The 72,089-nt window shown below is 41.2% G+C and overlaps 1 protein-coding gene across 1 annotated transcript; it reads left to right on the forward strand.

The window, feature by feature from the left end:
- Window positions 1-2,438: 2,438 nt before the first annotated feature.
- LOC126416981 (odorant receptor Or2-like) lies at window positions 2,439-59,023 on the forward strand. Its single transcript, XM_050084866.1, has 5 exons — window positions 2,439-2,774; window positions 21,810-22,258; window positions 38,326-38,425; window positions 49,471-49,632; window positions 58,961-59,023. The coding sequence occupies exons 1-5, from the start codon at window positions 2,439-2,441 to the stop codon at window positions 59,021-59,023; spliced, it is 1,110 nt and encodes a 369-aa protein (XP_049940823.1).
- The last annotated feature ends 13,066 nt before the right edge of the window (window positions 59,024-72,089 follow it).

Here is a 72,089-nt window from a genome sequence, read left to right on the forward strand (position 1 = left end):
GTCGTGTTTATTAAATATATCGGAAAATGCTACGATCACAGTTGTAGCTATGCTCCTCTTTCCTTTCTTCTTCTCTTTATTGGAATATCTAACAGCTCCAGCAACCCTCTCAAGCACACTTAATGCGATTTTTGCGCCTCTTTTGCGTCTTCCGTCAAACATTTAATGGCAACACATATGATCACACGTGCCTGGTTATGAAGAACGTTCCCAATACCCATAGTACGCGAGACCGCGACGACATGTTTTATACACTATGTGATCAAAAGTTTGCGGACACCTGGCTGAAAATGACTTATACGTTCGTGGGGCTCTCCATCGGTAATGCTGGAAGTCAGTATGGCGTTGGCCCACCCTTAACCTTGATGACAGCTACCACTCTCGCAGGCATACGTTCAATCAGTTGCTGGAAGGTTTCTTGGGGAATGGCAGCCCGTACTTCACGGAGTGCTGCGTTGAGGAGAGGTGTCAATGTCGGTCGGTGCGGCCTGGCACGAAATCAGCGTTCCAAAACATCCCAAAGGTGTACTATAGGATACACGTCAGGATTCTTTGCATGCCAGTTCATTACAGGGATGTTACTGTCGTGTAACCACTCCGCCACAGGCCGTGCATTGTGAACAGGTGGTCGGTCGTTTTTAAAGATGCAGTCGCCATCCCAGAATTGCTCTTCAACAGTGGGATGCAAGTAGTTGCTTAAAACATCAATGTAGGCCTGTGCTGTGATAGTGCGGCTCAAAACAACCAGGGGTGGAAGCCCCCTCCATGAAAAACACGATATGGAGTACTTGGCAGTAGGTGGCAGCACAATGTACCTAATATGAAAAACGTATATTTTTGGGGTTGTACGGATACTTTTGATCACATAGTGTAGATGCGGACATCGGCAGGCGACCGCGAAATTAGGTGGCTGCAACTTCGGCACAACGGCATGGAACGGCCCATCTGTCAGGACGAGAAAGCCTTACCACACAGGGGCCACGTTATTCTGCGCGAGCTCTACTGGCTTCTTGCACACGCTGATTTTATTTCCTGTACTTACCGAGCAGGTGTTGACAGATATGAAAATTACCGAACTATCAGTTTAATAAGTAACAGTAGCAAAATACTATCGCGAATTCTTTACAGACGAATGGAAAAACTGGTAGAAGCCGACCTCCGGGAAGATCAGTTTCGATTGCGTAGAAATGTTAGGACACGTGAGGCAATACTGACCCTACGACTTATCTTAGAAGAAAGATTAAGGAAAGGCAAACCTACGTTTCTAACATTGTAGACTTAGAGAAAGGTTTTGACGATGTTGACTGGAATACTCTCTTTCAAATTCTGAAGGTGTCAGGGGTAAAATACAGGGAGCGAAAGGCTATTTAACATTTGTAGGGAAAGCAGATGGCAGTTATAAGAGTCGAGGGACATGAAAGGGAAGCAGTGGTATGGAAGGGAGTGAGACAGGGTTGTAGCCTCTCCCCGATGCTATTCAATCTGTATACTGAGCAAGCAGCAACGGCAACAAAAGAAAAGTTCGGAGTAGGTATTAAAATTCATGGAGAAGAAATAAAAACTTTGAGGTTCGCCGATGACATTGTAATTCTGTCAGATACAGCAAAGGACTTGGAAGAGCAGTTGAACGGAATGGACAATGTCTTGAAAGGAGAGTATAAGATGAACATCAACAAAAGCAAAACGAGGTTAATGGAATGTAGTCAAATTAACTCGGATGATGCTGAGGGAATTAGATTAGGAAATGAGACACTTAAAGTAGTAAAGAAGTCTTGCTATTTGGGGAGCAAAATAACTGATGATGGTCGAAGGAGAGAGGATATAAAATGTAGACTGGCAATGGCAAGGAAAGCATTTCTGAAGAAGAAAAATTGGTTGACATCGAGTATTGATTTAAATGTCAGGAAGTCGTTTCTGAAAGTATTTGTATGGAGTGTAGCCATGTATGGAAGTGAAACGTGGACGATATATAGTTTAGACAAGAAGAGAATAGAAGCTTTCGAAATGTGGTGCTAGAGAAGAATGCTGAAGATTAGATGGGTAGATCACATAACTAATGAGGAGGTATTGAATAGAATTGGGGAGAAGAGGAGTTTGTGGCACAACTTGACTAGAAGAAGGGATCGGTTGGTAGGACATGTTCTGAGGCATCAAGGGATCACCAATTTAGTACTGGAGGGCAGCGTGGAGGGTAAAAATCGTAGAGGGAGACCAAGAGATGAATACACTAAGCAGATTCAAAAGGATGTAGGCTGCAGTAGGTACTGGGAGATGAAGAAGCTTGCACAGGATAGAGTAGCATGGAGAGTTGCATCTAACCAGTCTCAGGACTGAAGACCTCAACAACAACACTAACCGAGCCTTTTGATGGTATTAGTCGCAGAACCGCGAAACTGTACTCCTACAGGCCTGTTTCGATGTGCAGGGAGTACTGGAGTATGGACAGCGCGGCACCGTCTCATTCGGCGGCGGCGGCAGCAGAGGCGGCCAGCGACCTCGACCACCTGCTGCGCCCCCTGCACTGGGCGGCCGTCCTGCGGCACCCACGCCGCGCCTCCGCCTCGCCTCTCTGCTTCAGACTCTGCAGCATCGCCATGGCATCCTTCGCCTTCTCGTCCACCTGCTCCGAGGTCACCGTGCTGTTCCGCGACGGCACGGCGGACCTGGACGTCTTCACACTGACCCTTAGTGTTGTGGACACAAACACTATCTGGCTCTTCCGCATGGCACATATTGTTATGTGCGAGCGTGCCTACCACAGACTCACCGGTCAGGTCAGTGTCGGAACTATACGAGCATTACACTGGCACACGTTACTCCAATTCCCGAATCATTATTTCACATATACAAGATTTTCGTTTTAGCTCGAGACATGTAAGTATTCCGAAAACGAAGCATCGTACGAACGTTAATGTTACAAAAGGGAACATTTCTCTGTGCTACAATTGGCCACCTCCTACCCCCCCCCCCCCCCCCCTCTGTAGAGGAAATAGATTACAGTGTCTACGTTACACAAGACCTACATTTCTGAAGCGCAATCACACACAGCAATAATAATTTACACGACGAAAGTAAGCAAAGGAGTCTCCTTGCCACAAACGACCAAACTTTATTGAGCTATAATTTTCTTTCATTTACGTCTATGGTCACAATCTTTTTTGTTTAACAGATTACCGGTTTCGGTCTTTAATGACAATCATCAGACCTGTTTCATAAAAACAAAGTCATAATGTAATGCAGCCATAGTGGCATCGTCAAATGTTGACGACGTCACTATGGCTGCAGTAGATTAGGACTTTGTTTTATGAAACAGATCTGATGATGGTCATTAAATGCCGAAACCGGTAATCTGAAAACAAAAAAGATTGTGACCATAGACGTAAATTAAAGAAAATTATTACATATACGGGCTACTGTGTTTTTTCGTGACGATGTTGCAGCTTGTGAAACTTTATTTAGCTGTTTGCAATTATGTCACTGTTGTGGGAAATCATGTAGAAGCAGACTGAGTGACAAGGTTTTCAGCCTGCAACCCCACACATGCACAAACAGTGAAATACATTTTAGTATCTACTTGAAGCAGATCAGATCCATTGATGTCTCCAAAACCATAGTAGTATCGATGAGTTCCTTATGAAAGTTTGTTGCATCTTGTATCGGTGAAGTATGCCAAGACTTGGAATTATATTTCAGTATACAATCAGTAGACATATTCCTTCTGTCCTGACAAGACACTGAGTTTGTGATGAATGGTCGATCAGTTACAATTTGTTACATTTACAATATACATATATATATATTCAGGCAGTAGTAATCAGATACTGCATAGTTGTACATATGGTCTTCACATGTAGTGTAACGGTAACAACTGGTTTCCATGTCTATAAAAAAAGTAATAAAGAATGTCATCATGGTTTTACTATAATGAATTACAAAAATATCAGACAAGTAAATCATGTGAAACTGTGTACCGTAATACACATGATAAGGAATATTTGTTATATATGTACAGAATGACCTACAGAAAATTCTAAATCTCTTCAAATAAATATGTTTATGTGGACATCAGTGAAATATGCAAAAGTACAGAGAGTATGGTAGATAGAGACACATAAGGATAGTGATCACATACAAGAAATAAGCACATGAGGATAGTGGTCGCACACACAGATAAGGAGAACACAAATATCACAAAGATATAATTAGGAAAAGTATGAATTAGGGAATAACGAAGATTTACATCAAAGAATACTTTACACAGTCAAACGTCAGTCTGTTATTATACCTAAAATGGTCAGTAACTAGCATAGTATCTCGTTATATTTCATCCTTGTTCATTTCTTAATCATTTTGCCCAAACTTTTCATCAGACTTCCAACAAATTCTACTGTTGACTTTATTTCTTTGCTTCTTTCTGTCATAAGTTTTATACGTTCTTATAAGTGAACATTATTTAGTTCAGTTGCCCTACCTAAGCATTTGACATCTGTTCCCTACCTAACGACCTCTCACATTTGCCCTACTTAATGATATTTCATCTGATATTTATCATACCTAATCATTGTATCCAAAATTCATCTTTTTGAATATTTATCTGGTCACATATATGATTTACAATCTCCTTTCTTACATTTTTCTCCTTGATTCCTCCTCATCATTCATGACCTCTTTCACATATTACATGAATTATGAGAGCTCACTACAGTACTAAACTTAACATAATTATTATACTAATGGCATCTTATAGTAACAATTTATACAGCGAATGAGCATTATAAAGAAACTCAGTAAATAACATAAGTGTAAGAGGCAAACACAACCTGAAAATTCCTTAAGCTAAAGCAATACATGTTATTATATTCCATTATATGTAAATACAAGAAGACAATTCAGAGTGCCACACATGTTAGCAGAAAAACATACATAAAAAGACATTATCCTATGAAGTAGAAAAAAGAATAAAAGCAGAAAAGTAAAAAAAAAAATCATCCTTAGTATCCTACACAGTTCCTGAATGTCCTTCCTCTTATTGCAGTGGATTGACTAGCCATGTCATCTTGATTTTCAAATTTTCGAAGCACCTATGGTCATAGACAATACTGTTATAACATAGTTTTGTATACATGTAGAGTGTATCTGTTAAAAGAAGAAAAGGCTGATTAGATCTACAGAACTCAGTAGAAGTCATTCATCACTAGAAACGATAATATAGACATTCCCACAAAGGCAACTCACAAAAACTTCAGTGAGGTACCATATGCTAAAAGAGTGTGTTACAAAAATGTTGCATAATTTTTCATAAAATAATCATAAACTCCACATCAAAGCCATAACTGGGTTGTCTCCAATCACATTACCGTCATTCACTCTTGTTATCTAACCACATCGTTTCAAAAAGTTACCTCTAACACTTGTAAACACGGAATGGAACCACAAAAATTGACTATAACAAGAAACAAGGTCCCTAAGCCCTAACCATTACTCACTCATTGTTTCTCTACATTAATCATTGCCTAGGTTTATTCTAGTATGCACCATAAATCTCAAAATTATCATCTCGTGTACCCAACCAACATAAATTTCATTATCCTATTACAGCATTAATCATGTTTTCTGTCTTCATCTCAATATATACATCAAATAACAATTTCCAGCTTTGTTTTCATCCACTTATTTCCACATAAACAACACATCACAGCTATAACTGTAAATATTACAGGACAGTAAACAGTACTTCACTACCTCACAATATATACAGAAAAAACTCCTTACCAAAATACCTATTACTCTTCTTTCCAGACAATACAAGGAGGCTATATATCTCATCAGAAGTAGCAGAAAATGTTATATATATATATCTGTCTTATCATCACTGTGTATAGCCAAAAAATGTTTCTCAAGTGAACAACGCATTGCTGATAATCTGTGCCTCCTCTCACAACTGGCTTTTAAAAAATGCTGACAATATTCATTTTATTAGAAATTATTTGCTCTTATTCGGGTTCTAGGTGAATTTTCGAAGTTCGTTGCAGTTTGTTTAGCGTACAGGTCATGGTTGCAACTCGCCCCATTTGTTGCATTATAAATGAAGTTTGTTGCTCGCGAAAGTCGCTCTGGCGTGCGGTGCAATAGCATTGTTCATCGCTAACTGTTGCTGTGCGCTGTATTGTAAGAAATATTTTCGAAATAGTTGACATTTAGCTGTATCTTTTGGGTACAATTTTAGTAAATAGAATTATTCTATGTATGGTTACAGAATAATTTCTTTCACATTTAGTCACGACACGACTGGCAAAGTCTATACTTCTCTGGACAGTTACACCATTCTCTTTCATTTCTTGGAAACATGATTGCGAAACATGATTAAGTCCCTTGCTCTTGTGTGTCTGGATAGTTTCAATTTCCACAGCGTTGTCATGTACAGTTCTACGGATCCTATAATGTCCCTCATATACAAGAAAGAATTTCGTGGAACAGATGAGCGCCAAGCCCTATTTTCTATGAGTCCGTTGATAAGCAGAAGTCTCTTGATAAATCATAATGAGCAACTACTAGAGCATTATGAATTACATCTTTCAAACTTTGAAAATCTAACTGTGTTTGTTCATTCCAGTGGCAAGTGTTGTGTTCTCCAGTAATTGAACATAATTTACTAGTGGCACATTTAGATAGCAGCGATAAAAATTTGCTAAATCTGGGAATCTTCGAATTTTATGTTTTGTGGAAGAAGGGGAACTGCCCACATTTCTTCAGGTTTCTCTGGGTCTGGTTCAATACCTCCGGATGAAATTATATGACCAAAAAGTTTTACTCTTTTTTTTGTAAACTCTCATTTTGCAAGTTGATACTGATTTTGTAATCCTCAAAATTACGCAATAAGGTTCTCAAAATACGATTATTCTGTGACCAAGATGCTTCCGCTATAAGTATCTCGTCAACACAGAATGTTTTGTGTCTTTTCAAGTAGTCAGCTAAAATAGTGTTCAATCCTCGAACAAAGGCTGTTGAGATATTGAGGCCAAATGTATTTTACAAATCTGGTAGCACGCACCAAAACTTAAGAAAGTAATATACTTTCTACAATCTGGGTGTAACTCTACTTCCCGAAAACTTACGCGTAAGTCCACAGAAGACGAAATTTGCATGCCATAGAGATTTTGCAATAGTTCTTCTAATGTTTGTAGCCTATTAGTTTCTGATGTGATAATAGTGTTGATCTGTCTAGAATCCAGTACAGGTCTAATGGAACCTTCTTTCTTTTTAAAAATGCGTAATGAGCTGTTACATTAACTGACTGTAGGTTCTACGATTTCCTGTCCTGCATGGACTGAATTTCTGCCTTCAATTTTTCTCTGGATCGAGCTAGGATGATGTATGGCTTAACACAAAACTTATTGTGCTCCTTGACCTGGAATTTGTATTAAAAGCGCTTAATATTTCCTGCTCGATGTGTGCGCAAAAGTCAAGAAGATCGTTTCTTTTAGTACATAGCTCTACTCTACCCACTTGTTCCCGAATGAGACTGTATATATCGATTTCCTGATACATTACGTCGTAAAAGGTATATGCACAATCTGTGTCATTGCGAAAGTATTGTGATGGAATTTGGGGTAGATTAACTGTCAAAAAAACAACTCCTTTTTCTTGTTTCGAGACCCAGTCTTGAAGTTTTAATGAAAGTGACTTACCGTCCACTTCCATTCCTACTTAGGTGCCATTGAAATTCAAAAGGGCTTTATATTTGCTCCGAATATTATTTCAATGGACAAGAGAGGAACAACTTATAGCCCTGACACAAAAAATCAAAATAGAATTGGTGCTTCACTTCAACACTTTTTCCTGAAATCGTTCGTTGTATTTTAATCTTACGTGAAGTCGGACAATCTGTTGTCATACTTTAGTGGAATGCAGTCCACTGACCGTTGAAATAGGGCTACCAGAATCAGGGAACGCGGATGAAGTAGTGTTGTCTACTGAAATGTTTACTATTGGTTGTACTACAGAGTTTTGTTTGTCTTCAGTCTCTTACAGTAAAATGTCTCTAATGTCTTCAAAACGCACAAAGTTCAAAGTTTCGGTAGCGAGGTGTTTGTGTGATCCACCGTATTGTTCGCTGCCGGAGTCGCTAGTCATTGTCTTGTACTGCTTCCTCGTCGTTCATTCTCTCTTAGATTTGGTGAAATGACTTAAGGCACTTCTATCTGTCGTGCTGGGCTTGCCGTTCAAGACATTTGTGACAGTGAACTATGGTGTTGATCACTGTGACTGAGTTGGTTTTGACTGTGTCGGTTTCTGCTAGCGTACTAGCTCACTTCTTGTTGTGCCATTTGTTTACGAATTTGATCTAGCTGGATTGTGCCCATGAGAACTTGCATGATTACAATTTGAGTTACATTTTTGTCTATGATTATTTTGATTGTTATGGTAACTGTGACTATACCTGCTCTCATTAGTCCAGTCACTAATTAGGTCCATAGTCACATGTCCGGAAATTACTTGTATCACAATAATCATTATTCACCTACGAGAATTTTGAGTCGTTCGGACAATGTCCGTTATCCCGTCTGTAATTGTTTCTGTGGTTGTGTTTGCTATGAGAGTTCCATAATTTTGTTTTCACTCTTTGCAAAAGCTTCTCGCATGGCATAGTTTCTGCTGTGATTGTTATTGTGTTTCTTCTTTAAACGGCTGTCACTGTCCCATTTCAATTCCTGAAATAATGTTTGAAATGCTTCTAAATCATCTTTACATCTGAAGGCCAAAATTACGTATCTCAGATGTGTAGGTAACTTTGTTAAACAAATGCGAATTAGCCCCGACGTACTGTATGGGTTTGATAACTACTGATTTCTGCGTACCATGTGTTCAAAGTATTTTGCTGTGCCTGAGAAGTCAGACTGGTAAAAGTCTCTTAATATTATAATGCTATGTTTTACCCGATATTGTGTGGCTTGCGACCAGTAGACTGACAAAAATGCTCAGTAGAAGTCATTTACACTTTGGCAAATCCCTCACAACTGAGCGCATTCTAGCTGCAGGTTCATTTTCCAAATAACGTCAGAGAAATTCTAAATCGTGTTCAAGTGGCCAATTGGAGGGTAAAGAATATAGGAACTGATCAGTCCAAGCTTGGGGGTGAATTTTGTTACTGTAATTGCTGAAAACTTTGAATTTACGTTCTGTCCAAAAGTGTTTTTAATCTATCCTACCATTTTTTGGGAACTAGATTGTTCTCTATTGCACCACGTCGGCGACTCATTGTCATATCTGGACGTGTGGAACTATACCCGTGGAAAATCAGCTACACGCCATACGTTTATATAACCACCAACGTTTCCTGAATATGAACGTAAATGCTCAAATTTGTTCTTTTCGTCCTCGCGGTTACGCTTTCTCTCAAAAGGCTCGACCTTTTCATTCATGGTGTTCCTGCAACGATTATTTTCTCCGATTAATTTTCTCCCGGTTGACTTTAAAACTGATAAATACTGGTATTTCTTTTGCATGTAAAAACTGTACTAGCAATGTGTCATTTGAATCTTTATCTGCACCGGTTGACAAATTTGCAGTTTTCATTGTCAGGTCACCAACTTTTTCTTTAAATGTGTTTAACTGTTCTTTTTGTTCTCCAGAATTTAATGTCAAAGTTTCCCCTTTTTCTATCATTTCTTTTACCGTGGTGTTAAGCTGTGCGTTCTGTTCTTTTGTTTATGTAACTATCGCACTCGGACTACAGCGTTGATTTTAGCTAACAATTAGTCCTTTTCATTAGGCTGGTCGTTTTCATGTTTTCGTGTTCTGTTTAAAGGTCATGTAATCTAGTTGAAAATCTGCTAATTATTAATTGTAGGTCATTATTTTTTCCCTGTTCTCAAATGGTATTTTCAATTTCATGTCTTCCTGTGATTTTCTATTCTGTTCCTCTGATTTTCTTATTTATTCCCGAAGTGAGTACTAGTTTTTTCCCGTAATTTCCTATTCTGTAGTGCAATTTTCTGTTTTTCCGTCTGGTGTCTCTTTAAGCATCTGAAGAATTGATTCTAGAAAATTAGTCGGATTCGCAGAATGTAGTTCTATATAACTGTTCACTGAACGTGATGTGGTTATGTTCGTTAAAAAAAATTCACGCAAAACATGATTCTGATGAGTCTGTTACCAGTTGTTGTAAAACTTAGCAGGACTGTTGTGACTTTTGTAAGTTTTCGCTAGACTATGGTGGCTCATCGCCGTCCTACTCAACTTCAAAATTTGTGTGTTCACTACCCATCGTTTTTCTCTTCCATTATTGTGAGCTAAATTCGTTAATAATTACGGATCCGTGAAATTTCCTGCAATATCATGTAAACTACTGGTAGTTGCTAAGTCCTAAATGTGGTTTTTCTTGCCCTGCACCTACTCTTTATTTTGTAACCCTCTGTTGTCTCATGCTGCGATGGATTTTCATATTGTTTTCTATCGTACCAAGCGTTATAAGACACTATTTCTTGCACAAAACAAAAATGCTACAATGACCAAACAAAACAAAAATTACCATTGTGCATGCAAATACTCAACAATGAATGAAACCCACACTGAACCTGGACATTTATATCAACAATTTATGTAATACAGTAACCGATAACCATCACACGATACAAAATTTCGAAAATTGAACACATAATTTCAAACGAATTGCCTAAAAATGAAGTACAGCGTTAGTTAAATAAGCGCAGCGGTAGTTTTTGCTTTCAAGGAATCCAACACTGACTACGTATTACCAAAAGAACCAACGAACTATCCTGGCAGAAAAGCTCGACATATGTAACCTGCCTACTATATGTTTCTGTATGCAATTGCTCTGTTGCATCACTTGGGGCTCCACAGCATCTACGTTAAGAACATCCGCGCTTGGCTTGGTGTATCCAGTGGTAGAATACTGTGTCCCAGTGTGGCCCAATAGCAAACACACACACACATGGTAGATAGCCAACTTAATGCAACAATGCGTATTATATCAGGCACAATCAGGCCAACTCCTACAGTGCGGCTGCCCGTTCTCAGTAACATAGCCCCTCCTAACCTGCGCCGAGAACACGCTCTGGTTAGAGAATTTCAAAAAATCATGACCAACCCCCAATTACAAGTCCATGAAGATACTCACGACATCCAAGGAAACCGACTCCTTTCTAGGCATCCTCCACTAAAGCCCGCACAGGCGCTGCACCAAACCAACTTTAAAATAAATGACCGATGGAAAGAGGAATGGGAGAGCAGAACAGCAGTAAACTGCCACAGTATGCCATGCATCTTTAGTAAACCAAAAGGATTTGATTGCCCTCATAAAGTTTGGTCAACTCTTAATCGCATCAGAACCAACTGTCGGAGATGCGCCGACTCCTTACACAGATGGGGTAAACTTCCTTCTGCCGCTTGCGACTGTGGCGCTGAGAGACAGACGGTCAAACACATCGTGCAGGAATGCCCTCTAAGGGCATATGAGGGAGACACAGGATTTAGCACATCGTGCAGGAATCCCCACTAAGGGCATATGAGGGTGACCCACAGGATTTCCTAATGGCGACCCAAGAGGCAATCGACTATATATTATCTAAGCTGGACGTTTGTTTGTGATTGCTCCTCTGTGGGTGTAAATTTACAATTGGTAGTGTCCTTGTATACAAACTGTTATTTATTGTTCTGTTTATACATATGTGATTTTTTTTAATCGTGTTGTTTCTGTAATTTTTACTGTGATGTTATGAGCCATACGCTAAATAAAATGTATGGAATTTAGCCCAAATTTACCTCCCATTCCTTAAAAGGTCTACGCATTACCAAACCTATGTCACCATAAACTTTTATTTAACTCGTATGCTAATATTTGACTAAACGGAACGTGGTCTGAATTGAACTGTAACTGGTCTGAATACAACTTGTCTCTATATTAAACGTGCAACTGACGTAAAATAATTAACTGGCCCTGATCAAAATTTCCACTTATCTCGCGTCTTGACAACATTATTGCAGGTTTCTCGAAAGCATAACAGCACACAGCAAGCAGGCAGGTGCTAAGCTAGATTTGTACTTCTAACAGGGGATGGGAAGAGTAACAATCCCAGTGAAATGATATTCCTCGACAACGATTTTATAATGAAGTGTGTATTCGAAAAGACACAGTAAAATTTCGGGTGATTTTCACACATAACGTTAGTCTGAACAATAATTTGGTTAATAAAGTGAACAATGATTTGAAAACGGTGCAATCTTAATAGAGAATTTCTATAAAAACGAAACATCATCGTCAACTAATATCTTAATGCTTGACTCAGGGAAACGCGGTTGTCATTCTCTCAGCTATGTGCGAGCAGCTAGTTGACGATCAACATTTCTAGTTGCACAGTGCTGCAGTCTTACCCCACACTTCTTATTTTCAGAAATCGTAATATTATTAAAAATTTATACTGCTTTCACCTTCCAATATACAACTCCTGTTAGTTCTTGCCGTCCTTTACAATTATCTCTCTTCATCTAACAGATACAGTCGCATGTCAACACAGCTCAACTGAATACGTCCATCATCTGCCACACTTCAACTAAGAATGTGTCGGACTGCACAGAGGAAAAGACTGTGCCACGCAAGACGAAAGGTTGTTTAACAGTTACATAACTCTCTCTCTCTCTGTCTCTGTCTCTCTCTCTCTCTCTCTGGCATGCACATCGATAATATTCAAAAATCAAAATGAGCTGCCCACCTTACACACTGTGTAACAATCCTGATCTATGTCTTACCACTTACATTATACACCATACATGACTACACGCAAACTGCCTGTTTGGCCAGCTCTGCACGAAGGGAGAGAGCGTGGGACACAATGACCGTTTCAAGGTCGCTTAAAGTTGTTCTGCCGGCCGCTGTGGCCGAGCGGTTCTAAACGCTACAGTCCGGAACTGCGAGCGGCTGCTACGGTCGCATGTTCGAATCCTGCTTCGAGCATGGATGTGCGTGATGACCTTAGGTTAGTTAGATTTAAGTAGTTCTAAGTCTAGGGGACTGATGATCTCAGAGGTTAAGTCCCATACTGCTTAGAGCCATTTGAACCATTTAAAGTTGTTCTGACCAAGGTCCAGCCTAATTCTGTGTGGGCGTTCAAACTGTGATAGTATTCGACGCTGATTCTCACGGAATGAGCGTGCTTGGATCTTTCGAGGGCAGAGAAGGGCGGAGATCCCCTTGTCTCAGCCGTGGATGGACATGATTGTTTTGCGCACTTTTTCATGCAGTGCACTGTCCTACTCATACAGTACAGATAAATAACTAAGACACTCATGACCCACACACCTCTGGTAAACCGCTGGTGCGTTTTCCGACTAATTGTCGCCACACCACTTCGTCGTCTATGAACCCCACACACTAATTGTGCCAACTGATTGACCTAAAAGGCGTTCCGACTCAATTCACTGAGCATCAAAATTTCATGTCAGTTATTTTCTAGTCCCTTCAAATCTTGTTTATTTACCTTTATGATTAACTTTTCACTCCCTTTGCATATTTATGTAGATATCTCATGTTCAATGTTACACATCTATTTCTTAACAGCCGAAACATTTGAGACGATGACTGTGCTCATAAAGGTAACGTATGGTGTCCGTATAGATTTATCAGTCTTAGGCATATGAGCCACACTTTACGTGAAGTTAAGTTGCAATTTTATAGGTGTTTCAGTCGATTAAGTAAGATAATAACGAGGCAGAAAATTTTAATCGGTCTTTTTACCTATTATTAGCTACCGCGAAGTGATCCGTTGTAGTAGTGACACGACACAAGTAAATCCATCATGATATCTATTTGGTATTTGGGCATGGATGTGACGACAGAGCATGGAGAAAATGGAGGAAAGATGTTGCCAGCTATTTTGGGCGGAAGGCACAGAACGAAGGGCTAAATATTTTGGCTAAGGGGCAATAGGTGATCAGTTAACACACAAGTTTATAAAGCGTAATATCAGATATAGATTATGGTCGTCCAAAGGACACGCAGAGACAAAAGGCGTGAACATCAGCACCACTCTTGACCGCAGGAGATTGTAAGGGCAGAGCCCTGATGTTCAGGCACATAGTAGGCTGCGAAGAAACTGTGCTGTAGTGTTTCTGGGTCCGGAGGTGAAAGCACTGGTTTCGTTCCTGGCGTGGTGGTGGGAGGCCTGAGATCGATAGTGGGTAGGTCTCGACGGTCTCTCGCTGTCTCTCTACGTGTGGCTGTCTCATTTGAAAGTGTCCTACAAAGTAAGGAGTCACCTCACTTGGGGTTTCGTGAGCACTGGCTTCCAAACGGCTAGCTATTGGCCGTAGGTACTATGTGGAGGGTAATTTTGATTAGCAGCGCCCAGGAGAGAGATATGTTGGGGTTCGGTACTAAACTGACCACTGCAGATCGCCAGAGAATGCCCAGGAAAAAAATATAAACCTATTACAGCCGTCGGTCTTCTGAGAGAATTATTGACTGCTTTCTATTGGGGCTCATGTTTACGGCCAGATGTATTTAAACATCAGTTGCGTTCTTATTAAACAGAAATTTAAAAGTTCTCCATTGTTCTGTTTATCAGCCAGTATCCTCTTCATTTGGTGGGAGCAATGTTTCAGACGTGCTGCTATGGGTGCGTTGTCTAAAGAACAGTGGCGCCGAGAAAGTATCTGCTCCGATTTGAGTACTAATATTCTAGGGGGAGGTGATGGGGACGCAGTTCATCTTTCACCACAAGGTGCACGATCTGTGACTGAGAACCTAGTTGGACGTCGTCTTGCATAAAATGAGGGGCTGGGCCGGCCGCGGTGGCCGAGCGTTTCTAGGCGCTTCAGTCCGGAACCGTGCGACTGCTACGGTCGCAGGTTCGAATCCTGCCTCAGGCATGGATGTATGTGATGTCCTTAGGTTAGTTAGGTTTAGGTAGTTCTTCGTTCTATGGGACTGATGACCTCCGATGTTAAGTCCCCTAGTGCTCAGAGCCATTTGAACAATTTTTTTGAGGGGCTGGAGATCGCAAGACACTTTAATCATCATAGAGACACCATTTACTTCGAACAGTATAATTTTAACCAGGATTAAACACGATTTAGAGCGCATGCGATTAATATCACACGGAATCCTGCTAAAGACTGTTAGTTTTGGTTCGATTTTTAATAGACCACTCTCTTGTAACAGTAAAGAGAAGAACAGAGATAATGTTTGAACATGGGGGTATCAACACAGAAGGTATTTGGGAAATCTGGATTATATCGCAAATAAGAAATCTTACATTCCACTAAAGAGGGACAACTAAAAGGAATCATTGTTGAACGACAGCATTACATTACAAACTATTTTAATCTATCGTTCACATTTCCACACTAGTAAGAGGATGAAAGCTTTACAATGCATTCTGACAGAAATAAAAGAATGGACTTTCGTAACGCGTTAAACTTTCTACACAGAGAGAAATGGCAATGTATTGAAATAGCATAATCGTAGTCGTTACACTGAATCACTTTTAACACTGAGACCACTGAACAACCGAAGTTTGGATTGCTTTTGCAGCGGTGCTCTTCCAGGGCTGCTAAACTGATTTCTGCTGTAGTCGCTCTGATAAGCACCGAGGCGAAGGCAGCTGAAAAGACGGTTTCGTAATTGTTTTATGGTATTGCACGCTAACTCCCAAAACAGTTTTATTCAAATTGAGATTGGCCGTTGAAGCTCAAGATCTGATATTTTGGTATATTCTTTCATATTGTCCTTACCTACTCCTCACTGGTATGGTTACACAAGAAGGGAAAGGTTGTTTAAATTTTGGGACCTGACATCGCAAATACATTAAGTACTGAAATGCATTTCGTGTTTAAAACGTAGCATCTGATGTCTCGTGAAATTTGTTATTGGCTCAAATGGCTCTGAGCACTATGGGACTCAACATCTTAGGTCATAAGTCCCCTAGAACTTAGAACTACTTAAACCTAACTAACCTAAGGACATCACACACATCCATGCCCGAGGCAGGATTCGAACCTGCGACCGTAGCAGTCCCGCGGTTCCGGACTGCAGCGCCAGAACCGTTATTGACAATATGTATTTTCATTAAAGTAAAGTGATGAAGTTAAGTAATTCAAATGTTCAAAAGTATGGGAAATCTTATGGGACTTAACTGCTAAGGTCATCAGTCCCTAAGCTTACACACAACCTAACTTATTCTATGGACAAACTGACAAACCCATGCCCGAGGGAGGACTCGAACCTCCGCCGGGACCGGCCGCACAGTCCACGACTGCAGCGCCTAGACCGCTTGACTAATCCCTCGCGGCTAAGTAATTCTACCATCCAGGCAGAAATTAACCAGTGACGGACGGAACAAGGCCGACATCATCAGCAGACTAGCACTGACAAAAAGTTCATTCGTGGTCAAGAGAAACATATTACTATGAAACATAGCCCTTAATTTGACGAAGAAATTTCTAGTAGTGTGCGTTTGGAGCACAGCTTTGTATGGTTGTGCAACATGGACTGTGGGAAACTCGGAACAGAAGAGAATCGAAACGTTTGAGATATGATGCCATAGACGAATTTTGAAAATTAATGCACTGATGAGGTAAGGAAAGAGGAGATTCTATGCAGAATCGGAGAGAAGAGGAATATGTGGAAAGCACTGACAAGGAGAAGGGACAGGATGACAGGAGATCTGTTAATGATTTCCATGGTACTAGAGGGGGCTGTAGAGGATATACCCTGCAAATAATTGAGGACGTAGGTTGCAAGTGCTACTCTGAGATGGAAAGGTTCGCACAGGAAAGGAATTAGTAGAGGGCCGCATCAAACCAGTCAGGAGCCTGATGAATAAAAAAAAAAAAGTCAGTCAGTGTTAAGTAAGAACTAGTTGCCGGATTTGAACGTAGAAACCTTATAGACTCCAAAAAGAGCTAAATCGTTTTTAATGGGGCAAAAGGGGCGAAACTTTCACAAAAAAGTTGGGGTTAAAGAGGACTTCTGCAGACCAACACGGTTTTTATATAGGTTTTTTGAATTAATACTCAATCAATCAATAATTTGGACTTGTAAGGTTAAGGAATGACGTAAAAACAAATTTATACGCTGCACTAATATCAAGAATGTGTACGCTGGAAAAAGTGGTTCAAATGGCTCTGAGCACTATAGGACTTAACATCTGAGGTCATCAGTTCCCTCGAACTTAGAACTATTTAAACCTAACTAACCTAAGGATATCACACACATCCACGCCCGAGGCAGGATTCGAACCTGCGACCGTAGCGGTCGCGCGGTTCCGGGCTCAAGCACCTAGAACCGCTCGGCCACCGCGGCCGGCTGTACGATGCAACGACGCCTGTCTTTGTAACTCGATAATATGTCAGCATGCTGATGCATCGATGCCACTTGAGTCTCCTTATTTTGGCAATTCGGAAGATGTAAGAAGTACAGCCCGCACTGAAATCGACATTGTGTACGACGCTTTGTCGCTCTGAGAATAATGTGTCCACATGCAGCTGCGTTGGGATAAACCCAGCCAGCCTTTACTTAAATGCCGTCCGAAAATCAGAGGTATGGTAAAGGAAGATATCGGTGCCACTTGAGTCCGTTTCTCTTTATAGTTACGAGGTCAAGTCACGTGGTAGGTTGACCTAAACACTGGTCTTTACCAGCAGTGGGTTGGAGAGGACTCCAATCTCACAAAGGACGGTCGAGTAATATTTTGTCAAGCCTGTTAAAAACAAGTGAGTAAACATAGGCTATTTTTATCATTTAGTTTATCTACCAGTCATCTTGCTTGTCTTCTCCCCTCGGATTTTCAATTCGAAATTTATAATTATTTACTGACGTGCATGTGCGATTGTATTGACGTTGACATTTTACGTTTTACTTGCTGCCGTCTTGTCTCTATTCGTTAGTTTTAATTTTAGGTGAGCAATCATAAAAAGTCACATTTCCTCCAGTACAAAAACTCTCAGGTTCATATTACGAGCGCTACTATGCAGCGTAAATCATCAAATTCAACGATTCTTTCCCTACATGTAGTGCAGTGGACGGCTTTGTGTGAATCTTTAGTGTCAGCTGATGTGCCATAGAGGGTGCTAAAGAACCCTACTTTTAAGGGCGTCATGGAGAGTACCAGCAACGCGAGAATACCAGGAGAGTCGACATTGTGCAAATATTATTTCAAACAGGTGTATGAAAAAGCTGCTGCTGATATTAAACAAGCCATCTGGCCTCCAGTCGACGAGACCACTGACAGCTGAGGCATGCAATGTCTTCGTAGGGAAATCAGATTCCATTGCACCAGGTCAATTCCGCCTACACCAGTGCGAAGAGTTGGAGAAGCCAAATCTCAGTACCATAGCAGCACTATCAAGGATGCCCTGCGCATCCCATTGTTAGGAGAAGATAAGTATGAGGAATTTTGCTGCTGGTGACACACTGTTAACAGCAAGAGCGACACTGAAGAAGTTCTACCCAGTACGATGCACTGCATCTGCTGCCCTTGGTCTAAGCCGTCTAGTAAAGGAAGTGAGAAATAGTTTTCCTGAAGTTAATAGTACCATTTTCTCTGTTAAGAAAATATTTGTGAAAGTCCCGTTTACAGTCCTTCATGGAAATAGCGCCAGACAATCACCTCCCACCCGAACCTATACTTACACGTTATTGCGCTTGGTTCTTGGCAGCTTTATATTATATCTAACACTACAACAAAGTCGAAGAGGAAGTGGACACATTCGGCACTAGTGATTCAAATATTATTGTAAAGGTCAGGACGGCTCATATGAATAACCAGATATTGCATTCGTGTTATTTGTAAGGGCTCACTTCCAACATACACGTCTTGCAGTTCAACACTTGCAACTAAACAATGCTGTTGACGTGATGTCCGAGACTTATATGTATCTAGAGGAAATTCCTGGTGCAGTGGTACAGCATCCATTACAGAATTCAGGGATATTGCTCTGAGGAGCCACAGATATGAAGACAGAGGACTTAATTTGGTTCATGGATCTTGATATTTGTTTTCAATGTTATTCTCAAATTATTGTAGGCAGTTTTAAGAATCATTGCTAACAATTGAACTTGGCAATTTCCAACAATCGAGTAGTTACTGATGTGCTGTTACAGTTCCATGACTACTATTTGACTTGCCAAGATGAAGAGTTGTATGTAGCAATATCAGGTAATTATAAAACAGGATTGCACTGGGAAAGCAGCAGTAGCAGGGCGAGGTACTATCTCTTGACGATGTTGGCAGTGGAAGGGCCTGCAAGGAAGGCGAGGAAAATGGAGGGGGGAGTGATGCGCTACGTTGTAGTAGTGATAGGATGGATTACATTCACCAGCAATCAGAAGGGAGTCGGAGGTTAATTACATAGTTGGAGAATAGCTAGTGTTTCAACGTAGAACTGCTGAGAACACACTCTAAGGTAAAAGAAGAAGGAAAAAACCGGCGTCGTACAAAATCGTCGTCTTACTGTTGTGCTGTAAGGGTACCGTGGACGACAATTGCGTCCTGCTATGTAAGGAAATGGCAGCCCAGACAACGACATCTGTCTGTCGAGCTGTATGGCAGACGACAGTCAGATTTGTCTCCCATCACTGTCTATAGCGTCTCCATATCAGTGTCAGACCTAGAATCTCATCAACTGAAGTATACTCTTCTTCAATGATAATTCCTGCTTCGAACTGAGGCCCGATAACCAGTGAAGATGTGTGAGGAGACTGCAGACAACAGTGGGACACCAACGTGGTTGTCAGCCTCCATATGACCCAGCAACCGGGAGGGGCGTTGTGGTGTGCCATTTGTTTTCACATCAAGACCCCTTCGGTTGTCATCCGCGCCACCTTACGGTACAGAGGTTCGTCGACGAGATTCTACGCCCCATTTTGTTGAGAGTTTCTACTGATTGTCTTCGTGCTTGCTAAATTCTATCTTGGCGACCAAAGTCACCGGATCTCTCGCCAATTCAGAACGCCTGGAGCGTTACAGGCAGGGTCCACCAAACATGAAGAGATTTTGACGAGCTAACGCACCAATTGGACAGAATTTTGCACGACATCCCTTAACCAACAACTCTATTAATCAATGCTAAGACGAATAACTGCTTGCATAAAAGCTAGATGCCGTGTTTCTTGACTTCCGCAGCCGGCCGAAGTGGCCGAGCGGTTAAAGGCGCTACAGTCTGGAACCGCACGACCGCTACGGTCGCAGGTTCGAATCCTGCCTCGGGCATGGATGTGCGTGATGTCCTTAGGTTAGTTAGGTTTAAGTAGTTCTAAGTTCTAGGGGACTTATGACCACAGCAGTTGAGTCCCATAGTGCTCAGAGCCATTTTTTTCTTGACTTCCGCAAGGCTTTTGATACAGTTCCCCACAGTCGTTTAATGAACGAAGTAAGAGAATATGAACTATCAGAGCAACTGTGTGATTGGATTGAAGAGTTCCTAGATAGCAGAACTCAGCATGTAATTCTCAATAGAGAGAAGTCTTCCGAAGTAAGAGTGATTTCAGGGGAGTGTCGTAGGACCGTTGCTATTCACAATATACATAAATGACCTTGTGGATAACATCGGAAGTTCTCTGAGGCTTTTTGCGGATGATGCTGTAGTATATCGAGAAGTTGTAACAATGGAAAATTGTACTGAAATGCAGGAGAATCTGCAACGAATTGACGCATGGTGCTGGGAATGGCAACTGAATCTCAATGTGGACGAGTGTAATGGGCTGCGAATACATAGAAAGATAGATCCCTTATCATTTAGCTACAATATTGCAGGTCAGCAGCTGGAAGCAGTTAATTCCATAAATTATCTGGGAGTAGGCAGTAGGAGCGATTTAAAATGGAATGACCATATAAAATTAATCGTCGGTAAAGCAGATGCCAAACTGAGATTCCTTATAAGAATCCTAAGGAATTGCAGTCCGAAAGCAAAGGAAGCAGGTTACAGTACACTTGTTCGCCGACTGCTTGAGTACTACTCACTGGAGTGGGATCCATTCTAGATAGAGTTGATACAAGAGACAGAGAAGATCCAACGGAAAGCCGCTCGCTTCGTTACAGGATCATTTAGTAATCGCGAAAGCGTTACGGAGATGATAGATAAACTCCAGCGGAAGACTCTTCAAGAGAGAAGCTCAGTAACTCATTACGGGCTTTTGTTGAAGTTTCAAGAACATACCTTCACCGAGGAGTCAAGCACTATATTGCTCCCTCCTGTCTCCCGAAGAGACCATGAGGATAAAATCAGAGAGATTAGAGCCCACACAGAGGCATACCGACAATCTTTCTTTCCATGAAAAATACGAGACTGGAATAGAAGGAAGAACCGATAGAGGTACTCAAGGTACCCTCCACCACACACTGTCAGTGGGCTTGCGGAGTATGGCTGTAGATGTAGATGTAGATACATTGACGCTGGGGGATGTCGTTTTGAACAACTGATGTCTAAACGTAGAAACTTGTGTAGCTTGTGTATGTAAATGGAATTCATTATTACTGTACCGTAGACTTAGGATTTTAGGTCACTATGCCAACAAGTTACATGAAATGTTACTAGTCTGCCAACAGGGGAAATTATCTGAGTGTATCGGGCAGTATTCAGCGGGAATTCTGTAGGTCATGATCAGGATTAGGAAGTCGGGGCTCTTAGTTTGAGCAGTGCATTACGCTAAGGTGGAACTTACAAACTGACACATTCTCCCTTCTTCACCATAGCTGTAAATATTTAACATTGTCACATAATCACCCTGTGTAATATCGCTTGTGATAATGTGCTTTATACCATACTCATCAACACATATTTTCTGCCTGCAGGTGGGTCACGACTTCGCTGAGTTTATGACGTGGGACGACATTCCTGTGCTACGATCACAGTGCCGCCTGGTACGGCGCTTCACGCTGACCTACATCTGGTTTGGCATTGGCGCCTGCGCCTGTTACCTGGTGTCCCCTGCGAGCGCTGAGGGCCTGCCCTTCATAATGGTTCTGCCCTACGATGTGACGCAGCCATTAAGTTTTGCCGCCACGTGGCTGTTCTGCACGATAACGTGCCTTCACGTCGTGGTGATGACCATGGTGCTCGACTCCTTGAACGTCAGCCTCATCTCGCAGCTACGTGTGCAACTCATACTGCTCAACAAGAAAATCGTCAGCCTCGCGAAAGAGATGTCCGCGAAAGCTGTGCACCATTCAGTAACTTCTGTCTCTCCTGATCTTCATTATCGACTGGAGAAGTGTGTCCGTCACCATCAAGCAATCATCAAGTAAGACCATTAGCACCTACTCAAGTTATTACTGTTTCATGCTTGCTTTAAACTTCTGTGAAATTTTGTATTTCTGTGTGATGTGGACAGCTGTGTCAGGCATTTACGTACCAGCTACGGTTGCAGCTGAAACTTTGTTTCAGTTTCCATTATCGTTTTCACATTTCTCCATGGATTCACTCTACGACATATATTGTTTAGTATTACGAATATCTTGATATGACCAAACAAAAAATAATGCTGTAGCATTTTAAAAAGAAACAAGGCCAAGGGAACATGCAACGGCTAAGCAAAGTTCAGGGAAAACATCTTTCACCTCTTAGGAACACACACCATTTAAACAAACAAAGATTTTTCAATTAAAAATTTCCTAGACTTTTAAGAGATATAATTTAAATAAAAACAAGTAACCCAACCCACACCCTGACTCAAGGTCTTGAGCAATGTTCACAGTTGCCGAATTCTTAAGAGAAAAGTAAATCATCAAATTTACGCCTTTCTGAAATTTAAAAGCCACAACTTTTTTAATAAAAAATGAGGTTCCAAGCATTTAAGAGAAAACAGCCTTTATAGGTGCCGGCCACATACACATTCAAGGGAAGCTTCAGTACTGTACGGTTACCACCATACTGTGCGCCCGGGTTCGAGTCCCGGCTGGGAACTGGGTGCTGTGTTCTCTTCATCATCATTTCATGCTCATCACCGGCACGCAAGTCGCCCAGTGTGGCGTCAACTGAAATAAGGCTTGCACTTAGCGTATGGGGCCTCCCCGCCGGAAATGCCATACGATCATTTCCACTTGCCACCATACTTAGTAAAATCTTACAACTTCTTACAGTTAAGCAGGAAAGCCATTAAAATCTTAATGATTTGAGAAAAGCAGGGCAAGAAACACTCGAGAACCCCATCCAGCGTACAGAAACCAAGCCTGTGACTACGTAACTGTTGATTCGGTGAGACGTCTGCCAAGTCGTCATCCGTAGGCTGTCGCAGGTGCGGGCGTCTTTCCTCCCCGGCAGACTGACGTCGTCTTCTACAAGCCGAGGCCCTCACGCTGGCAAAACTACAACACACTAAGGCGTGTGTTGACGGGAGTTTCCACATCACTGGTTGAGAAGTAGTTACAGGTAAAACACACAGGAGAAAAACACAAGTCCAGTGCGAAATAGCACAGCGACTCTGTAAAACTGAGGTCAATATGGAAATTCCCAGGATACCAGAGGCTCAAAGGCGACTGCAGAAACCAAGACCCACAGCTCGACGATGCCGAATCGAACCAAACGCCACAGAGATGTTACAGAACCCAGAAAGACTCAAGACGTGGCTAACGGATGCAAAGCTTAACAGTCCCCCGACTAAGGTCAACTTGGAGGAGGCAGCGACTTATATACTCCACTGTTGGAGTTAATGATACACAGCCATTACCGTGAAGAAGTCTGGAAGTATTCACAGTGGAACACCGTGTAGCCCTCCGACACTATCAAGGGTCATTCTCGTTTGCTTACGTGTATTCCTAGGAGAATGACCCTTGATAGCCATAAATCAAGTAAGTTATAAGGATCAAAATTCGTGTCCTGGATCACAGCACTACAGCTACTCCACAAAATAATATTAAGTAGTGGAAAAACTACCAGTGCGGGCGGTGATCCCCTTACACTAGACGCCAACACCTGTGGCCCTCTCGTTTTGAAAAACTATGGGGCCATCTGCTGTCTGTACTGGCGGTCAAGTTCTAGCTCCTCTTCAACCTCTGCCGGCCAGAGCTGCTCCACCCAACTATGCAGCATCGATCGCTCCGTACGCCGTACTGCCTAAAGCGCCCTCTCACGGCCACCGTCTGAGAAATAGAGCTGCTGCCGCGAGGCGAAAGTCTCCACCAGCACATGAGTATCTCAGAAGCATAAAAAACAAAAGACAGACAGCCCCGGGAATACGAAGGGAGCTGGGTTGCGAGGCTCAACCTGCCATGCCAAATGACCCCCCCCCCCCCCTCCCTGAAGTGTTCAGGGAGGGAGCAGGCTAGTCTCCTTAATCCGGGAGACGTGAACCCTGGGCAGCTTACCCGATTCAACACTGTCCACAAGCAAGCTGACCGGCCCCAATACCAGGGCGATGTCAAAGGGACCCAAAAAATGGGGTTCTGTCTTACCGTAATAGCCCTTCTCCCCCTTTCTGGTTAACGTTGTGGTTGCGGACAAAAACCCGAACACAATTAATAAAATATTTCGAACTCTTATTCCGTTGTCGAACGGATTTCACTTTAAAATGCGACGTTCCGTCCCCATCTGCGGATGATATTTTCAAGGAGGATCGTAGCTTTGTTGATTTCCGATTCACACCCTGGCTCGCTTCGCTACTGATAGGAATCGGACATTCAACAAAGCTACGATCCTCCCTGAAAATATCCTCTGCAGATGGGGACGAAACGTCAGGTTATAAAATGAAATCCGTTTGACCACATCATAATGGCCCTCAATATTTTATTAGTTGTAAGAGATCCGGCCTTGAAAATTAACGTTTTACAAAAACCCGATCACCTAACTTGACTCTAAACTCTCTACGCCCCTTATTATAACGATCGACTAACCTCTGATAGGCCCAGCATCAATACACTCCGGGGACAAATCATTAATTGACCGCAAGCTGGCCAGAGACAAGTGAATCAGCCTCAGGCCTGCATGACTCTTGTTGGGCCGTATTAAAAGCTAAATTAAGGCATTTCACGTATCGGTACAATTTACTCTGCGAATTACTATGGAAGGCAACTAGAGCCCGTTTCAAACTGCGGTTAACACGTCCCGCAAAAGATGTTTGAAGATGATGGGGGATAGTTGTAAAGTGGTGGATAGCCTGCTCAAAACAAAATCTCCTAAATTCCTTAGATTTAAACGCCAGGGCATTATCGCTAACCAAACACCTCGACGGGCCATAAATGGAAATTATCCCTGAGAGGGCTCGAATAGTTATAGGGGCTATAAGCGTGAGAAGGCGTCCGCTACCACGAGCACGTACCGACTACTATCTTGATTGCATGGCAAAGGACCAATATAATCGATACGATTATTGAAGAAGACCCTTACTAGGGCTAGAATTACGAGGTGCGACAATAAAGTAATGAGACTGATTTTCTTTGCAAGATGCGGCAACTCTGCAGGCTTGCCTAGGCACAATATCTTGGACCTTGGTGTATAAGCTGCTTCTAGTCCAAGCTGCACATCGATGCAACTGGTCAGTCGTGGGTTGTACTGTAATAAGTTAACACGTGTGTGTATCTCTCGTCACGGAAATGGAACCGCATAATATTACGCAATGGTATGCCATTTCTTTTCGCGTTAAACTGGGTGAAAACGCGACGACAACTTACGGTAAACCTCAGAAGGCTTTGGGAGAGGAAGTTATGTCACGAGCTCAAGTTTTCGTTGGCAGAAGATGTTTAGTGAAGGCAGAACGAATGTTGAAGATGAAGACCGCAGTGGGCGACCATTAACCTCACGGACGAATGTCAACTTGGCCAGGGTGCGTGAAGTCGTAGGATCTGATTGAAGATTATCCGTGAAAATGATTGCAGAAGAACTGAACATCAATCGACAAACAGTTCGTCTAATAATAACTGAAGATCTTAGTATGAGAAAGATTTGAGCAAAAAGGGTCTCCAAAAATCTCACTCCACAACAGCGAGAATCACGGAAAAATGTGGCAGCTGATCTGTGAGAGCAAACGGAAATCAATCCAGAATTGTTGAGCCGTGTTAGCACTGGTGATGAAAGTTGGTTTTTTCAATACGATCGAGAGACAAAACGATAATGCTCGCAATGGTACTCAAAGGGATCAACCAGACCAAAAAAGCTCGCATGTCCAAGTCAAAAGTGAAATGCATGCTTGTGTGCGTCTTTGATTCCAAGGGAATTGTTCATAAAGAGTGGGTGGCTCCTGAACAAATAGTTAACCACTACCACTACAAAGAAATTTTAGAAAGACCCCGTAAAAGAGTTCTTCGTGTCCGTGGCAACATTGCTGATAACTGGATTCTACATCACAATAACGCGCCATTCCATACTGCTCTGTCAGTACAGCAATTTTTAACCTCAAAACAAATTTCAGTACTACCACAGCCACCTTATTTACCAGATATCGTTCCGTGCGACTTTTTTCTATTTCCAAGAGTCAAAACGGTGGTCAAGGGACAACATTTTCAAACAACACAAGATGTCCAAAAAGCTGTGACGAGGGTCTTGGAAGATATTACAGAAGCTGAGTTTCCAGAAATGTCACCATCAATGGCAGAAGGGCTGGAAAAAGAGTGTGCAATCAGAAGGGAACTACTTTGGAGAAGACAACACTAAACTTGACTAAAACGATGAGAAACATTTTTTTTTCACATGTCTCATTACTTTATTGTCGCACCTCGTAGGTTTTCCTCTTTTGCAGACACTCACTTACCATCGGCCGAACATCGTTGTTTACAGAAGACCAAAACACAAGGCGCCTAATATTAGCTATAGTTTTATGGACACCTAGGTAACCTCCATCTTATGATGGAAGTACCGGAACACAGCCTCATCGAGCTGACTGGGCAAACAGATCCGGAAACCACCTGACCCCACGCCACAACAATAAACTAGGCCATTTCGGATGAGATAGCAGGCCACCTGTTCCCCATTCGGCAGCTTATCGTTAATGGCCTTCATCCTGGGATCAATGTCCTGTCTGGGCCTGAGGTCACTGAGAAGTTGTGGGAGTCTACATTAGACGGGATACTTTTCAGACTGCTGAACCCTAAACCTCGAACCTCCGACTCAAGGTGTCTGTCATCTGATTGTCGGTGACCAGGGTATGCTTCACCTTGAATGGGAAGCCGAAATTCGGACAACACAGCGAGCTATCCGATCCGTCTTACGTGGGCAGGCCGACACATAACTGATGGATTGATTATCAGTTTCAAGCAAGAATTCACGGTGTTGAAAGTAAAACCTAGATTTTTTAAAGCTAAAAGCACCACTAGCATCTGCCATTCGTAGACAGAATACCTTAGCTCTGCCGTGGACAACCTTCTAGACGCACAGGCTTCCAGTCTACGTTACCCTTGCTGCTCTTGGAGGAAGACTGCCGCTACCTCACAAGTAGAGGCGAAAGTTTGACCACGAACGGCAACTAGAAGTTTTGTGTAGCCAGAACAGTAGGGTTACTAAGAGCCTTCGTAATGGCTTCGAAGGGTGCCTGGTGAGTTTGATACCGATGGAAATTAACTCCTTTCCCACGTAATTCATTAAGAGGGGCGGCCAATTTTAGGCATATATATGCGGAAATAGTTGGGCTTCCCAATGAATCTGGCAACCCCCTTTTCATTTCCAGAAGTGCAAAATTTTCGGAGATCTTTCGTACACTCCTGATCTATGCTAACCCCTTCTGCAGAGAGTAAATGGCCTAGAAAGGTAATCAGCCGACACGCCAAGGTGACCTTAGAAGATATCATGGTCAATCCTGCTTTGCTAAGCCTCTCTAACACTGCATCTAAATGCCGCAGAGTGATGGGGCCATAGATAACAACGTCGCCCAGATCGTTATATAGACACTTAAATTTTAAGTCACCGAGCACCCGGTCCAGTAACCTAGATAAACAGCTTCTCCTGCCGACGGGCCAAACGGAAATCTGTTAAATTCGTAGAGATTCCAAACACTATAGAACACGTTAATGAGCTTGGAGTGCTCTGACAGAGGAATTTGGTAATCGGCTTGGTTCAATTCCAAATATGTGAAATAGTTTGCTCCAGAGGGCCATGTAAAACAGTATGAATTTCAGATAAAGCCACAGACTCAAAAATAACCTTTTCGTTCACTAAACTGCAATCAACTAAGAGTCGGAGCTCTCCCTTACTACCCTTAGGACCCAAGAGCTGTCTATCTCTCCTTTTGCTGAACCGGACACTCACGAACAAAATATCCCACCTACCGGCAACGCAAACAGACCTTACATCGTTGCTGCGGAACACGGTCGAATTTGGGTTGCATTGAGCAGCCACTAGCACCTAAACAACAAAAAGATGATTGAACCCACTGATTATCAGCGTAACTAAGTCCGTCAATGCTGGAATCCAAAGCGCGCAATTGATCAAAGGTGGCGGATTCACTAGCAATGGTGTTTCGAGATCGATCGTCGGGCCTCAACCCTTCCGATATGTTATCGAAAATTTTGATCCTCTGGAACTTGCAATTCTAAGGCCAAAACAACGGTTCGGATCGACTCTGTATATTTACAGTTTCTGCCAGGTATGTAGCTTTGGTTCAAATGGCGCTGAGCACTATGGGACTCAACTGCTGTGGTCATAAGTCCCCTAGAACTTAGAACTACTTAAACCTAACTAACCTAAGGACATCACACACATCCATGCCCGAGGCAGGATTCGAACCTGCAACTGTAGCAGTCGTGCGGTTCCAGACTGTAGCGCCTTTAACCGCTCGGCCACTCCGGCCGGCATGTAGCTTTCTTTTTAATATGATTATATGGAATATGATTGCTTTAACTAACGATAATACCTTACTCTCCTCATTATACATTTCTGTGTTTGTGTTCGCATACAAAAAGCCCATTAGTACAATTCTACGTCAGCACTTATCAACTTAAGTATTGCTCATTACTTCTATACGTAAATTATGATGGAATTATCTCTCTTACTCAGTAACTTCTTTATTACATGGGGGCTTCTTACTGGCCACCTACCCAATAAATCGGGTCTATTACCGTTTGCAGACATTATTCAGTGTTCTTTTGCATCATCTCCATCACATCTTTTCACAACCCGGTTGTCAGCTCCAGCAAGTTTCCTATTAGAATTAACTTTATTAACACAAATTTGTAATTTTCCACTTGGTTCTCATTCTGTTGCATTTTCCGGAAGCCACTTGTTTTCCAAATTTTGGAAGGATGTCTTTAGGAGTTGCCGCTCCTCCCCCCCCCCCTCGCCCCCGCGCCTCCCCCCCTCTTCCCCCTCCCGTCCATAAATCATTTACTTTGCTGTTGGTGGGGTGGCTTACATGTCTCAACCATACAGATAGCCGTACCTTAGGTGCAACCACAATGGAGGGGTATCCGTTGAGATGCCAGACAAACGTATAGTTGCTGAAGAGTCATTATCACTCATGGTTCTAATGTTACAGATACTTCTAACTAAGAAAATCTACTTACACTTTCCTAACCAAAGGGTCTCCACGGCTTTACTACAGCGGTAACACCGTTGCCCATCAGATCACTGAAGTTACGAGCTGTCGGACTTGGCTAATAATTGAATCGATCACCGCGTGCGTCTCCTAAGCGCTGGTGGCAACTGAGATGCACTCAGCCCTTGAAAGCTAATTGGCTGAAAAGTAGTGGCTCCGGTCATGAAAACTGACAACTACCGTTAGAACGATGTGCTGACCACATGCCCCTCCATATCCGAACCCTGTGACGTCTACCAGCAGAGGACGACACGGCGATCGGTCGGTCTCGATGGAACTTCCGACGCTGTTCGTACAAAGAGTTTAACCTGATACCCTACCACACTGGGATGTCGCGGCAGGCCTGCTGGCAGAGACAGCAGACAAAAGCATGGGGCGCACTGGAGCCTCCCGCACCTGGCATCTACCTGAGCGTGGCGACAGAGTGGCCGCCGCAAGTTTTTGCCGGCATGGTGACGCTGCCAACGGAGCACACTGCGGCTTACGGCCGATCCCGCACCCGGACGTCAGCAGAGCCGCCACGCGATACCTCCCCCTCAGCCGTACCTAGCTTTCTTCGCTCTCTGGGGCGCTGTGGATAGTTTCGACACCGAATCTTTTATCAGGGCTATTCAGATGTGATCAGCGACTTGGGACACTTCAACAAACTGCCTACTGACTTCTGTCTCCGGTTCTTCGGCCGACGTTCGTGTGATGATTTTACTGACGTTTTGTTTGCATTGTCAAAGCATCACCCTTCATTGCTGGTTGTGAGCTGGAGCCGAGCTCGCAGCCGCAGACTATATGCACCTGATGCGCCAACGTCCGAGGGCTTCTCCGTGGTCAGTTTCTTTGCGGTTCCCCTCTTGCTACCTATGACGGTCGTTCGCTGCAGCACGGGAAGCCAGGACCAGTTTACCTTCAGGCTTTCCTCTTTCTTCTTGAAGCTATTTCCGTATTTTTTTATTCTATATCTTCTCGGAACAAGCGGGTGTGATAATGCTTCTCTTCAGCCAGAACTTCCGCGTCGGCGAATTTTACGACGTGGTCGATCTTATAGAGTGCGTCTCCTCCCACGGCAGATTTCTCCAAATGACCTGACCTGCAATATCGCTTATGTTCTTTGATCCTGGTATTGATTGATCGTCCACTCACTCCGACATAAACTTCGCCGAGTCTTCGGCTCTGTTACACTTCTAATATAACATTTGGAGTACCCATTGCTCCTCAGAACACTTTCCAGGTGTTTCATTTCGCGTCTGAAGTGCTGCGGCTCATATATTCGTCCTGCCCGAGGGTGGTAGTTTGATAGTTTGTGGAGGTATCGATCCGAGTGTGTCGGTTTTCGTTACACGCTGTGTCCCAGGTTTTCACCATCCCTTGTAACCAGCACATCTAAAAGTCGTTGTTTTGGGTCCTTTTCTACTTCCATCGTAAATTTTATGTTGACATGGAGGCTGTTCAAGTGACTTAGGAAGTCACCGAGCTGTTCTTCACCATAGCCGACACCCACGGACAGATACCTGCACAAACTATGAAACCACCAACCAAGTCAGAAAAGAGGCATGACTGATACGCTCGCAACGAGAGCAGGACGAAAATATGAGCCGCAGTCCCTCAGACGCGAAATGCAACACCTGGAAAGTGTTCTGAGGAGCAATGGGTACTCCACAAGTTTATGTCAGAGTGAGTGGACGGTCAATCAACACCAGGATCAAAGAACATAAGCGACATTGTAGATTGGGGCAGGTGGAGAAATCGGCAATGACAGAACACACACTGTCTGAGACCGACTACATAGTAAAATTGGAAGTTCTGGCTGAAGAGAAGCGCTATCACACCCGCTTGTTCAGAGAAGCTATAGAAATACAACAACACAGGAATAACTTCAACAAGAAGAAAGCCTTAAGGTAAACGGATCCTGGCTTCCCGTGCTGCAGCAAATGACCGTTGCAAGTAGCAGGAGGAGGACCAACCGCACCGGAAATGACGGCGGAAAAGTCCTAGGGCGAGCCAGATACTTACAGTCTGCGACCGCGAGCTCGCTTCTAGTTCACCACCAAACATGGAGGCTGAAGCTTTGACAATGCCAGCTACTAGCGCTGGCTAAACGTCAGTAAAATCATCAGACGGACGTGGGCCGAAGAACCCGAGACAGAATCTAATAAGCTGTTTGTCAACATGTGACCACGAAAGCCTTAACAATTTTGGTACACTTTATTCGTCACTACTCAAAACATGAACCGGAAAAAAAGGTTTTGGATTTATGAGCGTCATCAATGAATCACAGTTCGAAGAATAAGCTTGTTCACGTTAAAGTCACTTTCAAACTACTTACAATAATACGCCTTCTGGTTTCTGGCCGGCTGATGATACTGGAAATTATCTATCTTTAATTCCTTCGTTGCCTGTTCCTGATGTTCTACTGCAATCACAATAATTTTATAACACAGATAAGCCACATCACTATGTGTGCTAGGAAAGTTGTCCTCAAAACATGATATCTCCCCCTTCCGAATAGGACTACTGGATTGCGGTATAATTGATCGTGATCGCGCTTCCTTATGCCATTTTACAGTGAATAAGACTATCGTTACCGAAGGAAAATAATACCGGTTAGTAGGAGGAAAGTCTACAACAGGCCCTTCTGAAGGAATAATCTATTCTAAACCTAATTTGAACATTGATGATAATCTTGGATTGATTGGAATATAGCACAATCGCTCATGAGTAACACGGGGGGGGGGGGGGGGTGGTACCATGTAATATTCTTAACATGAAAAGATACTCATTGTACAAAGAATACTAAGTAGCAAACAAAGGGTTATTAAATGGTCGCCTGCCCACCAGGTCAACGAATCTCCAGAAGCTTAAGAAAGATAATTAAAAAAATTAAGCAAATACTCACTGGCGTGGCAACAGAAAGTTGTTACGCTTTTCCACAACACAACAGCTCACGAGAAATAAAAGAGGTAAAATGATTCTGAGTGCTATGGGACTCAACATCTGAGGTCATCAGTCCCCTAGACTTAGAACTACTTAAACTTAACTAACCTAAGGGTATCACACACAGCCATGCCCGAGGCAGGATGCGAACCTGCGACCATAGGAGCCGCACGGTTACGGACTGAAACGCCTAGATCCGCTCGGCCGCAGCAGTCGGCAGCTAGCGAGAAAACAAATTAATCAGAAAGCACTGAGTTTTCAGTTACTAGTTCTGAAATACTAAATTTTGAACGTAAAGTTAAAAGAAGTTGTTGGTTAAATAAATGACTGACTGTAACTGAAACTGAGTTTCATAAAAAAGGACAATCTGTAACATCAGCATAACGTAATGCAAAATTACGAAAATGGCAAGTAATTTACTTTTAATTATTCTAAGACTGAACTGAATTTACTTTAAGGAAATGAAAGACTTATTTCCTTTTAAAATAACAATAAGGTACGTACCGAGCCAGCAGAAGGCTCTCGCTAAACTAAATATAGAAAAAAATTAAATTGTGCACTCTTAATTTGTGCTGTATCTTTGGTAATTAGATTTTCCAGTGAAGTGTTACATTATTTTATATGAGTGAAGTAAATACTCAAACCTGAAAATTAGTGAAGCTTCTGTTGTGCAGTACAAGACTGAACAGTTACTGAGGCCGCAAAATTTAGACTGCAACTAGTGATTAGCAAACAAACAAAACTGGCAGTAAACTGTTAATCAATATTCGTATTTTTAGGACACTTGATGATTGCATAGAAAGGAAAGGGACCTGCATTGTAATAATGTCTGACAATGACAACACAGGTACCCTATACGTTTTAACTATTGCAGGTTATCATTCGAGAATATTAAACTTTGTGAAAGAAATGCCACTGGGTAATGTATGTTAGTGAACAGTCGTATGACGTTGTAGCTGTGCGGACGACGAAGAACGTAGCCGACAACAATGCTGAGATGCTGCTGGGTGAGAACCCCGAGTCGTCTCCATAGTCACCTATAATTACAGGACAGGCGACAGTTCATATTGCAGCTTCTTCCGGCCGTTCACTCCTTCCGTGCTCTCAATATTCGCGGCTTAATGAAGTAGGTCCGCCTACACGGGCGCGATCATAGCTGCACACACACCCTGCGGGAGCGCCCAGCAAACACTTCCGCATTCTTTCATGACTCATGCTGTTCTGCTTCCTCTCTGCTCGCAGTTCAAAATAGACTCTCCATACACAAAGATAAACAACGGCACAGCTACTGCCATTTCGTCGTTGCTATCGATACATTAAAATATGGCTCCCTCGGCTATTACCCAGCAATCTGCAATATTTACATTATAATTACAATCAGTTATATACATTCAAAAATAAATACACTGTGACATACATTACACATTAACTACAGTCTGCAATAAAGCTTACATATTCAGAATCAACAGTACAGTGCAAGTCACCAACGGATATTATACGCGTCAAAACATTTTGGATGGTGCAGAAGATATTTTACCTGTATTTTCGGTGTTGCAAACATACTTCCAGACTGAAAAACACGTAAACAAATGAAACAGGTATCTGACTTCTTCTCTAAGACATTTGTAAACCGAAATTCAGTTTATACGAGGTGCATTCAAGTTCTAAGGACTCCAATTTTTTTTTCCGGACTGGAAAGAGATAGAAACATGCGCATTGTTTTAAAATGAGGCCGCGTTCATTGTCAATACGTCCCAGAGATGGCGGCACCGTATGGCAGATGGAATTTTACCGCCAGCGGCGAGAATGAGAACTGTTTTAAATACTTAAAATGGCGACGTTTTCCTTACTTGAACAGCGTGCAGTCATTCGTTTTCTGAATTTGCGTATTGTGAAACCAATTGAAATTCATCGACAGTTGAAGGAGACTTGTGGTGATGGAGTTATGGATGTGTCGAAAGTGCGTTCGTGGGTGCGACAGTCTAATGAAGGCAGAACATCGTGTGACAACAAACCAAAACAACCTTGGACTCGCACAAGCCGGTCTGACGACATGATCGAGAAAGTGGAGAGAGTTGTTTTGGGGGATCACCGAATGACTGTTGAACAGATCGCGTCCAGAGTTGGCATTTCTGTGGGTTCTGTGCACACAATCCTGCATGACGACCTGTAAATGCGAAAAGTGTCATCCAGGTGGGTGCCACGAATGCTGATGGACGACCACATGGCTGCCCGTGTGGCATGTTACCAAGCAATGTTGACGCGCAACAACAGCATGAATGGGACTTTCTTTTCGTCGGTTGTGACAATGGATGAGACGTGGATGCCATTTTTCAATCCAGAAACAAAGCGTCAGTCAGCTCAATAGAAGCACACAGATTCACCGCCACCAAAAAAATGTCGGGTAGAATGATGGTGTCCATGTCCTGGGACAGCGAGGGCGTAATCCTTACCCATTGCGTTCCAAAGGGCTCTACGGTAACAGGTGCATCCTACGAAAATGTTTTGAAGAACAAATTCCTTCCTGCACTGCAACAAAAACGTCCGGGAAGGGCTGCACATGTGCTGTTTCACCAAGACAATGCACCCGCACATTGAGCTAATGTTATGCAACAATTTCTTCATGATAACAACTTTGAAGTGATTCCTCATGCTCCCTACTCACCTGACCTGGCTCCTAGTGACTTTTGGCTTTTTCCAACAATGAAAGACTCTCTCCGTGGCCGCACATGCACCAGCCGTGCTGCTATTGCCTCAGCGATTTTCCAGTGCTCAAAACAGACTCCTAAAGAAGCCTTCGCCGCTGACATGGAATCATGGCGTCAGCGTTGTGAAAAATGCGTACGTCTGCAGGGCGATTACGTCGAGAAGTAACGCCGGTTTCATCGATTTCGGGTGAGTAGTTAATTAGAAAAAAAAATCCGAGGCCTCAGAATTTGAATGCACCTCGTAGTAACAAACTTTTAAAATACAAATTGAAAATCACCTCCATGTATACTTCACAGATACAATTAAAACTGTAAATAACACTGCAGAAAATGAATAATAATCTACAGATTACACAGACAGCGGAACTCTTTTCTCTGGTTAGATTACTTTCCTTAAAGAAGTGTGCTTTTCTGTCAGTTGATATCGGATGATCTACAACAACTCGCCGAATGAACGCAATGACGTTCTCAGGATAGTATAAAATTTAACATTGTAATTTCTTAAATCATTAAAAATCGGGTCAAATAACCAGTTTATGTCAAAGTCAGCAGTGAAATGAAGTACCTAGAATTTCTTAGCAGCAATTTCTTTCTACTTCGAACTACACACATAGTTTCTACCTGTTCTGCTGAGCGAACCCTGAAGGCATTCCTCTAGGACCTCCGTTGGCTTCTCGTACTGCCACCCCTGAGTGCTGCCAGCAGAGCGGCCAGCAGTGTGGTAGGGCCCTAAGGTCACGCACTGATGTTCGCAACTCCGTGGTACGGCGCCGTACCATGCTATGCTCCTAGGTTCTTAATACAGATAAAATCAGATCAGCCTGTCATGTTATGTACGATGTCTCGGCTGCCTGGTGTCAGCCACATAGGCTGACTTCGCTCCACCATGTTATTTGTGGACTTCTGCTCATGTTGCCAGCTGCTCTTAGTGGTGAAAAGAATTGTCTGCCTGCTATAAAGTGAATAGCGTACTAAAATGCCTGCTGCCACATGCCACACAGGGCCATGTCGTCCGTTTCGATGGCATTCATGAACTCATAACGGGAGTTTTTGGGTCCTCCTTTCTTAGCGTGCCTCTTACTTAACACCCCACATTACCATCTACAACACTCCAAATGCCTGACGTAGAGTTACGACATCGTTGGCTGTCAATGAAACAACCGCCACTGAAATATTGCTCAATTTAAGCCACGGCAAACAACTGCCAATGCCAGAAACGCGTGCTCTTACTGCATCTGTCGAAAGTAACTGTCCGTCACTGTCACTGTTCTGGCAATAAAGGCTGTTGCTGCAAGTTCACTGTGCACTTTTTCTACAATATTGTTCGCCATCACAATCACGCAAAAATATCCATGCAATAGATGCCATGTATTAAAAACCATCTATGTATAAGCCATACCCTGGCAACCGCTTGTAACAGCGTAATTGTAAACGTGAGGGCTGTAGCTGGAGAAACATCTATAGAGTTTTTCTATAGGACTAAAATAGCGTCTTTTAAGGAAGTCACTCTCGCTGCCGGAAATTTTGTTTGGTCGTTGCTACGTTCATAAAGTGGTGCTGCAACATGACCCAAGGAATGTATGGAACTACCCTTTGAAGAAGGGGACAAAAAATTTCCTTTCTACGGATGCCTTTCTATTCAGTTCTGTACTTCTTGACACATCACTGTTAACGTTACACACCAAGTATTGCAAAACATATCAGTGATGTATAGATTAGTACTGGACATTCGTGAATCACAATGGTATCAACCATAGCTTATAACAGAGTATCCAAAACACAAATTTTAACATAAATAAGCAGGAAGATTAATCCACTTTCACAGTATTATACAGTGACTTAACACCCACGACCTCGGTAGTTATGGGCGGCACCCGACTCTTCCTTATTGTTATGAATCACTTTCTCAACAAAGGGTGCTCTTAATTCATAAACCGAGCAGTGAACAGATTTCTGCCCAGACCACCAACTTTGCGTCCACGCTCGGCTGTGGACATCTGCCGACTCCGCACACTAACAACAGAGCTTCTGCCTCGAGCGTTTTAACCAGTCACAGTCCAGGATATCGACGCTACCATATACGCTCGTGTTTTGTTCAGCCAGTAGGAAGCAACGACGCTGTTTCAAGGTACGTTAAGGCTCCATAACTCGTCAACGGGAAGGAAAAACTTACTTTTACACAACACAGTAGTCTTCAGGCATATTGCACAGCACTACAATTTACTGGATAATTCTCTCTTCTTCAGGAAAATGACAATCAGGTGTGAGGTGATTGTTGTGTGGCCACAAGGTATGAGTAACGTCCTTTTCCAAAAATCGAATGTAGCTGTTGCATCCCTGTCCTAAACATTAACTTGAGACTTCGACCGTCATGTATAGAAAAAGGGTATCAGGCAAAATGAAATGGCCAAGCATCGTCATGTTTGTGCCACAAAATTCTGTCCCAGATGAAGTTAAATACAATTCTAATGGACTAATACCTGCCATAAACTTTCGGCATGGCTCACTGAAGTCTCAAATGCTGTAGTGCACCACTTCCTTTAAGCCAAAATTTCAACCAAAGTGTCTGTCAAACCCTTTAAATCTTAGAATGAAATTATGAAATAAATAAATAGTTGAAAAGTGCTACAACTAAATAAAATTCAAATTTTCCGCCAGATTTTGAATAGCCCGACATTTTCTACATAGGAGAATTGGCCTTTGTCATGCAGGGAATGGGGAAAATCCAATGATTCGTCGATGACTTCATCAGTAACCTACTTTGCGCCAGAACCCGTCCCGTGTACCTGCTCGTAATAATACATTTACTGATATCGTCAGTGAGAATTTTGTTTTTAACTTTTTTTTATCTTTGGGATAGATACTTGATTTCCTCTCTATTCGTTGTCATTCCATAATTTGCACATCACCGACTAACGTCAAAACATTTACGAGTCGAAACTCTGATTACAGAACGGGGAACCTCACACAGCGCTGCAATCTTAAAGTCATACATCATTTGTGTTTCTCAGTGAAGCTAACCTGTAGTGTGAAATACTTTTCACCTCGCAGCACCTACCTTGCTGTTACAAATTTTTAAAACGGATCGTGTAAATGAAATATGTGAAAGACATATGGATATTAGATTTTCCTCGAGCGGATGTTGTTAAGTACTGCGGAATTCTATTATACTCCTTGATTGACTTTTGACAATGTCTCCTCTGATGTGTGTTTTGACAGGAACGCTGACTTGTTGGAGAGGAGCCTAGGTGCGATGCTGCTGGCACAGAGTGTAGCTATCGGTGCGGCCATTTGCTTCCAGATGTTTCAAATTGCCACGGTGAGTGAAAGTATAGTACAACTGTACTAACTGAGACTGGCTACTACACACTGGCTCTCCTGTATTGTTATCCATGAACTGCTGATTTTTTATTCTACTTTCTAGACTAGTTACTATTCTAATTGGATATTCCATAGGTCATCTGCACACTTATCTTAAATGATTTCAGGCTACTTATGCTCATTAAGGCACACGATGTTAGGTTGGTTATTTAAGGGATTGCTAAATGCTGACATGAAATACAAATTTAATAATTAAAGTGAGCATGTTGGTCTGCTACAGTGTGAATAAATTCTGAAATGTAGTGAAATTAAGCGATAAGAGTAAATATGGTTCAAATGGCTCTGAGCACTATGGGACTCAACTGTTGTGGTCATAAGTCCCCTAGAACTTAGAACTACTTAAACCTAACTAACCTAAGGACATCACACACATCCATGCCCGAGGCAGGATTCGAACCTGCGACCGTAGCGGTCGTGCGGTTCCAGACTGAACCGCCTTTAACCGCGCGGCCACTCTGGCCGGCTGAGTAAATATGTTAGAGCTCTATACTACACATATTGATAACCGTTAAATGAAAATCTAGACACAATTTCCAGAGACAAATTACTTTAGGCGAGGTAATAGATGGGAATCAGTTGGCGCTATATCTTGTAAAATGGTATTATATCAATTTGTGCTTCCAATCCTTCATATTTCCCGCCGTGAAAGGGCGTGGGATAAAAATTTATGTTTCATGATATTTCCTCCTTTCACTCGTTTTTGCATCCAGTTGGCCTTGAAGAGCTTTGCAAGAAAAACAGTCCACAGAATATTTTTGCTTTCAGGAAACAGCGATCATAATCTTACTGACTTCGTCTTTCTTGGGTAACTGCACAGGGTCCCATCAAATGCTTTGTCTGTTTCGTTTGTGGCACGCAGGAGCGCGATCGACTCATCAGTAACAAATTAGAATATTAAATATATTGAATTCTTATTAAAACGATTGAACATTTGTTTCGATCTTTTGCATTTAGCTTGCATTCTACAACAAACGTGGCATGCATCTTATCAGGACCCACTGATTATTTATTCTTAGTAAATAAAATACCTTACTACTAAGATCGAATCGTGGTGTCAAGTATTTCATAAATCTGAAAATCTGTTAGCATACTGAGCATTTTCTGAGTTTCTTTTGTGGTTTAATTTTCTATCATCCACTACACAGGTCACCTTGAACAGAAGAAAAGCAACTTTACTATTCCACTATCCATTTATTAACATTTGAAAACAAAGAGGTCTTCCCATAAGTTCCATCATTGTGGATGATTCTAGTTGGCAATAAATCACCCAAAAGTAAGAATTTACATGGCATCCATTATACCGATTTGAACGAAACATGAACAATACGAATCGTTTCCAATCTCATGTACACAATAGTAGACCACATATTAAGTCAACCCTTCATTTACGTTATTTAGTAACGTTAAGAAACGGCCCAAGGTGGATAAATTCTCAGATAACTTAACTCAAACAAATTCGAGAACGCAATTTTTCACTCTGCAGAGGAGTGTGCCCCGATATGAAACTTCCAGGCAGATTAAAACTCTGTGCCGGACCGAAACTCGATCTCGGAATTCTTGCCTTTCGCGGGCAAGTGCTCTACCATCTGAGCTACCCACGCATGACTCACGACCCGTCCTCACAGCTGTACTTCCTGCAGTACGTGGTCTCCTACCTTTCAACCCTCACAGAAACTCTCCAGCGAACCTTCCAAGACTAGCACTTCTGGAAGAAAGGATATTGTGGAACACGGCTTAGCCACGGGCTGGGGGATGTTTGCAAAATGAAAATTTCACTCTTCAGCGGAGTGTGCGCTGATATGAAACTTCCTGGCATATTAGAACTGTGTTCCGCACACAGACTCCACCTCGGGACCTTTGCCTTTCGCAGGCAATTGCTTTGCTTCTGAGCTACCCTACCACGACTCACGCTCGTTTCTTCCGGAAGTGGTTGTCTTGCAAGGTTCACAGGAGAGCTTCTGTGGAGTTCGGAAGGTGGGAGACGAGGTACTGGCGGAAGTAAAGCTCTGAGAAAGGGTCTTGAGTCGCGCGTGGATGGATCAGATGGTGGAGCACTTTTCTGCAAAAGGCAAAGGTCTCGAGTTCGCTTCCCGGTCCGGCATAGGGTTTTAATCTGCCAGGAAGTTTCAAATTCCAAGCAAATTATTTATGTTCCATAATCAGTTTGTGCTCAAAAGAAGACTTAGTTCGTTCTAATTACTACTTTCTTCCCTCTCGGTATATCTCACTTCTGTTAGTTCATTATATAAAAAAAAAATAAACAGTTCTGTCTCACTATTAAAGTTTATCCACCAATGTCTCTCCATTAGCTAAACCATCCGTTCTCTTCTTGACTTTTTGTATCTGCAGTCCTAATTGTTAACCATTGTTGAATTTTCCTTTCTTTTCTTCTCTTTTTCTAGACCATGTATTTGGTTCGAAGTCTGCAGCTCGTGGTCGTGCGGTAGCGTTCTCGCTTCCCACGCCCGGGTTCCCGGGTTCGATTCCCGACGGGGTCAGGGATTTTCTCTGCCTCGTGATGACTGGATGTTGTGTGATGTCCTTAGGTTAGTTAGGTTTAAGTAGTTCTAAGTTCTAGGGGACTGATGACCATAGATGTTAAGTCCTATAGTGCTCAGAGCCATTTGGTTCGAATTTTAATTTCAGCAATACTATTGTGACCCTTAATGTCAGATTGCCATTTATATTTGTTGAAGTAAATAGTTCACAGTTGAAACTCTGGTGTCTCTCCAATACAGTGATACCTTCGGAAGCCATTACAACGAGTATTACACAAATCCCAAAAACTACCTCTTCAAGTTGTTCCTCCAGATAGTTCATCTGCATCACATCTTCTCATTTACAAATTTTGTAAACAGGTAATCATCGATCATCCTCTTCTTCTTTTTATTCTCTACATTTCCCACACTCAGCCTAGTAACAGTTTCAGTATTCTTGTTTCGTGTATTCTTCTTATACTCGTATATCCATACCACTAGTTTTCTTCCATCCATCCATCCATCCATCCATCCACTTTCATAATCTCCATTATATTATACTGTATTACTGTTATTATTATTATCATCACCGTTATTATTACAACTGTAACTATACAGGGTGAAGCGAAATTCACGCACTCGGTCTTCGCAGCGCAACTCCTCACATGCAAGCGATAAAAACATGTCTCTCACAAAATTTCGTGCGGCGAGAACATCCGGCAGAACATGGACATGAAAGAATGGCAATCTGGCAACACTGTAACCTCATGTCAGTACACAGTCCTTGTCCTGTTTAGTTGGTGCACGGGATAACGTTTTGGGTTAGCATGCAGCTGGTCGATGGTTCGATCCTCCATTGAAGTCTATGTTTTTTATTTGGTAGATGTTGTCAGGTGGTATGGTATCTGGCAGCTTAATCGTTAACAGACATTGCAGCAGCTCCTCTAGAAAACACTTGCACTTACATACTATAATCGTAGAAATGGGAGATTGGTCACCTTTGAAAGAAGCCTTTTCATGTCATGGAGTTTCACAATTACCTCATCCACTAGATGCGAAACCTGTTTTCTATGTACCCTCCTCCAATGGTCCCAGAGATTAGTAACAACCATTATTCTCGCCTCGTTCAGATCCACACATTTCGTTAGGGCCTTATGTTACCATTCGGACTACCAATGTGCTTTGCGAATAATGTCCAAACTTGGTTACTATTTGTATGTATTATCACCATAGTCCCATGCCTTTCAGCACTGAGTCTGGTAACAGCATGCTGTTTAGTACGTTTTTTAATGGATTGCTATTATTATTATTATTATTATTATTCTATCGATGGGACTGCGGAAACATCACGTCTATTACCGTTAGGGACACAGGTAACAGTGAAACAGAACATTTCACATTTAGCGATGTTGGTATGAATCATGCGGAACAATATCTGTCAGAGGGGTAATGAGCATTACATGGAACAGGCGCATCTTTAGCATCTCGAAATTGATATTTTTTTGTAGTTATTCTGTCCTATGACAGATCATTTGCTTCAACTGTCTATTTCTTATTTGTCTAATCACATACTTGTTACGTTCAGAGTAAATTTAGGATACATGTAACCTAAGAAACGGCGTCTATTATAGAATCAAATGTCAGAATCCCCCCCCCCCCGAGGGCATGCAGCTTTACTGTATGATTACATGATGATGGCGTCCTCTTGGGTAAAATATTCCGGAGGTAAAATAGTCCCCCATTCGGATCTCCGGGCGGGGACTACTCAAGAGGATGTCGTTATCAGGAGAAAGAAAACTGGCGTTCTACGGATCGGAGCGTGGAATGTCAGATCCCTTAATCGGGCAGGTAGGTTAGAAAATTTAAAAAGGGAAATGGATAGGTTGAAGTTAGATATAGTGGGAATTAGTGAAGTTCGGTGGCAGGAGGAACAAGACTTCTGGTCAGGTGACTACAGGGTTATAAACACAAAATCAAATAGGGGTAATGCAGGAGTAGGTTTAATAATGAATAGGAAAATAGGAATGCGGGTAAGCTACTACAAACAGCATAGTGAACGCATTATTGTGGCCAAGATAGATACGAAGCCCACACCTACTACAGTAGTACAAGTTTATATGCCAACTAGCTCTGCAGATGACGAAGAAATTGAAGAAATGTATGATGAAATAAAAGAAATTATTCAGATTGTGAAGGGAGACGAAAATTTAATAGTCATGGGTGACTGGAATTCGAGTGTAGGAAAAGGGAGAGAAGGAAACATAGTAGGTGAATATGGATTGGGGGACAGAAATGAAAGAGGAAGCCGCCTGGTAGAATTTTGCACAGAGCACAACATAATCATAGCTAACACTTGGTTTAAGAATCATGAAAGAAGGTTGTATACATGGAAGAACCCTGGAGATACTAAAAGGTATCAGATAGATTATATAATGGTAAGACAGAGATTTAGGAACCAGGTTTTAAATTGTAAGACATTTCCAGGGGCAGATGTGGACTCTGACCACAATCTATTGGTTATGACCTGTAGATTAAAACTGAAGAAACTGCAAAAAGGTGGGAATTTAAGGAGATGGGACCTGGATAAACTAAAAGAACCAGAGGTTGTACAGAGATTCAGGGAGAGCATAAGGGAGCAATTGACAGGAATGGGGGAATTAAATACAGTAGAAGAAGAATGGGTAGCTTTGAGGGATGAAGTAGTGAAGGCAGCAGAGGATCAAGTAGGTAAAAAGACGAGGGCTAGTAGAAATCCTTGGGTAACAGAAGAAATATTGAATTTAATTGATGAAAGGAGAAAATATAAAAATGCAGTAAGTGAAACAGGCAAAAAGGAATACAAACGTCTCAAAAATGAGATCGACAGGAAGTGCAAAATGGCTAAGCAGGGATGGCTAGAGGACAAATGTAAGGATGTAGAGGCCTATCTCACTAGGGGTAAGATAGATACCGCCTACAGGAAAATTAAAGAGACCTTTGGAGATAAGAGAACGACTTGTATGAATATCAAGAGCTCAGATGGAAACCCAGTTCTAAGCAAAGAAGGGAAAGCAGAAAGGTGGAAGGAGTATATAGAGGGTCTATACAAGGGCGATGTACTTGAGGACAATATTATGGAAATGGAAGAGGATGTAGATGAAGATGAAATGGGAGATATGATACTGCGTGAAGAGTTTGACAGAGCACTGAAAGACCTGAGTCGAAACAAGGCCCCCGGAGTAGACAATATTCCATTGGAACTACTGACGGCCGTGGGAGAGCCAGTCCTGACAAAACTCTACCATCTGGTGAGCAAGATGTATGAAACAGGCGAAATACCCTCAGACTTCAAGAAGAATATAATAATTCCAATCCCAAAGAAAGCAGGTGTTGACAGATGTGAAAATTACCGAACTATCAGCTTAATAAGTCACAGCTGCAAAATACTAACACGAATTCTTTACAGACGAATGGAAAAACTAGTAGAAGCCAACCTCGGGGAAGATCAGTTTGGATTCCGTAGAAACACTGGAACACGTGAGGCAATACTGACCTTACGACTTATCTTAGAAGAAAGATTAAGGAAAGGCAAACCTACGTTTCTAGCATTTGTAGACTTAGAGAAAGCTTTTGACAATGTTGACTGGAATACTCTCTTTCAAATTCTAAAGGTGGCAGGGGTAAAATACAGGGAGCGAAAGGCTATTTACAATTTGTACAGAAACCAGATGGCAGTTATAAGAGTCGAGGGGCATGAAAGGGAAGCAGTGGTTGGGAAGGGAGTAAGACAGGGTTGTAGCCTCTCCCCGATGTTGTTCAATCTGTATATTGAGCAAGCAGTAAAGGAAACAAAAGAAAAATTCGGAGTAGGTATTAAAATTCATGGAGAAGAAATAAAAACTTTGAGGTTCGCTGATGACATTGTAATTCTGTCAGAGACAGCAAAGGACTTGGAAGAGCAGTTGAACGGAATGGACAGTGTCTTGAAAGGAGGATATAAGATGAACATCAACAAAAGCAAAACAAGGATAATGGAATGTAGTCTAATTAAGTCGGGTGATGCTGAGGGAATTAGATTAGGAAATGAGGCACTTAAAGTAGTAAAGGAGTTTTGCTATTTGGGGAGCAAAATAACTGATGATGGTCGAAGTAGAGAGGATATAAAATGTAGGCTGGCAATGGCAAGGAAAGCGTTTCTGAAGAAGAGAAATTTGTTAACATCCAGTATTGATTTAAGTGTCAGGAAGTCATTTCTGAAAGTATTCGTATGGAGTGTAGCCATGTATGGAAGTGAAACATGGACGATAAATAGTTTGGACAAGAAGAGAATAGAAGCTTTCGAAATGTGGTGCTACAGAAGAATGCTAAAGATTAGATGGGTAGATCACATAACTAATGAGGAAGTATTGAATAGGATTGGGGAGAAGAGAAGTTTGTGGCACAACTTGACCAGAAGAAGGGATCGGTTGGTAGGACATGTTCTGAGGCATCAAGGGATCACCAATTTAGTATTGGAGGGCAGCGTGGAGGGTAAAAATCGTAGAGGGAGACCAAGAGATGAATACACTAAGCAGATTCAGAAGGATGTAGGTTGCAGTAGGTACTGGGAGATGAAAAAGCTTGCACAGGATAGAGTAGCATGGAGAGCTGCATCAAACCAGTCTCAGGACTGAAGACCACAACAACAACAACATGTCAGAATGAAATTAGCAAACAAAACGAATGCGCCCCAAGCCAGGATCGAACCCACGACCTCCTGTATGCTAACCCAAAACTCTATCCACTGCACCAACTGTGAAGCACAACGAATTTACTCTCTCAAAGATAGGTACCATTCATGTGGTTATAGTGTTGCCAGATTGCCACTCTTTAACGTCCATTTTCTGCCGGATGCCCTCGATGGACGAAATTTTGCGACAGACATTTTTTTACCGCTGGCATGTGAGGAGCCGCGCTGCGAAGCCCGAGTGCGCGAATTTCGCTTCACCCTGTACGTTTTTCTGCCACAGTGCGTCAGATTCCGTGTTCAGTTTGAAATGATTCGTAGATGGAAGTTCAAGATGGTAGCCTGGTCAGATACAATAAAAGATCAGATGAAACAATGACACGAATAGTAATTATTTAAAGATGTAATTTGATGTTTTCAAATTAGCGGTTTCATTCTTATGTATCGATCCTGTACACTGTTAACTCTGCTCTAAGGGCTAAAGCAACTTCTAGAACGTTGATAATATATAATTGGTTGTCTATGTGGTAATTGCACTTCTTATGGTTAATACTAGCTGTTTTACAGAGTGCAAACGGACTGCAACAGATCGGGAAGTTTGGCTGCTACTTGTTTGCAATGCTTGCGGAGCTCTTTGTTTACTGCTATTTTGGAGATGACCTCATTACAGAAGTGAGTTTTTCATTGGGGAACATACGAGGTACAGTAGCACATGGATGCTTCACTACCAAGACATCATTCAGCACTTATTTCATTGTGTAGTGACAGATATATACTGCAATGCTTGAAAATACACGCCTTGTAGTTTCAACGACCATGTTTCACATCCAGTATCTGAATGCATTTGATTTTTTTTAAATAGAGAATACACCTTAAATATTTTGTTTATAACACTAAACCACAAAAATTTCGCCCTATTCGATAAAGGAAATCTTATGTAAGTTTCATATATAAAAATCATTTTGTTGCTACGTCAGATGAAAAAAGAAGAATATTTATATATGTATATCTTACAACCAAGAATATAGGAAAGGTGTAGAAAAATTCGATGCACGAAGAAGGGCACTCAGTGGTTTCCTGAGAATAGAGGGACCGAAGAGAACGTCAGTTTCATGAGTTGTATCGGTACACATGCGACTGCATGCGCTACCAGTGTGTTCCAAACATGCCTCGGAAAAAACCGTATTTTTCTGGGAAAGTGATTTGGATAGCCCTTGTGCTAGGCACCATTTGTGTAATTAACAGAAGATCCATTTTACTGTAACTGTACAGGGTCAAGTTTTGAATATTAAAAACATCCTCCAGCTCAGGAAATGGAGCAAACAGGTTGCTTCTTTTTCCCTTAGATGTGGTCTACGGTGCCCTTAAGGGGCTTATGGAGGCACCATTTAGTTCATGGGCGGTTCCTGAAAAAACTCGAAAACAGGTTTCTCATCATTTTTTCTCCGTTAGCGGCGGATATCTAAATAAATAACAGCAGAAAATTATTCAGATTCTTTCTCTAGATTTTTATCTAGAAGTTTCATCTTCCCGTTTTCAAAAATCTTTATCCGTAATGGAGAAACACCTCAAAAAATTTGGTTTTTGGGTACCAAAACCGGATTCCAAGACAGCTATGCACACCAGATGGCTGTTATTTTTATTACGTATGTCAAAGATGCCGATCTTGAACAACCTCGAGACGTTTCTTGACGCCTTCATCAGTTAGGGTAGCTTGTGGTAGCGAGAGGTGAGTTGCGAGTTAAAAAGAACGGGAATATGTCCACAGGCCACAATGTTTGGTACAATTTTTGAGGATGCTGTGGAAGGTAGAATAAGCTGCAGGTACCCCAGTTTTCAATCAGAGTCCTTTAAACAGAAACATTTTTGTTTTTTTGTTTTTGTCTTCCAATAGGATCATTATTCCACTGGTTATTCAATTGTACTCAGAAAGTGATGAGGCAAGATCATAGTGACTACTTACAGTTGTGCTATTATTATTATTATTAATATTATTATTATTGCCAGTTATTACTTTCATTAAGAATGCCAAGTATTATTACTGTGATTGTTTTGTAATATTTTTCTGAATGTATTTTTCCTGGTCACATATAAGAGAGGGTCTTAAGGCCCTAATCCAGTCAGGCTAAATAAGCAGTAAATCGGTAAATAAATAAATGTCACACTCCTTAGTCAGAATGATAGTGACGTTGGGCGTATGTTAATCTTATCCTCTTAAATATATAATTAAGAGAAACAATCTGATGATATACACATTGTTTTGCAACAATTGTTCACATTTACAGCGTTCATTTTTAATTTTTTTATTACCTACTATAGGTGTGAAACGGTATACATAATATGTTTCTTGAGGGTCTCATAAATTACAAAAAAGATGTTTACGGAATAAAATAGGTGATCCATAGAGATAAAACTACCACTTGACAGGATATTCATTTTCCTTGCTAATTTTCGAATAACTCTTAGCTGTGTTGTTTGATCCTTATCCCAACTATATTTACTTCAGTACTACATACAGAAAAATGTTTCCCTTCTGGAATTCTATTTGTGAACTTCGCTGTTTTTCTCACACTAGAATGTATTACCCACTACAGTTTTATCGAAATACATTTTTTTTGTGTAACTGTCGCTACCAACTAAGGTTACTCTTTTCATTACAATGTTTACTTACATACAACTCACATGTGATTCTAATTTCTTGGTGTCATTCAAGAACTAACTCTTAGTTAGGTTGAAAGTTGATTCCTTTTTTCGTGAAAGAGTTCTCATCTCAAAATTTTGTCATTATGTTTCAATGGTGTCTATTATTTCAACTCGTTATCATTTAACTGCCTTATTCAGTCATTTTCCTGAGCGACTACGACACTGAGCCGGAGATAGTTTAAGACCCACAATTTCCTGTGGTCCCATATTGACAGACTGAATCCGTGAAACACGTTCAGACGACTCATCCGTTAGAGTACTCTCTGAAATAAGAATTGCGCAGATTCAAGCCCCCAGCCAAGAATCATTTTTGCTCTAGAAGTGTAATATTAGTTTACACTCTGCTCGAGGGTAAATGTTTCATACTGAAGTACTCGTGACATTTCAAAATTAAACTCCTTTCATTCCTTGCTTCGCATAAAACTAAATACATCTCAGGGTCTCATAAGATACATATAACTGTACCCTGCAGTCCGTCATTTGTAATCCACCAGCATGTCCCATTTTATATCACGAGCTGCACTGCTGTGAGTAATAATCATGGACTAATGAGTAAATGTGGGACTGCAGAGTTATGCTGAAGATTAGATGGATAGATCGTGTAACTAATTAGAAGGTACTGAGCAGAATTAGGGAAAAAATAAATTTGTGGCAAAACTTAACTAAACGTAGAGATCAACTAATGTGGCTCATTGTGAGACATACAGGAATCGTTAATTTAGTATTGGAGAGAAATGTGGGAGACAAAAGCTGTAAAAGGAGACCAAGAAATGAATACCGTAACTAGGTTCAAATGGATGTAGATTACAGTAGTTATTCGGAGATAAAAATGGTTAGAATAGCATGAAGAGCTGTATGAAACAAGTCTTCTGGCCGAAGGGACAAAACAGCAAGATATCTAAAATGCCGTGCTTCCAGCACGATACTTACAGTACTGAACAGAGGATCTAGTAGCTTCTAAAGCTTTTACCCTAATTTAGTACAGTTTTTTATTTTAACTCACAAAATACATGACATTTTAATGTTTAGACTATTATGAACCACACTATCGTAATAAGTCGCAGTGAATTGCGTTCTGAAAGTGGTACACTGTTGCAGAGCGAAAACGTGGCCCTGGCAGCGTATGACGCGGTGACGTCGCTGCAGGAGTGCCCCCTGTCCATCAAAAGATCGCTGCTGCTTCTGATGCACCGCGCGCAGCGACCGCTGCGCATCACCGCCGGGAGGTTCTTCCCACTCTCCAGGGAGTCATTTGTCTCGGTAAGGAAGGCTATCATGTGTTTCTGAACCCTCTAGTAATCAACGCTCAGCAGGAACTGCGTAGACATAACTCATACTTTCATAGGTATTACTTCTGTACATTGCCTTCTGTACATCTTACGTATAGTTCCGATGGTAATGTACTCACCCAAAACTATAACTTTTCTTTCGTCACCAAACAGGTTGCCGCAAGACTTTTTGGTTGAAAGTGTTGTCCAGAAGGTAATTTGAATCATTGTTACAAAAATATGATACACCTGCAGTAAATAATAATTCTCTTCGTAAACCGAACCTTGAAGTTTTTCCTACCTGTCCATGCTGCAAACAGCCACAGTGGATGAGCCTGCAGGTTGCAACAATACGCCAAGTTTCGTGTCCCTGTGTGGTACATGAATTCGCTTATTGTACTTTTTCGAAAAAATCAACGCACAAAACCTTCACACTGCGTATTTCCAAATGCCACTCAAGTTTGTGGTACCCATATCAGGACGAATGAAACAAAACTTATATGACAGTCTGTTAAGTATATGTCTTACCAAAATCCGAAAATGTTAAATTCTTGAGAGCTTCATAGCGTCCCTAAATGCCCCATATAGAGGACAAATATGAGCATAACCTCTACAGTAATAAGCAGTAGAATAAACTAAAATACTTTCTACCCTGCATTTCGCAGAGGCACCCAGGTCACTCATATCTGTAATCTTAAACTCCCGTTTTTAGATTTTTACAGGTTTACAAATAACTTTTTCAGCATGCCACGAATTTCTCTGTTCTGGCAACCTCATCGCAGAGTAGCTGTTGCCTACGACGTCTGCAATTACTTGCTGAATGTAGTTCAGTATCTGCCTTCTCTACAGTCTTCACCCTCTACACCTTCGTCTGGTACCATGAGTATAATTCTCTGATGTCTTAAGACACGGCTTATTATCTTATTCCTTCTTGTTTTCAGATGTACTCTTCTTCATTGATTCTGATAAGAACTTTGCCATTCCTTATCTCATCCCTTCAACATCCTCCCGTAGCACCACATCTCAAACACTTCGATCCTTCTCTTTCCTTATTTCCCGACACCACATGACCCACTACCATAAAATGCTCTCCTACAAACGAACGTTTTCAGAAATTTTTTTCCTCAGAATATGGCCGCTGTTTGACACTCACAGACTCCTCTTCCCCACGAATGCCCTCTTTGCATGTGCAGATCTGCTTTTTATGTTCTCCTTGCTTCGTCCGTCCTTGCAAAGAATCGGAATTCCTTAGCTTCATGTAATTCGTTGCCCCCATTTTCATGTTAACTTTATCAAAATGGCTCTGAGCACTATGGGACTTAACTTATGAGGTCATCAGTCCCCTAGAACTTAGAACTACTTAAACCTAACTAACCTAAGGACATTACAAACATCCATGCCCGAGGCAGGAGTCGAACCTGCGACCGTAGCGGTCGCGCGGTTCCAGACTGTAGCGCGTAGAACCGCTCGGCCACACCGGCCGGCTAACTTTATCGATAATCTCATTACTGCTACTTCCTCTTTCATCTACATCTACATTTATACTTCGCAAGCCACCCAACAGTGTGTGGCGGAGGGCACTTTACGTGCCACTGTCATTACCTCCCTTTTCTGTTCCAGTCGCGTATGGTTCGCGGGAATAACGACTGCCTGAAAGCCTCCGTGCGCGCTCGAATCTCTCTGATTTTACATTCGTGATCTCCTCGGGAGGTATAAGTAGGGGGAAGCAATATATTCGATACCTCATCGAGAAACGCACCCTCTCGAAACCTGGCGAGCAAGTTACACCGCGATGCAGAGCGCCTCTCTTACAGAATCTGCCACTTGAGTTTATTAAACATCTCCGTAACGCGATCACGGTTACCAAATAACCCTGTGACGAAATGCGCCGCTCTTCTTTGGATCTTCTCTATCTCCTCCGTCAACCCGATCTGGTACGGATCCCACACTGATGAGCAATACTCAAGTATAGGTCGAACGAGTGTTTCGTAAGCCGCCACCTCCTTTGTTGATGGACTACACTTTCTAAGGACTCTCCCAATGAATCTCAACCTGGTACCCGCCCTATCAACAATTAATTTTATATGATCATTCCACTTCAAATCGTTCCGCACGCATACTCCCAGATATTTTACAGAAGTAACTGCTACCAGTGTTTGTTCCGCTTTCTTTCGGCTGTTTTTGTTTCACTCTCTATTCATGCTCTGTACTCATTAGACTAGTAACTCCTTTCAACACGTCCTGTAACTCTTTGTCACTTTCACTGAGGATAACAATATCAAAAGTGAATCTTATCTCTGATGTCTTTGCACTCTGAATTTTAATCCCACACTTGAACTTTTCTTTCTGTCATTGCTTCTTCAGTGTATAGATTTAACACTAGGGGCGATAGACCACATCCATGTCTTACACGCTTTTCAATCCGAGGACGTCGTTCATGGTCTTCTTTCTATTCGCCCATTATTCTTGTACAGATTACAGTTATCCGTCTTTTCTTCTATTTTTGCAGAATTCCGAACATCTTGCACCATTTACACTGTCGAATGCTTTTTCCAGGTGAACACAATGTATGAATGTGTCTTGATTTTCTTAAGTCATTCATCCATTATCAATCATAGCACCAGAACTGCCTCACTAAAGCTTTCCGCAACTTAATCTGACAGTCATCTAAAAGGTACACACTTTTCTTTCTCCTTTTTTTTGTATACTCTTCATGTCACCAGCTTGGGGGCATGAGCTGTTAAACTGATTGTGTGATAGTTATTGCCGCAACATGCCGTTAATGCCTTTGGGATAGTGAGGCTGGTGTTTTTCCGAAAGTACGAAAGTGTGATGCTATGTCTCATAGATCCTACACATCAGCTTGAAGAATCACTCGGTTTGCCTCTTCCCCAAATGGTTTCAGAAGTTCAGAAGATATGTTATCTATGCGTTCTGCAGTTCAAGATGGCCGCCGAGTGAGATCACAGCTCTTTTCTTCGTCCGCTAAAAGAACTTATTTAAGAGGAAATAGTGTCAAATTTAAATCTTCTTTGTTTCGTATACTTGCTGAAGTGTCCGTTCTTGTCGTACAGCTGAGTATTAGCGTCTCAGCAGAGCTTATTCCTGAAAAAACTTAGTGTTATCAGAAGTCCCGATAATCGCGACATAACATGTAATTCTGCATGACATAAACACAGAAAATTCTATTCAAGTTTCCTTGATAGTGCAACATTCGTTAAAAAAAAAAGACGGTTACTAGTTTCATCAGTGTCTATTGTCACAACAGAAGTGTAATTAAACGTTTCTAAATCGTATTTAACTAACACATTTCGTATTGTTTACTAGTTAGATATACACGGTCTAGGCCTAAATTTTCCAAGTTATAAATATTTAAAAACCTGACCAAACACGCTTGATACATAAATTCTCTACACGCAAAGTAATTACTAATTCATTCTTCTGTCGTTGTCTCTCTAAGTCAGTACCAAAACAACGAAAACTGTACTTAAGACCTTCGTATCGTTTTTTGTTTACATACAGTTATTCTCGCACCCTAGACAGATTTAAAACATTCTTTAAACTTAATTATACTTTCGAAACTGACCAGGAGTGAGAAATGTGGGAGCAGTTATAGGGTAGTGAGTAGAGGGATCTGTTGCAAATCTTGTAGGAAATCTTTTCACTGGTGGGGAGGGGGGAGGGTGGGCAATGCAGTGGGGGGAAAAGTGGGAGAACAGAAGAGGCGCTCTCCTGGAACTGCAGAGTATGCAGCAGAACATTTCGATTAGGTAACAGGAAAGGAAAGTCTGCTCCCTTCAGGCACAGTTGGAGGAAGCAAAGAATGAACTGATAAGGATCAAGGGAGGTAGGGAGGAGGTTGGTTGGGAACTGGCAGCTGGCAGGAGGATAGGAAGAAAGAGAACGGGATCTGTCAGTTTTATCATCAGCACCAAAAACGGGTATCTACCACTACCAGAGATAAGTGGAGAAGAGCCTCAGGTAGAACGAGGAGCAGGAAATGTGCAGCACACTTCAACCGACGCCAAGAATCCTAGGAATATGCACAGTGTTAGGAAGAAGAAAGTGCTGCTGCTAGGTAGTAGCCATGGGCGAAGTGTAGGCTCTCAGTTACAGGAAAGGTTAGGGGCAACATCCCAGGCCACCAGTATCTTCAAGCCAAATGTAGGGCTAAGTCTTGTGATAGAGGACTTAGGGTCTGTATGTAAGGACCTTACAAATGAGGACCATGTAGTGATACTGGGTTGGGCAGGAAACAGTTTGGACAGCGATGGGGAATATAACATAGTTGGCGGCCTGGACAAGATTGCATCCCTGACTCATGGCACCAATGTACACTTTGTTGAGCTGTTCCAGCATCATGATTGACCGCACCTTGAGGGAGCTGTGGGGTTAGGAATGGCTCATGTCTCTTAGGTGCCAGTAGGGATGATCAACAGATGGAGTTTCACTAGGCATGACCTGCTCCAAAACAGGACTGGGAAGGGAAGATTGGTACAGCTGATTCATGAAAGTATAGGGGATGGATCTTGGGTCACATATGGTCAAATACCTGTTATCATGGGTAGGAAAAGTAAGTCTTACTTAGGATAAATCCAGACAACAGGTTCCCCTGGCTAAAGAATATCTCCAGCACTTTAAAAAATGCCACGTGGGATTAGCCGAGTGGTCTAAGGCGCTGCAGTCATGGACTGAGTGGCTGGTCCAGGAAGAGGTTCGAATCCTCCCTCGGGTATGGGTATGTGTGTGTTTGTCCCTAGGATAATTTAGGTTAAGTAGTGTGTAAGCTTAGGGACTGATGATCTCAGCAGTTAAGTCCCATAAGATTTCACACACATCTGAACTTTTTTTTTTTTTTTTAATACTGAAACAATCATTCACAGGACATATTTTAACTCTCCAAGTATTACACATACCAGATGTCACAAAGAAAAACAAACAATTGGAATTGTAACATGGGGTATTTCACAGACTTAACAATCCTCCATCAAAACATGCAATCAACAAAAAATATAATACAACTAATAGAAGTCGAACTCAAATCTTTGATCTGAACAGTAGCCTGTGGAACTGAGCACTGGTGAAGAGAGACAGAAATTTAACATTTAGTGCTATCATTGTATGAATGGGCAAACTCTCACTGCAGGACTGCTTCAAGGGGTGGAGGATCATGCATTTATAACATAAAAGGAACACAGTTCAAATCAAGACATGACATTGGTACAGCAAGTGAAGACAAACACTTTGCAATATTAGCTAATGAATTAAAAAGGCTTGATATCACAAAGAATTTATGAATTATGTGTATATAGATTTCCCAGTGGTAGTGTGAGCACTTTTTTCAATAAATTTGACGGATACTACGAAAGGCTCTACAGGGAGGCAATCGAAATCGCTAAACACCCAAATAATTTCAACCGAAAGGAGGAGGGCGTCAAATTAAACGGTATATGGATGCCGGTGTTAAAGAAGATGTGTACCACTCGTACACTACTGGGTGATGGCAACGGCGATCGACGGCGACGGACAGCGGCCAATTGCACTGACGTTTTCAAAACACGTCACGTCATGCCGCGGCGCGGGGGCGCGCGGACACGGAATTTAGCGGCAGTCAGTAGCGAGCCAGTGTGTGTGTTGGGCCTTCCATCAAGCTATGGACCCCCTTGAAGATGTCTCCCGCAGTCGGAGACGAAACGTTGGGAATCACCACAGAATTCATCAACCGACCACGGCATAACAGCCCGGATAATTATAATGGACATCGACACTAATATCATAAATGAATCCAGCACAACCCTCACAAATATCATTCAAGGTTTTGGCACGTCCTTAATGGTCAATAGTGTAACAAGGGTTACTACAATGACTGTATCAGTAATTAACCATGTGGCCACAAATATGAACAGGGAAAAATGTGATGTAGCTGTAAAAAACCTTGGACTATCAGACCATCACTGTCAAATAACAACAGTAAAATAAGGCATCGAATCTTTCCCTAAACTACAAGCCTAAAAACGATATCTATCAGAAACTAGCAAAACAAAGCTGGGATGAAGTGTATAAGGAAACCAATGTGAATATGAAATTCAATAAATTCTCCACATTATTTAAATTGAACTTTGGAAGAGCATTTCCAAAAGTATGCATTTCTGTATCAACACCTCACTAAAACAGATGGACAGCAACAAGGTATTAAGAAGTCCTACCAAATATTTAAATACCTCAGGTTCATGAAAAAGAGTCGCAATGATCCAGAATTCTTAAATTTCTATCATAGATACAAAAATATCTATAGGAAGGTGCTGATTGCTGCAAAAAAAGTCGTTTAATGACAAAATAATACATAATGCAGAGAATAAAAGCAAAGCAGACTGGAAGTTATAAAAAAGAAAACAGGGAGAGGCAAAGAAATGCAGAATAACGTACTGCTAAGGTAATAAATTACTAAAGTAATAAATTATCCACAATACTTAGAAAACTACATAAATGAGCAATTATCAAGTATTGCAGAGAAGTTACAGCAAAAATTCCCCAAAACGAACATATAACCTGTAAATAATGTAGCACTACATACAATGATGTTACTTCACACCACAGAGAATGAAGTTAATAAAACTGTTCAGAAATTAAAAAATTAAAAAACAATGGGCTTAGATGAAGTACCAATGTGTGTACTGAAACAATGCAAATATAATAAATGAATCCTTCACATCAGGGACATTTCCAGAGCAGTTAAAACAGGCAACAGCTGTACTTTTGGCTAGGAAAGGTAATGCAGAAGACATATAAAATTATTGGCCCATTTCCCTACTGTCACGATTCTAAAAAATAATAGAAGCAATTATAGAAGACAGATTAATTAATTACTTGAATAATTACAATCTTTTAAGCAAATCACAGTTTGGTTTCCAAAGTGGCAAAAATACGCAGTCAGCTGTAATGGAATTCACAAAGGTAGTACTTTATGCTATTGACAAAGATGAGTGTGTCACATGCATATTTTTGGATCTTTCTAAGGCCTTTGACACAGTTGACCACAAGATTCTATTAAATAAATTAAAAGCATTAGGAATAAGGGGGGGGGGGGTGGTAGCTAATGACTGGTTTCGATCATACCTAGCAGATAGGGTACAAAGAATAGAGATACCACTTCCTCTAGTATATCTAAACATTTAGTAAAATACTTATCATAACCAAAATACATTAATACAGGGGTTCTGCCAGGTAGCGTATTAGGACCAATGCATCAATGGCTTTCCAAGTAGTGTTACTCGTGGTGAAAAAATTCTCTTCGCTGATGACAGCAATATTATAATCGCAGAAAAAACAAGGGAACTCCTTGCAGAGAAATCAACGATTCGTCAATAAGCAATAAAGTGCCATTGAACATAAAGAAAACTAATGTCATGAATTTCAGTTTCAAGAAGGAAAACGACAATGTTAAATAAATGTAGATGGCACCTCTATAGGTTGTGTAACAAATGCAAAATTTCTAGGAATGAATATTGATTCTCAGTTGAAGTGGTGTGAACACACAAAAGTACATGCAAACAGAGTATCATCAGCATGTTATGTCCTTAGAATGCTATCATCAGTGTGTAACATGCATTGTCTCTTAGTTGTCTACTATTCATATGTGTACTGAATTCTTAGCTATGGCATTCTGTTTTGGGAAACAAATGCACAAAACATGAACACAATTGTCAAACTCCAGAAAAGAGCCATAAGAATCATAACCAAAAATGGTACTCGAGCTGTTGTAAAGATCTGTTGAAGACAAAGGGGATTTAACTGCTTTGTGTGAATACATTTACCAGTCAGCTGTACACATCAAATATTGGTAATTACTGCAGAAACAGTTCTGTCCATAGCCATGGAGCAAGAGCTAGACTCAACTTACATTGGACAAGGAAAAATAAACATAAAACTCAAAACAGCATTTTCTACCAAGGAATAAAATTGGACAATAAATTACCATAAAAGGCAAAAGAAATTGCAAAAATACACTTATTTAAAAAGGTAGCTAAAAAGTACCTGTTACATAATACATTTTATACATTGAAGGATTGCATAGCTAAAACAGAAAAGAGGTTTGGCAAAAAAAAAATGTTATGCAAATAATTAATTATAATGATTATACAACATCCAGCATTCCACATAACACCTTCATACTATTTTTTCATTCTTTTTTCCTTTTCTGGAAAAATTTGCCCCTAAGCTATGCATTGCACAATACTAACACCTCTCCCTCTTTCTGAGCTCAACATCTCAGTCATTATAGAGGGATGCTGGCTCAGCTTTTCAGGATAGCAAATGGGATGTTGCGCTACAGAAAACTGCCCAGAGATCACCAGTGTGTATGTGTGTGTGTGTGTGTGCGTGTTTGTATGTGTAGCGAGTGAAGTGTTATGGAACAATGTGTGTATAGTGAGTGCACTGACTGATAGAGAGATATGAGTGACAGTGTGGCATTACATTATTTGGTAAGTTATTTGTAAAAAAGTTATTGTATACCAGGAGTAAATCTAATGATTATCTCTAAACTAGAAGTCTTTAAATGTATCTGTATATGAATTAGTATATTCTAAATTGGTCTAAACTTGTAAATACTTTGACATGTCTGATATATTTGTAAAAATAGATCTACAGATGAATAAAGTTACTACTATTTGACTCCAAAGCTCCGCTACATGCTGACTCCAATAACGGATTCCATATGTGTTGCGTATCGACTCCCATTTCTTCCTCAGTGACGTGTTCAGACAAGTACTTCCCCTCATAGAGACCTTAAGTGTCCTTGTCCTTCCTGTTCGCTCTCCCTCTCTCTCTCTCCCTCTCTCTCTCTCTCTCTCTCTCTCGTCTGTGCTTAAGTGGAAGTCCCACTGCACTCTTAAGATTGGCAAAGTTGTTTTGAGTTTTGCATACGCCAGTTGTGTCCTTCCAACGACCAGCTCTATTTAGATTTCTTCACATTTTTTTCTACAGTCATTTCGCCTTAGATTCTTATAATTTCATTCCTCAGTAACTTACATTTCTGATTTTTTTAATTTCTTGAACAATTTAGTTTTTGAACCCACAGACTTAAAATGCAATAAATTTAGTAACATATTGCCAAGATCTATTATGTTTGTTGAAATGTTAATATCAGCAACAATTCGGAAATGGAACATTAGATTAGGATTTTCGTAATGCCTTAAGAATTGTTAATGTGTTACGAGAGGTTATTTCAGATATTCTACTGCAGACATGCGATGCATAAAAATTCAACCTGTGGTATTTCTCACGAAATAGCTGTTATTCACGATTTTCTTCTTTTACAGGTCGTCAACGTGTCTTACTCATTCTTCGCAATTCTACGAAATTTCAAGGATGAAGAGGAGTAGCGCGTTTCTGTTTGTAACGCAATTCTCACGCTTTATTCTGTTAAAGAGGAATTTAGCGTTCGGAATAAGTGAGAAAGTTTTATTTTTATTGTAAACAACTATATATTATCTTCCTGAAAGCACCACTTACGTAATGTAGTACCAAAAATTAGTATAGTACTAAAATAATACTTCATTAAACAGACCTCAGAACAATGTACCCAAAAATCAAAGGCAGTCTAAGCAAATATAGCCATCAAAATATCTACACAGTTCATGTAACATCCTTTAATCGGATCATGGCCTTTATTACTTAGTTTTTTTTACCAAATGCATTGTTTCAACAAATAACGTAGATTTTTGGATCCTGATTTCTGATACATTCCAGGTAATATTATTACCAACATACATAACTAGTAGCGATCTGCAATGTTTATATGACTTAAAACATACAACTCCCGTCCTTGGTGGCGATGTTTCAAAACAAATCAAATTATTATCCACTAACGTTTGAAAAAATTGCTATTCTGTGGACGGAACATGACACTCGAGTGAACGTCATACCAATGAATAGGTACACGACAGTAAAAAGAAACAGGTAAAATTGCAGAAATTTACGTGAGCCCTTACTATATGAATACAGTACACTGCGTGCTTCAGTGCCTCTACACGACGTGAAATGGAATGAGAGTCTAGTTGGCTATGTTTCACATTCTCTAACACCGCCCGTCAGCAAGTTGTCAGTTGTTGGTTCAAGAATTTTATAAAGTAAAGCGCACTAAACTCACTCTGATGTAGTAGTTGCAATATAAACTGCTCTCATTACGTAGCTATCAAGCTAACATCTGCATCTACAGTTATACTGTTCAAACTACTGTCTACAGCATGACAGAGATTGTAACCAGTACTGTAGCAAACCGTCACACTGCTCTGACGAATCTACATGTATCTGATGCCAACGCTCAACATATATATGTAGTACAGGACAAAACATTTTCAAAATACATACGCTGTGTTGATCAATGTGCAACGACAGTATTTTCGTGCCACCTGCAGTTTCTACATCTACACCTACATTTGCATACATCCTCCGCAAACCAACATGTGGTGCATGCTAGATGGTACCCCGAACCACTGTCAGTTATTCCCTTTCCTGTTTCGCTTGTAAATGGACTAGATTTATCAGATCTTGTATTTATCGTCATTGCGCATGATGTATGTTAATGTCAGTACGATCGTTCTGTAGTATGCCGTAAACGTTATTTCTCTAAAATTGCTCAATAATGTTTCGCATAAAGAACGTCAGCTGCCCTCTGGGGATACTCATTTGAGATCAGATAATACATCGGTAATACTCGCCTTCTGATCCGGCCTACTGGCAATTAATCTACCAGCATGATGCCGAATTGCTACCTCCGTCATGAAGGAGCTACAATTCTCCAAATCAACAAAGGTCGACCACAAAGCTTCCTTTCAAAGGACCTCAAGTACTCGTTCAATGCAATGTCGCTTTGCAAAATTATACCTAAGTACTTAATCGTTATGGTGGTTTCAAGCAACACACTACTAATACAGTGATCGAATATTACAGGACTATTTTTCCTGCACATCTTCGTTAGTTTAAATTTTTCTACGTATACAGCAAACTGTCCGTCATTACACCAAATGGAAATTTTATCCAAGTTATCCTGCATCCTTCTACAGTTATTTTGAGACGACGAAGGTACCCCGTAAGCTACAGATTGTTCAACAAACAGTAGTAGATTGCTGATTTGCACGTATTTATGGAGAAAGGAATCAGAGATAATGGGAATGACCAAATTTTAAAGAAACCGTTGGGATCGGATTATAAGGGCAGCTTGACTATTAAAACGGAAATTTTCATTAGGAATGATATCGTGTATTAAATGAAGGATTTATAACAGTTATAGCGGTTGTTATTCAACATGCATTGAAAGTTACGTGGAGGGAGATTTCTGGGACACGTACACAGCGCATCGAGCTTGAGAAGCTTCTCTGTAACGTATTATATTGAACTATATGTACAGCAGACTGTGTAAGTGGTGAATAAGGTCGTACGTGAAGCGTATTTAGCTTTCTATGTTTCCAGAAGGTATCAATAGTCTCCAGTTTCCTTTTCTGTTTCATGTATTTCTGGTTACATAAATTTAACGTGTATATTTAGCAATTAATCTGAAATAAAACGTTTTTAACAGTGTCGCGTGGACAAGAAGGGTTCATTTTCATTAAGCGATATCTGCTGCTGTGGAAATAATCGAGAGGACAATGAAAAATCTATCTGGTTGTGCGAGTTTGTCATTAAGCCGAACGAAGAGGTCTTGCTACACACAACTCGTTTAGCACTGTCTCACATGACTTCCATGCCCAATTTTTCTATTATTTGTTTCGAGAACTTAGATTACTTGGAGATATATCGAATATTATATACAGGTCTATTACAAATGATTGAAGCGATTTCATAAATTCACTGTAGCTCCATTCATTGACATATGGTCACGACACACTACATATACGTAGAAAAACTCATAAAGTTTCGTTCGGCTGAAGCCGCACTTCAGGTATCTGCCGCCAGAGCGCTCGAGAGCGCAGTGAGACAAAATGGCGACAGGAGCCGAGAAAGCGTATGTCGTGCTTGAAATGCACTCACATCAGTCAGTCATAACAGTGCAACGACACTTCGGGACGAAGTTCAACAACGATCCACCAACTGCTAACTCCATTCGGCGATGGTATTCGCAGTTTAAAGCTTCTGGACGCCTCTGTAAGGGGAAATCAACGGGTCGGCCTGCAGTGAGCGAAGAAACGCTTGAACGCGTGCGGGCAAGGTTTCACGCATAGTGATGTGAAAGATTCAGTGTTCAAACCTCCTCTACAAAGAAACGTGCCAGAACTGCGAGCTCGCATCAGCAATGCTTTCGAACTCATTGATGGGGACATGCTGCGCCGAGTGTGGGAGGAACTTCATTATCGGCTTGATGTCTGCCGAATCACTAAAGGGGCACATATCGAACATTTGTGAATGCCTAAAAAAACTTTTTGAGTTTTTGTATGTGTGTGCAAAGCATTGTCAAAATATCTCAAATAATAAAGTTATTGAAGAGCTGTGAAATCGCTTCAATCATTTCTAATAACCCTGTACTTAAGCGCTAATATATCTTCCTTATGAAATTCAGAGTTCACTCAGAGCAGTTAGTCGACATTATGTAATGACTGTACGTCTATTATTCCGCACATAGCACTTCTTGATTTAAACTATATAGCAAACAAGTTGTCTTAAGCAATCTATTTCAATGACAACTTCACGACAGATAGATAACGCTTAATTGATATTACAAATGGAAAACATACACATATACATAAGGTTCTCGCAGTAACTACTTCTACGCCATTAAACTACCTGTTTCGATATCAAATAGTTTCAGAAACAAAAACTCTCAACAATGCTGCTCCGAATTTCATTATGTCCATTATTGTAGGTGAATGTGATACGATACCTACATTATCACGGTAAACGTTCAGAATCATCCAGAAAAGTGGATTCACTTGCAAATGAGATTGGATATCTATTGTAAAATGTCAAGATAAAAGCCAATGGAAGCAGCTCACATAAAAACTTAGGCGAACTCCCGTTCGGAATAAACTCGAGGACGTCTGGTAGCATAGAAATCTAAACTTATAGGAAACAAAAATAAACACCAACAAAACAAGAGCTAGAAGCTGGCCTCATAAGTGTGGATCGTTTCACAGGACATAAGATGAAAATAACATCACAATGATCATACACGTATTTTAGAAATGTGTGTTGTAATATGTTCGAAGACAAAGTGTAAAACTGAGGTATTTGTATACAAATGTCAAATTTGTTTTCCAGACACATCGTAAGCGGCCTCACTGGATTAATAACCAAAACTATTAGAAATTATACCTTTGTTGACCAAATTAATTTGTTAATTTGTTATTTCCTTGTTCAGCTGCATTTGTTTGATATTTTTTGCGTGAAACCTTTTAACCTGTTGCTACGTCATAAGCATCTAGAGAAGGTATCCTCCAAGTAACTACTCGGTATTAGTGGACTGATGCTACAAAGCCAATGGGTTTACGCTGATTCCATAAAACTCTCCGACTTATGTATATGTAATACTAGTATGTACATCCTTAAAGTATTTAAAAACAGTATCATTAAGAACCTCTCCAAATTACATGAGGTGCCACCTTTTCAAACCAACACACAGAACATCGCTGTTAACTGTGTTGTATACAGAGAAAAGGGATTTTGAGAAGTTTCCTGTTTCCATTGTTTCCATTGGCATGATAGCTAATGAACAGATTATTGATTTGTACATACGTGTGTTGAAAAAATTAGGTGCCTTAATCATATGGTTACGAGGTGTACTTACGATCGCTTAGGCATTCCAAAACACAATGTACTTTTGGGATGTACATTGGATAGTTGAAAACCCTTAGTTTTACGATTTCGTAAATTTCATTTATGGATGTGTTAAAGAGCCTGTGTTCCACCTAACGAATACTATGCTAAATGCTGTACCGAGAGCACTTTCGTCTACCGCACGCGCCGCCAGGCATTTCGTTTACAGCTATCCTGGAGAAGGCGTATTTTAAGCTCCTGCTAGCACGCCGTGGTCAAGGTCGCTCTTTCATCGCTTGTTGTTCTTCGATGTGTGGCACCAAGCATACAAGCCATAAGTAGTTGTTGTTGTTGTGGTCTTCAGTCCTGAGACTGTTTTGATGCAGCTCTCCATGCTACTCTATCCTGTGCAAGCTTCTTCCTCTCCCAGTACTTACTGTAACCTACATCCTTCTGAATCTGCTGAGTGTATTGATCTCTTGGTCTCCCTCTACGATTTTTACCCTCCACTCTGCCCTCCAATGCTAAATTTGCGATCCCTTGATGCCTCAGAACATGTCCTACCAACCGGTCCCTTCTTCTTGTCAAGTTATGCCACAAACTCCTCTTCTCCCCAAATCTATTCAATACCTCCTCATTCGTTATGTGATCTACCCATCTAATCTTCAGCATTCTCCTGTAGCACCACATTTCAAAAGCTTCTATTCTCTTCTTGTCCAAACTCTTTATCGTCCATGTTTCACGTCCATACGTGGCTACACTCCATACAAATACTTTCAGAAACGACTTCCCAACACTTAAATCTATACTCGATGTTAACAAATTTCTCTTCTTCAGAAACGCTTTCCTTGTCATTGCCAGTCTACATTTGATATCCTCTCTACGTCGACCATCATCAGTTATTTTGCTCCCCAAATAGCATAACTTCTTTACTACTTTAACTGTTCATTTCCTAATCTAATTCCCTCATCATCACCCGACTTAATTCGACTACATTCCTTTATCCTCGTTTTGCTTTTGTTGATGTTCATCTTATATCCTCCTTTCAAGACACTGTCCATCCTGTTCAACTGCTCTTCCAAGTCCTTTGCTGTCTCTGACAGAATTACAATGTCATCTGCGAACCTCAAAGATTTTATTTCTTCTCCATGGATGTTAATACCTACTACGAATTTTTCTTTTGTTTTCTTTACTGCTTGCTCAATATACACATTGAATAACATTGGGGAGAGGCTACAACCCTGTCTTACTCCCTTCCCAACCACTGCTTCCCTTTCATGTCCTTCGACTCTTATAACTGCCATCTGCTTTCTGTACAAATGGTAAATAGCCTTTCGCTCCCTGTATTTTACCCCTGCCACCTTTAGAATTTGAAAGAGAGTATTTCACTCAACATTGTCAAAAGCTTTCTCTAAGTCTACAAATGCTAGAAACGTAGGTTTGCCTTTCCTTAATCTTTCTTCTAACATAAGTCGTAGAAGAGGACGCTAAATTCTAATTACCTCACTACCTGCGACTCTGATATGCCAGCGCAACTTTTTAAGGAACCACAATTCAAAGATTCACCCCTGATTAAATGAACCTGCAGTCATAGCGACAGTAGAATGGAATTTTAAAATTTGATTCTCTGTTGGTAGGTAAATGCAATAATGGTCTTGTATGGGAAGGGATTTGAAAAGGTTTGTGATCTCTTCTTGTCCAGGCTCTTTTATCTCCCAAATGCATCTTCTGGTCTTGTTGAATCTTGCTGTCTTCTCACTTGTGTATTCGTTCTTGTCTGGACCGGGAATTGGGATTGAAGACCTGTTGAACCTGATTAGCACACACGATTTTTAGCCGGCCGGTGTGGCCGAGCGTTTCTAGGCGTTTCAGTCTGCAACCGCGCGGCCGCTACGGTCGCAGGTTCGAGTCCTGCCTCGGGCATGGATGTGTGTGATGTCCTTAGGTTAGTTAGGTTTAAGTAGTTCTAAGTTCTAGGGGACCGATGACCTCAGATGTTAAGTCCCATAGTGCTCAGAGCCATTTGAACCATTTTTGAACCTGATTATTGTTTAATCCGTTCTTATGGAGTCTTTTTTCAAATTGTTGTGTCTACTTTCTTGTATCCGGTTGTTCATCAAGACAGGTAGGACAGCCTAACATCATTTTCTTGCTTATTCCCATGAGTGTTCAGGGAATGTTTCGCAATTGCTGAATTCCGTATAGTATGATAACAGTTTCAGCTATTCTGAACCTCGGGTTACATAAATGCTCCTCTTCCCTTTCCAGTGAATTTAAACACCCGCTCGTCCTTGATATAAAATGCCCGCCTCCATTCCGGTTCCGTGTGCATCCATCATCTCTCCTTATGCTGCTCTTAACAGTTCGCGATAGAAGTGCTAAGTACCTAACACTTTCGCAAGACCGTTGTTATAAGGATTGCATGTGGCTTTCACATGAATAGTGCTCGCAAAGATTCAGACGAAAGAAAATAGTTGCAGCAAAAAACGCTATAGTGACATTGACGAATAGAAGGGCAAAAAAATTATGAGTTAAAATATGTTGTTCTTAAACTACCTGTAACCTTGTATCACTCGCTCGACACACAGATTTTTTAATGTTCACTATACTGTCAGAAAGAATACAGTTCTAAGAACCAAGACTTCTTACATATGGAGTCTATATACTTTTCAGCATTAATAGACAATTGTAGAAAACCGTCGACTAGTTGATATGTCCTGGTAACCTTATTCAGCAGTTCTTTATCATTTGGTCTTTAACTGTCAGAGTAGCCCACAACAGATTGTAATTGAAATCATAATTTCTGGATTGTTGGGTCTAACTGATCTCCCTGTTCAAGTGGCAACATATTATTGTCACTACTATCACTTCCTTAACCTGTTTCATGTGTATCCACTACATTCATGAAATTTTCTCCCTCTTCCCCACCTTTGTCTGTGAGTACTGCATTTGGCCTAAATGGTTCCACCTCCATGATTCCACGCTTAGTCTTTATACTACTCTAACACACATCTTGTGTAAATTTTCTAAACATAATTTCAGTTTGAGATTGAATCTATATTGGGTCGACTTCTTCATTGCCTATATCGTTCTGTACTGCATCCTGATCTACCACTTATTGTTAGAGGGATTAAATTATGCTGTCATTGTATGTTCAAACCTCGTCCGTATGTTATTGGTCAAAACTCTGAGACGATCATATATTTCTTGTCAAATCCAACATCACATTACACTTAAGCAAAAGTTCATGCCCACCTTTGTTATAACCGTTCTTAATCTCTCGAAAATGGTCTTCCTGTCTTTGATTACTTTCTTTACACGTAACTTCCTGTCGTGTGTTATACTCTTTTTTCCTAAAATTCTATTCTTTTTGCAAACATCTCCTGCATAAATTGCCAAGGTACCTCACCACTAGGTTCAGCATTGCTGTCAAAAGAAAGAGAGCCTGAATAAGTTTGCACTGATGTTACAGACACAAGACCAATCCTTTAACCAATTAATTAGAGTGTTATGATAAATCACATCCTACAGGATTATTTTCAAGTATTGTATCTTCTGACACATTCTGTGTTCTTCTCTTAATACCAGAAGGTGACTGTTCTGATCATGTCTAGCAACCAATGTCAAGCTTACATAGCTTAAATTAGTAATCACTGAAGGCCTCTCTTCATTCGTGTTTCGACATCTAATAAGGTCGACAAGTCTAAGTTTTCTGAAGTAACATTTCAATCTGCGTACCTAGCCAGTGTAACTCTGTGCTTATTGGCAGCTATGTGTAATCATGAGTGGTAGCTACGTGAAACTTTTGAGACTGAAGTTACAACTGGTGTACTTGCATGCACTTTATGCAATTTTTGTAAACCCTACAGATCTCACCTTCCAGATAAGATTGCTATATAGCTATTTAAATTCTATATGTGTTCTGTAACTTTGGTCTCCTAACTAAAGACAGTAATACACTCTTTTAATTGTATAACTTTGGTATGTATCTCAACCAAACCAACATTTACATAAGTAGCTGGCCAAGATTATTGCATCATTACTGAACAGATCACTGAGTACAAAGTGTATTTATCGACTGCTATGAGTATAGAACAACATAATACTTTTAACACATTTCTCTGAATACATTAGAACATTTGACCTAACAACAATAATAATTAATAAACTTGCAAAATAAACCTATAGAGTACATGGACTTAAGCTGAATCTGTGCAAAACGAATAAACCCTCACTTCTGAATAAACACACTGAACAATGTCTGAAACTGGCGTGAATAATCAAATGGATTTCCTATGTTACAAAGGAAACATAGCTCTACTATGCAATGCTGATACAGTCATATGCAACAAGATGAGCTGGAAGAAATGACGCTGCTTTTAATATCACATAAATAATTCTCGCTAAGTGCAGTGAGAGTAAGTGCAGTAAATCAAATAATAAGCAAAATCCAGTAAATCAAATATTAGTAATCGGATCATGCAAGCTGCAATGTGTGTCTGCAGAACCTTCTTTAAAAACATTTTTGTAGCCAAAAGGGGCATTAAGGCTCAGTAACCAGTAACTTGAGATATGTTGTGATTGATTTGTGAATTAATTACTGGAGTCATGGAATATAAATATGCATACATTGCTTCTAATTGGTATAAATAACAGCAGTAATTTTGGAGGTACAAGAAAAATCAAGTGAAATTAACACTCTTCCTCGCATATCCAGAAGCCAGATAGTAAAAGGGTAGATGGTGATGTGATTCTTTCCTGAGTTCATGCATATTATGCTTAAGCCAGCAAAGTTCGAACTACCGAAACGAAACTTACGGTTTTGAAACAAGTAAAACTTAAAATGCTCGCTGTACGTCACATTCCGTTCCCTGAAATGATAACACGTATGAATAAATAATCAGGTCTTACCTCCCTCAACATTGCAGCATCCCAGTTCCGAAATGAAGCCGCAGTACCAGGATGGCCCAAGTCGTTCGACAAAGATGTGGTCGCCAGCATCTACCAACTACTCGACAACGTTGGAATCCAAAGACTCTCCTCTACATATGTAATGAGGAAATACGCTTTCCATGGCAAATATTACAAGCAAAATGGCAATCTGTTATCATATAGAAATCTTACAACAGGAGGAGACATTCTACAATAGATCATGTGATATTTGCAGATGAACTGAATTTCTTTAGTGTTCACTGTTATGCTTCTCTTGAAAATGGAAATTAATGTTAATTTGAACAGCTGCTGTTTCAAACCGTGTTTCATTTGAAACTTGTTTTAAATAAAGCTTCTACTTCATTTCAATTTTTTTACTGATTATTGGTATGTATCAGAGTAACAATGCAACAATAGCTTGTTAAATATAGCATCATGTAGATTTTCTCGATAGCGGCACGAGGATATTTGGTTCTAGATGCTTTGGAACACTTTAAAAATTCAGAAAACCATAAAATATTTATAATATAGAAAAAATCTGTAGCACAACAGTTAGTGGCGTCATTTAAAGTAGAATAAGAAATCATGTTGAATTTCTGTTCCCGGACTGTCTACAGACGAAAGCTTGGAAAATGTTCTTACGTATAACACACTACCTTGTGACAATACAGCAACGGAGCTACTGTTTTCCTCACAGCAATTTCAGCAAAAACAGGAGACTCTTCTGAAAAAGTTGTCTTACTCGGGCGCTGCTGTACCCCAAGGGAGGACGACGCCACCTCGGTCATTTCAAGAATACAATCCGGAGATGAAGTGATGGCCAGCGTACATCACAAGGTTGAGGCAACACTTCGTGGGCTCCACGATCCAGGGTGACATTCGCCAACAAGCTTTTTACGAGCTCTCTCAGATGCTGAAGTCTATCATATTTAGGTCATACTACCCTAGCATGTGTATGGTTAAAAGCCCACCTACAGTGAAGAGCAAAAGAAACTGGTATACCTGCCTGATATCGTGTAGGGCCCCCGCAAGGACGCAGAAGTGCCACAACACGACCTGGCATCGAGTCGACTAATGTCTGAAGTAGTTCTCGAGGGAATTGATACCATGAATCCAGCAGGGCTGTCCATAAATCCGTAACAGTACGAGGGGGTTGGCATTCTTGATATACTCAATAACGATCATGCCTGTGGAGTTTGGTGGGCAGCGGAAGTGCTTAAACTCAGAAGAGTGGTCCTGAAGCCACTATGTAGCAATTCTGGTGGTGTGGGGTGTCGCATTGTCCTGCTGGAATTGCTCATCCGTCGGAATGCACAATGGACGTGAATGGATGCAGCTGATCAGACAGGATGCTTACGTAAGTGTCACTCCAAATACTCATGCCCCACACCATTACAGAGCCTCCACCAGCTTGAAGGGTCCCCTGCTGACATGCAGGGTCCACGGATTCATGAGGTTGTCTCCATACCCGTACACGTCCATCCTTTCGATACAATTTGAAACGAGACTCGTCCGACCAGGCAACATGTTTCCAGTCATCAAAAGTCCAATGTCGGTGTTGACGGGCCCAGGCGAGGCATAAGGCTTCGTGTCGTGCAGTCATCAACGGTACACGAGTGGGCCTTCGGATCCGAAAGTCGATATCGATTATGTTTCGTTAAATGGTTCGCACGCTGACATTTGTTGATGGCCCAGCATTGAAAGCGGCAGTAATTTGCGGAAGGATCGCACTTCAGTCACGTTCAACGATTCTCTAAGTCGTCGTTGATCCCGTTCTTGCAGTGTCTTTTTCCGGCCGTAGCAATGTCGGAGATTTGCTGTTCTACCGGATTCCTGATATTCACAGTTCACTCGTGATATGGTCGCACGAGAAAAACTCCACTTCGTCGCTTCCTCGGAGATGCTGTGTCCCATCGCTAGTGCGCCGACTATAACACCATGTTCAGACTGCCTTAAATCTTGATAACCTGCCAATGGAACAACAGCAACTGATCTAACAACTGCGCCAGACACGTGTTGTCTTACATAATCGTTGCCGACCGTAGTGCCGTGTTTTTGATTGCGGATACCTATACCAGTTTCTTTGATGCTTCCATGTAGCTCCCCGTTATGATTCATACAAAAATTTTCGTTCTCCTGCTCACATTGTACATCGAGAGACGTCTTGCAAGAGGCTGCACAACTCCCTGCCAGTCCTTTACAGTGCTCGTGTGTACCATAACCATTCTGGTCCGTTTTCCAAGAAGCTAGATGATTCTTTGCCCGTCCTTCTTCGTTGTGAAATTGTCACACCTCTAGTGCGTAGTAAACTTCCTATGACCTCATGCACGACGTTTCGGAACTTCCTGCTAGTTCTCCCTTGAAGCACCACAAATTTGTGGTGCAGTAGCGCAGAATAAAATAGTTTATGATAAAAACTGATGTATTAAAATAATGGGAACAGATCCCCAACAAAATATGAGTGTACGAACAAAAGACCAAGAGAGACTGAATAATATAAGCAAGTCGTGATGTGAACCAATATTTTCCAAATCGTAGAAACACTGCATAAATATGGCAGATGAGACAAGAAGGAGCACATAGGAACCATGCGCAGATAGTATCATGGATGGTTGGCAAAGTAGTCAGTCTCCAGAAAAGACAACTTAAAACATGGAAAGCAATAAAAAGGCAATGTGCGAACAACCTACTGTCAGCTGGTCAAAAATCTACCTAAATATTAATGATAATATATAACACAATGACAGAAAGCCTGGAAGCCAAAAGAGATTATTAAAATACTAAATGAAGTAACACACTGACAGCATGCACACCCAAAACATAAAACCCAATGAGAAGCTAGAAAATATCTGAAGAATGACCTGTCAATCAGAGTACTACGCTGTATAAATAAATAAAAGTAAGGCAAGATGCAAAAGACGATGAACGATGTGACTTCGTTGCCTTGAACCTAATCAGATGCTTCCACAGCTAATACGTCTTAGCTGGATCAAAATGGGTTAGACAACCATGCCTTAACAAAGCGTCCTTCAACTGCTGAAGTGCATTCTGACTTTCTTGGGAGCACACAAATAAAACACCTTTCCGGCACAACTGGTTCAATTGGGCAGTGATTTGCACACCATTAGTAATAAGCTTACTGCAGTAGGTTAATTTCGTCATTATGCTGCGAAACACCTTAACAGGGCGCCGACAAATATTTCATTGCAGACAAGTGTGAATGAGCAAAAGGAATATGTGCATTTATGACATGTTCTAAATATTAAAGTTCCTTGTTTAAAAAGTGCCACTTTTTCCTGTCACACTTGAAGCAATCCTTGGTGAGTACTTGAAATAACTATTCTAAATTTGCCAAATGTTCAGCAGAATTACGACTCCTGATAATGATATCATCCAAACAGTTCTTAAATGAAGGGACTTTTGCTGTTAATTATTCCAGGAAATGTTGTAAAATAGCAGAAGCTGAAGCACTTTGAAACTGTAGCAGTGGCATGTGAATACTGAACACATAATATTGCTTGGACTGCTAGTCCAGAGGAATCTGATAATGTGCCTCACATAAAAAAGTCTTTGAGGAGAATCTGACCTGTCCAAATCTGTCTTTTAATTCCTCCGGTTGTGGGAGAGAAAAACAGTGTGAGTATGTCGTGCATCTGAAATCAGCGCACAGACGTAAGCCTCATATAGCTTTTTAAGGAATACTAGGGGGGACGTCCATTGGTTGCAGAAATGGGTTGTATCACCACACTGTCTTTTTATTTGTTCATA

This window comes from Schistocerca serialis, chromosome 8 (genome assembly GCF_023864345.2).
Source record: "Schistocerca serialis cubense isolate TAMUIC-IGC-003099 chromosome 8, iqSchSeri2.2, whole genome shotgun sequence".
Taxonomy (NCBI): domain Eukaryota; kingdom Metazoa; phylum Arthropoda; class Insecta; order Orthoptera; family Acrididae; genus Schistocerca; species Schistocerca serialis.

Bases quoted from the DNA above. Each gene is read 5' to 3' on its own strand.
- LOC126416981 (XM_050084866.1), top strand. From the start codon at position 2,439: ATGGACAGCGCGGCACCGTCTCATTCGGCGGCGGCGGCAGCAGAGGCG. The intron at 2,775-21,809 runs GTCAGTGTCGGA...TTCTGCCTGCAG, and splicing joins ACCACAGACTCACCGGTCAG to GTGGGTCACGACTTCGCTGA. The intron at 22,259-38,325 runs GTAAGACCATTA...GTGTTTTGACAG, and splicing joins CACCATCAAGCAATCATCAA to GAACGCTGACTTGTTGGAGA.